Below are 72,089 nucleotides of genomic sequence, written 5' to 3'. Positions count from 1 at the left end.
CATTTGGCAAGCACTCGAAGGTTATGACTAGCAGCTTACCGGAAAGTATACAACAGTTGCATCTTTTCTGTACTCACCTATGTGGCTGAAACGTGCAGGCTAACCAAGAGGGTTCTATTTAAGCTGAGGACAACTCAGACGGCTATGAAACGAAAAATGGTAGGGGTAACATTAAGAGATAGGAAGCGTGCATAGTTACTGACAATCTATAGTGGAAATTAAGAAGAAGACATGGGCAGGACATGTAGTGCGAAGAGAGGATAACCGATGGTCGCTTAGGGTAACAAACTGGATTCCAAGGGAAGGAAAGTGTAGCAGGGGGCGGCAGAAAGTTAGGTGGGCGGATGAGGTTTAGAAGTTCGCAGGGGTCAAGTGGATGCAGCCAGCACAGAACCGGGTTAATTTGAGAAATATGGGAGAGGCCTTCGCTCTGCAGTGGGTATAGTCAGGCTGATGATGATGATGATGACGATGATAGGGTTTACACTATCACCGGTGTTTCTATATGGCTTGTTTCGCTTTTGAACATGAATATAAGCTTAGTCTATCTCGGTGCCAGTGCGGCGGCGCTGACATCGACACGCACTACGTGAGCTGCTTATTTTTGTAATTTTCAGTGGTTTGAGTGAAAGCTAGGAAAGCACAGCATTATCCAAGATGAAAACCTGAACTGCAATTTTCAGATTTGAGCTGGTCATCGTCGAAAACGTCTTGGCAACACGGACAATGTTCATTATAAAATGCGCTTTTCAGACCGTGACAAGGGTTGTTGATCATAAAACGCAGAGGCAGCTGTAAGACATTCGCAGAAAGAATAAGAGTAGTATGATAGTGAATATTCCAAAACCTTTGTCAGTTTAAAGTTGTCAGTTCTGTTGTCAGTAAATAGGTGTAAATGTCCTACCACATGGCAGCGGTTCTTTGGCTTCGCGCCAGCATCTCGTCTATGAGCGTCGCCGCTCGGCGCGCCAGAAAGGGTGACCAACACATGACGGCGTACGAACTGGCATCTGGGGTACGCTGGAAGTTCGAACAATACGCCTGTTTTATAAGGCCGTTATCCGCATACGCGCCTCTCCCCTGGTTGAAAAGAAACCACCAGCCTCGACTGCGCATGCGCAGTTCTTGGCCTCCGCGATCGGCGCAGCCGGCGCTAATTTCGGGGGTCATGCGCAGTTCATATTCGTGACAGGTGTATGCGACAGATGGCAGTAGCTGTCAAGAACAAATATCACGATTTCGCAGGTAATTGCGTCTCACGAGAACGTTTTCAATCAGTAGCAGACAAATTTTCAGCCAATCCAAGAGGGCGCCATATTTTGTGAAAAAGGCGAATTGCGCCTCCGGCGACGCCGATAGCCGAGACGCTGACGTGGCGCCGAAGAAACGCTGCCATGTGGCTGGGCCTTAAATGCTGTAGTCTAATACGTGTCAGTAAGGCCACTTGCTGACAGTAACATGTATGTCGATGCTCTCCGTGGATCTTTTTTTTTTTTTGAGCTACGGGTTGCCAGTTCGAGACACGCGTGTTACAGCGCTCCTCATGAGATGGCAGCGGTTATAATTTTGACCCGTACCCATAGTGGTACTTGCACGATAGCTGATTCTTTCAGTGTATGGAAATAGACAGATTGAAAAGTCTGTAAAGAACTTAGATTTTTTCCGCCTATGTAGGTCCTATCACTAAACCCATTTCGGTAAATATATAGGTAATGATATGCGAAGAATTTTCTGGTAATTGCTTGAAGGCTTCTATATATTGCCCATTTTGAAGGTAGCGCAAAATACCAAGGACCAAGAGTAGAAGGACAGAAGAAAAGAGAGGCTCATTCTAGAGAATGGAGTTTTGTACGGAGTCTAACAAGCCAGCCTTCGCAACTATACCGTTTTAAGTGCGGGGCTGTAAATACCAATACTTCTAGTCTTCATGTAGCAGAGGGTTTCTGTTGAAACTTCATTGCTCCATTAGTAGCTTCTTCACTCCGACATTTGCTACCCACCTTCGCCCCGTCGCCCAGCCCTTCTATCCTTGACGAACTGCTTACTACAGAAAAACATCAAGCCGCACTAGCAATTACCAGCAGAAGATCCTGCCCGGGACCTGATCGGGCTAGCTACACTTCGCTCTCGCATCTAGAAATAAAAGTCAGGGCTCAGCTCCTTACCGCCTATAACAACTCTTGAATAGCAGGCAGCCTTGTACAGAGCTGGAAGACTGCGCGTGTAATAGCAGTCCTTAAACGAGCAAGCCATCAATTGACTTAAACGCATATCGTCCAATAACACTGTTAAGCTGTGTCGCAAAAGTTAAAGAAAAAATGGTCGATTCACGCGTTAATTGGGACCTGACGAACGGGAATTTACTCCATCAATGTCTGATTTTCGTAAAGGCCGCAGCAGTACTGATATTGTTGTTACTCTTGCGGTCTATAACCATTGCTGTCTTCCCTGACGTTAAAGGAGCTTTCGACAATGTTACGCATGGGGCGATTCATACAGCCTTACGTTTGGTTGGTATTAGGTGGATGAATGTATAACTGACTGTTTGATTATCTTCGTGATAGGACAATTTACATGCCAACAGATCAAGATGATACACCCCGACATCATGTGTCTCGTGGGGTTCCTCACGGAGGGATTTTAAGCCCAGCTCTCTTCATTAACTCTCTTCTGATTTTGGACAGTTCCTTGCCACCTAATAAAACCCCTCGAAAAACTAAAGTAGCGACAAGACGCCCTCCCTCCTCTCTCCTCCTCTCTCGCGCGCCGGGCGAACGACTTCTTTTTTCTTTGTGATTTCATGTGACGGCGGTGGCGCCCTCTAGCCGGCTCCGGAGCAACTAACCCCTCTTTTCAATCAGTTGCTTGAGGTTCCCGTGCGTGCAGAGTTCTTCTCGATGTCTCCGCATTAACCGTGCGTCCCGCTGCATAAATACATCGGTGACTTCGGAGAAACATTTGCATGGTTCACTGGATAGTCTAAAGGCAAAAATGAGCACGCATAGATGGATTGTTTTGATAAGTCGCCCGCGCACAGTGTCCCGGTGCGCCGGGCTTTATGCGGCATGCCAATTTAGATATTTAAAGAGTGGGGCATGCATTGAACGTGACCGTGAGTCACGAGGCCGTGGAATGCATTTGCGGTGATATTTTATGGTGAAGAGGAGTATGCAAAGAGAACGACCGCCCCCGCCGGAACGTTGGACGTGCTACAACGGATGCCTGGTATGGCATGCGAAAAGACGCTTGCAAGTGAAGGCGTTCTAAATGCCCGTAGTTCATCCGCTGTTCTAGTGGCTTTTGGTTTTGGTCTGCTGCAGTGTATCGCGGAACAGGTAAGACGCTTCAAGGAGTGCTCGAAATACGCTACGTGTGTACTTATCCGTGCCTCCCCTAATGTTGTTCGCGTGCATGAACTGTAACGATATAGAGTCCCGCATTATAATTTTCTTTGGAATAGTTGATTAGTAAGGAGAAAAAGCTACCTCGAAAATAGCATTCGCCTGCCAACAATGTCATAATAAAGTTCTACGTAAATATTTCATCTGCATCAGTCATTTACTGAGAAGCAAAACCTACCTCGCTTTTAACACATCTGTCCGAGTAATCTTTCATATTCGTACAGTTTCTATTAGAGCACTGCGCGGGCCTTAATTATTCACCCGGCCCGAGCCCCTCAACCTTTCTCGTTACCCGCCCTAGCCCGGCCCGACTTTTTCAATATAGGCCCAGACCCGGCCCGGCCCGCGAGGTACAGGCCCGGCTCAGGCAAGGCACAGCCTGAGTACTAAATTCTCTTCGGTTAAAGCCAAAAACTTTTGGTACTACGCATCTCGTTAAAAAAAAAACACTATAAAACTTAAAAATGGAGACCTCACTATGGGCAACGCTTAGGTAAAAAAAAAGTTTTAGCAATAATTAAAGAGGTTATTACAGATTTACTCGCATTTGCAGCCTCCTCCTAACTTCACATACGGAAGGCTAACATGATAAATTAGAATAGTGTCACTATTGACAAATAAATATAAAACCTGTGAGGGCCGAATGGGAACAATTAAAAAAAAGCCGCACTCTATGAAAAATGCCATACGATGGGTATAATTGAAAATTTAATGACAAAACTGTAATAACAGGGTACCGTTTCCTGTTGAATCCAGGCTAACTAAAATGAAGGAAGGCTACTTGTCTAGTCTAGCTTATGACCTCACTGATTCCTCTGCTGCCATATATAACATTTCACACAGAGCTAACATACCGTTTAACAAATTAAGAACTTCTGTTACACACCCAGTCCTTCAGAAGTTAAAAGATCTGAAAGCGCAACTGACAGTGTGTACGTGCAAAATGGTAGAGTGTATGGTGTACTTTCCGACATTTCTGGTTTGCCTTATAAATTGTTTCCAGTCCAACCTTTCGCAGAGCATGAATCTACCGAAAAAAGTTCACACACTGGAAATTGTTCAAAATTGTCACCTTTTCCTGAGCTGCCACTTGTTAATCAAAGGCCTGAGTCAAGCCCAGGCACATAGGCTCACAGGCCCGCCACGATGCTGCTCTACCCGGCCCGGCCTGCGGCTTTTGGGTAAGCCCAAGCCCGTGCAGTGCTATAGTCTCTATATTCATTCGGGTACTGGACAGCTAAAGTATGAATGCTAACAATATGCCGCTTGTAAAAACAGACCTAAGTGCCTATGAAATTCTCTTTTCCGGAAATGAATTAATCATACACTGGTACATATCAAACCCAGTGAGTCCACATGTCAGTTTGTACCACAGCCGATCATTCCGGATGTTGAGGTGTGTTATCACTTGAGGTGAACTTTTAAGCAGTATCGTTATGCAGGGACTAAGACTCGGTTCTTTTTTAAATGCTTGGCCAGCATTATAATGGAGCAAAGCATCATCCTTAGGAGCATAGTTTATATGCATTGCAAAATAGGGGCTTATGGGCGCAGCTGGTACAGCAATATTTAGGAAGTTCAAGCAGCGTGAAATAAAATGGGGACGTGGCATACAACACAGCCCTTGTGCTAGCAGTCTCTCCAGGCCTCATTTGATTGCACTTGACTTTCAAAAAATGTCATTTTTTGTTTTGGACTATTCTTTTGGAAGTGATGCTAACAGCTTCCCAGGCAGCGGCAATAGCCTGGTCCTCCAGTTTATGGGTATGACGAAGTGGATTTCAGTATTTGGTTTCAGATATATGTATATCTCATTAAGATCTTGAAAGGATAGCCTTTAAATGCATACATGCATTCTAATACTAAAAGAAAAACTTGTAGCACACAGTATTCTAGTTGCAATTAATAGCAAGAACAGAAAAAAAAACATACAAACAATGACAGGTAAATACTGCTTAGTTCATTATATCCATAATGTTTTAATCTTGAAACCAAATTTAGAAAACAGTATTCAAGGCAGGGATTGAGAAGTACAAACAAGAAGTAAGACTACAAATCGGCAGAAAAGCACACATGATCCTACTGTTCAAGCACACCTTATAAGCTCACTAGAAACTGTTGCCAAAAAGCTCTCAAAGGTAGACTGGACATCCACTGCAGCGACTTCGCTTAGCTGCTTACCACAAGCTAGCATGATCAGTGTCACTACAGTGCCCTCATTTTGACATAAGTGAAATACAAAAGGCGCTTTTATGTCATGCAATGTTAAGCCACACAGTTTACAAAGCAGCTCGCCATGGTGGTGCAGTGGTTAGGGTGCTCGACTGCCATGCCCAAGGATGTGAGATGAAATCCTGGCCGCGGTGGCTGCTTTTGTGGCCGCGGTGGCTGCTACAAAAAGCAAAGCGCTCGTGTACTGTGTGATTTCAGTGCACGTTAAAGAACCCCGGGTGGTCAAAATTTCCAGAGCTGTCTGATACGGTGTCTCTCATAGCCTTAGTCGCTTTAGGACATTAAATCTCAAACCAACCAATTTACAAAGCCAAATGCTATAATACCTTACTTAACATTAATAGTTGCAACCTGCTTACATATGCTACGGCTTCCACATTTTATGTTTGATTTGTCTTGAGTTATTCGCTCATTTTCTTTACGGAAAAGAATGTGGATTCCTGTCCTCAAACACACTCAGCAACTTATTAACAACATTGTGGCAATCAGGGAAACAATTCGCACACATCACATTCTCTCGGGCAGAGGCTTCCAGTTGAGCAAGAGTTAATTCATTTTGAAGAAGTTTTGCTTCATTTGTCCGAAATAAGTTCTCCACCACCTTCAATAACTCTACTACAGCTGGTGCTGGGAGAACAAGCTTGGTATTCTCTGTATATGATTTCAGGCTTGTAAGTGTGCCAGCTTTCTTGCAAGTCACGGCACTGATACAATCATCGCAGCATGACATGTTTTTTGTTTTACATTGCTGACAACGTACCCAGCAAGGTAAACAAGCGATTCTTCCTCGGGAACACTGAGTGTTAGAATTGCTTCAGGAAAAGAAACTGGGTCAGCATCAACACTACTGTTTCCCTTTCCAGTTGCGGTGTTCAAACCAGTGAAAAAAAAATCCAGACTCATGACTGTAGCTTCCATCTTTGCTTGGCCTTAAAAACTGGGCTATAGTTGCTGCTCGAACTGCACAGCGAAGCTCTAATGGTCTTGGCACTGGATTTTTGGCACGCAATGTGGAAAACAAGTTTTCCAGAGCATCTTGCCCAAACCGGCTGAGCAGCACGAAGGTGAATCTCTTGGTGTTAAGGTAATAGTCTTGTAATTTCAAAGCAACAGTCATAACCAAAATAATGGCTGTCTGAACTGGCTTCCAAGACTGCTTGGTAGTACTGCCGATACCGAGATGTTCGAAGAGATGAATAACATCTTCAAGAAATGCCACAGCATCACTGTTCTTTTCCTCATCCAATCTACTAACAGCGAGCTTTGTTGTTCGTGAAGTTAACCTTTTGAACCATTTAAACATAGTTTCAAAAAAAATAGGCCGTTGTTAGTGCATCGCTTTCTATGTCAATTTTCTTGCAAAGATTTCAATTCACAGTGACCATAGCTTACTATCACAAGTTCCAAGTACTGTTGCAATTTTTATTTTGTCAGTGGCCAAAAAGATAGCACCATTCTATTTTTGCAAGAACATCCGTACTGAAAATGGTCGGTTTTTTTTTTTTCTATAGAGCGTAGTTGCGCTTCGTTCTTACGTTTTGCTGGAGGCTTCCTAGGCAGGGGCTGTTTTCGGTGCGCAAAGATTCTCGGTACAGCATCACGCTTCAACTTCTTAACACCAAATTTCTGAAGGACCAGGGGCTCAAACTGGTCGCTAGTGAAGTGATCCTAAAGAAAATGAAAAGCAAACATGCGGACCTGAAAAAATCATTTTGGTGTTGTGTTGCGCATAAGTTGCTCGAACATATTGCTGAGACGTGCACAAGGTGAGTTTTTTTTTTTTTTTACAAGCTTACTTTTTACTTACGCCTGACCTAGCTAGTAGTGGTAATAGGCCGCGTACGGGCGGCTAGAGAAAGCGATTTTTGCAGTTGCGGCAATCGGTAGTGCTAACAGAGCCAGCAATCAACAAGGCAGCGCGGCGCCGATCGACTAATTAAGCGCAAAGGGGAAGCTACTGCTACTGGTCAAATTTCGAGAGTAAGCGGCGACGGGCGCGGGAGAGCGGGAGGCGGCGTTCTGCGAAGGTTGTCGCTACTTTAAAAATATCCAGGGGCTTTACTACCTAATATTCAAAAGTGCCCTCTACTCAGATGACATCTGTGTGTGGTTCTCCGGACGAAACACGTACAATGTGCATGCTCGACTACAGAAAGCATTAAATTGCATTGCATTATTCACAAATAAGCGAGGTCTTTTAATATTGCATTATGTATTATGTATATTTTATGTGAAATATGCTGGCATTCAGCAAGTGAAGAAAGAAGTGTTTGGGTGCTTGGACGAAGACGACGCTCAGTGTTGTGTTGTGCGGCTAAGCGGTGCCCATCGATTTCAGAGTGGTGTTGCCCATCGGAGCGTGATTTCCACTCGTAACAATATCTCCAGAAAAGTGCTCAGCAATTTCATTTTCTTGACGTGATCTTTGCCATTACTTGCTGAATGTTGCTAGCACCCCTATAACTTATATAGCCGCAAAAATGTCTAGGTGTAACCTTTGATAAGTCAGTTTTATGGCCACCACACGTTTAACAACTTAAGATCAAACTCTCCTATTAAGTGTCTATGCTTCGTTGCTCTCAACAACCAGAAGATGCTGCTCAACAGATTTTTTAATACGACTTTATGGAGAACTTTGTAAATGCCTTCAGCGCTATAGTCTCCCTGTTCCTGAAGACCTATATCAAGCAAGCACAAAACTGCTTGAAGCCATACAAGCCAAAGCTTTGAAAGTCTGCCTCCGTCTCCCAAAGAACACCTCTACAGTAGTTACTCTGACAGAGAATGCTGATATTATAGGAGCTGCTTCGTGCCCAGCTGCGCTTCTCACGTGAACCCACCGATCCATTTTCAGAGCGAATTATGACAGCATTTTTCCATCCAGTCCCTGTAAATTATCAACGTGCGTGTGTCTCATGACCTTTCCCACCATGGGGGTTTGCTTCATGCAAATTTGGACGACTATACCTAGCATCAGAGTAAAGCCCACTCTGCCACATCTATACCGATGGCTCTGCTACACCTGTCTCTTTATCTATCTTTGTCTGCATACCCTCAATGCATACCACAATCTATCTTGACAACACTCAGTCACCGCACTTCTGTTAGGGCTACTGGGTTAGTAGCTTTGCGAGAAGCTATTGTGTATATTCTACAATATTTTCCTGTAGCATTTGTGATTTTCAGTGATAGTAGCGCTACATTGCAATTGCTTAAGTCATCAAGAATTCAGGAACAGCTGGCCATTCTCTATTGAAAAACCTATTTGCGGTGTTAATAGGTCCTGTATGAAATAATATGAGAGTATGCAGGAGCCGAAATGGGGCATAAAAGACCCATAATGAAGCATTCCGGGCTAGTAGGAGGACGCTCAGGATGTGCATATATGTCCTGTTTCTCCTTTTCAGACTCCTTTAACTCCTGTACATCACATGTGGGATGTCTATTAGGAGTTATGGGAGTTGTGAATAGGTCCTGTGTACCATGATACAGGAGTTGGATGGACTCCTTAATCAGGATTTGTTTATGCAAGGTTAAAAAGGCAAAGTTTGATATACGCATGCGGTGTCCCAGCTAAATTGAATCAAGAATTAAAAACAAGAAAGCCTTTTTCAAATTAGAATGAAATGAACATGAAAGTTTATTTTGCATTTCGATCTCTGCATGTGCTCCTGTGAGCGCATGCGGTAATTACAATCAACAATCGCTGCACTTCTTCCGACCTTATGGCGCACGTTCATATCTGTAACTGATGACGAGTCTGCAATACGGAAGTGCAGGGAATAAATTCGCCTTTCGACATGAACATAAGTATGCTCGAGCATAACTCAAAACACATGTCGCCGCCCACCGAGCCATTCATTGATAGCTGCATATCAACAGCAATGTTTATTTAAGAATTTGCATATGCAAAAGGAGTGATGGGAAGTGAAATACTGCCGCTGCTGATCCGCTGGCAGCATGTGAAGTTAAAAAGTGATATATGACAAGCGGCTCCGTACGAGATATGTCTGTAGTAGAAAGAAAAATGCGCTCTAACACGGCAAAAAAAAAAAAAAAAAATAGCCAGTACGTAACATATTCGCATATTCGTATGTGTACGTGCCAAAAAAAATGATACGTTTGAATGATAGATGATATTGCCTATCTGTGTTGATAGAAAAAAAAAAGGTTCAGCGTGTTTGCAGTGCTATCGTCGAAGGACGACTGCGCTTGAGAAGAAAATGCAAAGTGCGAAACAGCAAAGTAGCAATGAAAAACGATGAATATAAGCCCACTAGCCATCGATCGCCTTGGTGTAGTAGTTAGCGTGCCATGCTGGTATGCGGTGTAATTCATGAGATCATAGTTCGACTCATGGCGCAGCAAGATTTTTTTTTTTCAATTTTTTACTTACGTACATTTTTTATTTACCTGAACGTCTTTTTAGAGTGCATCCGCATTTTCCCCACAACGACGGGCGCTAACCGCATTCTACAACGCACATAACCTGCGACCTGCGACTCCCACAACTCCCATGTCAAATAACGCAATATGAATAGGTCCTATATATATATATATATGTTTTTTCAATAGGGATTCACTAAAATAAGCTGCATGCTAAGGCCTACGGGCTGCGTTCCTGTATTACAGTGGTTACCTGCCTCACTGTGGCATCGCTGGCAGTAACTACGTCGCCGCTGCAAAGCTAGTATCTGAAGATTGATGAATAACAATTCCAATTCAATTAACATTGCTTCTTGGGCTAGTTGGCGCCAACTTGAATTTGTGAAAACATTTCGCCGAATCATGCACGCCACGGGAAAGCACCTGGGTCTCGTCTTCCTTCTTGTGGTGTGCATGGTTCCGAAGTGTTTTCACCAATTCAGTTCTATCCTTAGGAAGATTTGCCGCTAGAATTGTTGCTACTGAATCACGGCGACTGCAGCGCTCTCTGTGGCGTGACCCGAACCAGCAATACCGAGCTCTACACCGAATAGATCCTACTTACGCCTTTGTAATTCGGCACAACTTCCGATGCCATCGTAACTGCCTGCACGAATTAGCTTGAATGTGTCGTAGACAAACTGCTTACATAATATTGGTATAGCCAGCAGTCCTTTGTGCTGCTCATGTGACACCCTTGGAGATTTCGAACATTTGGTAACCTCCTGCTGAAGGTTTATTAGACATCGAGCCTAATACCGTAGGCTTAGTTAAAAACATAGCCGTGCCCTTGAACACGTCCTCGGTCCTTGGTGCGATGGGGGTCTTCGACTACGCGAGCTACAAAGGCTTTAATAACTCTTCTTAAACAGACAGGGTTCATAGGACCCTTTGGAATTCATCTGTGGATGTTTATGTGTGTGCGTCACCGTTTTTTCTTTTTCATTCATTTCACCCTTCCCTTTGCCCTCTTTGTCACCCTCAGTAGTAGCATGCTAGGCTCAGCCCCAAGCAGACATCTTCTACTACTGTTAAGATATATATCTATCTCCTTTCCCGTTTCCATCCTTTCCGCCTTTGGTACAACCCAGGAGTTTAGCTCTGTATTCTTTTCAAACTAAATGTATGTTAAGCGCCAGGAATAAAAGGCATTGCGTACTGCAACTTTTTTCTTCGTCTTTGTCAGGCTGATTACGCAATATACTTTTCTAGCAGTTGTGGTTGCACACAATAAGAAGACCAATGAGTTAGAGATTTTTCTAGCGCTCCTCTTTAATACAATATAATACAACTTTAGGTATACATGGCACATAGACACATGAGGAGGAAATACCATTTAAAATTACACGCAATAAAAATAAAATACAAAATGAACTGCAAAATAAAATATATTTTGTAACAAGAATAAAAGGCGAACTCAAATATGGCGCGTAGAAGTAGCCGTCCCGAGTTTTACAATCCAGTGATAGGGTAATTAGACCCACAAAAATTCCACCGTTTTCGAACAGAATGTCAGCGCTTAAAACGCCCTCCACAATAAAACTTTTGAAGCTGTTTTAAAATTATCAATGAAGGTTATGCCAGTAGGTGACTCAAATGCGTTGTTTTGAACTTTGCTGCTTTGACGAAGCAATGGATAAGAATGAGTAATGGTTTTACTACGTCAAATATTCAGTTTTTTGGTGGTAGTTAAGGCGAGATGAGATATCTGGTGGCTATTGAATGTACAGGTAAGGCAAGTATGAGCTGCGATAAAGCGTTTTACATAAAAACATAAGTGAAAAATTGTTCAGTCAATCAGTAACGTGGATAGGTGCAGGAAGGACCTCAGAGTAGTAATACTGAAGGTCCTTTGAAATTTGTCTAGGATGAATCGGGGTCGGAGTGTTTGTATGGCTTCGAGAGGTCATAACAGGTTGATATGTATCGATGTTCTGTCTGCATATACAAGCTCTTCATTTAGAGTAATTGAGCGTTATCTCTATTCACTAGGTAACAATAGACATTTTGACAGACCTGGTATAGTAAGACAGTATGCACGCAACAGTTGGCTCTACACAAAATTAAGACAGAAAGGAGCCATCCCTTGCACTTTATTGAAAGCCTTGTGTACAAAATTGCGTAATAATAATTTGTACTCAAGGTTAGCAATGTCTCAAGGCACGAGGACACGACAGTGCTTACAGTTCTTAAATACTTTGCAGAGTGGTTTCTCCTCATTAACTTTGGTGGTCTGTATTTATTTTGTTCGTATATGTCCTAACTTTCTCTCTTTGCCCTTTCTTGTGCAATTGTGTGAAGTATGCAAAAGAGCTGCTTTTGCACATAAGGCGATAACTGAATTGAATCGTTGCAGATGACCTCGCCTACATTGCATTTAGTGCCCGCATGCCTAATAGCGATAGCTGCCAATATGACACGTGTTCCTGAAGAAAAAATTGCAGATAGGGCAAAGACGGACGGAAACACTGAGGACAAGTGCTATATATTCAGCAAGGCTTCATTGTCAGTTTGGGCTATGCTTATTCATTTCCGCATGCGCCTGATTTTAATTCTCGTATTCTTTGTCGATTCGTGCTGTAGATCTCAACAGGTTACGGAATTCTTTTTTTAGTGGTAATCGACACGTGTAGTTTTCTTCACCAGGCACTTTCATCCTGCTTTCGGCAAACATATCGAATGGAACATTTTAATTTAAAAATAAAACAAGTACGTATTTAGAAATGAATGCAATGTAGGTATATGACTAACAAAACAGGAAATTGATGCGGTTTTGACATCAAATTTCGGCGGGGTTCAGTTTTAGTAATATTTATGAAACATCGCTCATGGACAGGAAAAGGATGAATAATGTATTGAATTTCACCCGTCATTCCAATTAGGAATGTATCAAAATGCGCATAAAATGTCGCCTAGCTGACTTTTTTTATATGTTTTACATTGTCTTCTCCACCACATGTGCATGATTGCAATTATGTTGGAATATATTCTTAGTATTTTGTCCTCTACTATGCAAAATGCAAATAACATGCGGCCTAGACGAGCATATTGCATACGTTTTATATCGCTTTCTTATCAACATAGGCACGATGACAAATCATTAGCGTATATCTAGGTGCTAGCTTGTCTTGCTTACGTAGCTATAGGCGGAATGTCGAGATTATGAATAATCGACGAGACATGTTTTATATGCTCAAATTATATAAATGCGGCAGCTCCGGAAGCTGTGTGAGTACCAGCTTACTCAACATTTTCTAGTTCTTGCCAACATTTGTTACATGTAATGAAGCCCGTTGTGCTCCTTATGATTTCTTTGGTGCTCTTTGGCGTTCTTGTGGAGTGAGTATTATCCTATCAACTGTTGCTTTTGGGTGGTGTTTAGGTAACGCTAAAGCAGTGGGAGAGATAACACGCACGTTCAAATTAGGGAGGGAATGGCATCTTTGATTTATATAATAAAAGATTAGAAATATAGCCTTCGGGTTTTTATGACAGGTGGGTGTATGCTTTGCACTCGTCGTTCATGTCAGCGGTGTCATACTCATTGCTCTTCGCCCCACATGGAAAACAGCATTGGAAGATAAACTGTATCGCAAAGGCCATAGTATAATAATGATTATGTTACTTATTTTCTTGAATTATATTTCAAGTCCGTAATATTTATTTCCATTAAGGTGCTTCCATAAGTTGGGCACTATTTTCGTTTTTCTGCCTCTAGCCGTAAAAGAAGCAGGCTTTCAGAAGGGAAGGGATCAAAGTAAAACTGGCGCAGTGTAAATTGTAAACGCTGTTACACAGAATGCAGAACGGCAGAGAACATTTGCAGTGGCTGAGCGACTGTACCAAATGCTGGGCTAGACGTCTACATCTTCTACCTCTACCAAATGCGGTTTTCTACACCTAAAGGTCGAACCAAATGGCAGCGTTTCTTCGGCTCCGCGTTAGCATCTCGGCTACCGGCGTGTCACCGTAGGAAAAATTCACGCGCTTGCGGATAGGCGATGCTGTAGCATGCAGGCATCTGTCGACTCTAGATCTAAACGTCGCCACTGGACATGCTTTGCAGACAGGAACCCATAACAAGCCCCGCATAACCAGCGTTTCAGATCTAGCAACGCTGTTGTACCCGCCGCAGAGGCGTAACTCGTTTCCACGAAGAGCTTCTCGTTTGTCCCCGCTCCCGCCTGCTCTTGCCCTCCTCTTTTTTTTCTATTGCATCCCCTCTATCTCGCCCCAGTAGGTTCCCGTCACCATTGAATACGACGAGGATAATTGTTCGACTTCCCAGGATCTTTCCCTGCCTTGGCTTACAGACGCCAGTTTGTAAGCCATCATTTGTTAGGTCATCTTCTCCGCACTCCGAGCGAGCGGCGAAGCCCGTTGACGAGACGCTGACGCCACGCCGAAGAAGCTCTGCTATGCGATTAGGCCTTAACACATGTAATACTGTCCTCTACTGTAGAGCATAACCTCGATGCAGTGTTACCGGCAGATAGAAAGTACGTAGAGAAAAAGCGCACGTGAGTTCCACTATGAATGTGACATCTCATAATGACTACATACAGCCTGACGGTCAATTGGGAGGTCGCTAGTACTGCAGTTTATTCGCACAACGTCGCTGAAGTTGCTGCTGTGCGATCAGACGGCTGGGGAGACTGGTGAATTTTGTTACATTACGTCGCTGAACCGGCGGACAATTGGTAAGTTCCGCAATAGCGGCGCAGTAATTTGTCGAACAGTCCACGGCGATGAACGGGCGTCCAGAATCAAAGATAGTCACTCGGGATGTAGGTAACAAAGCGGAGTCCTAGGTTGTATCGGTCAGCGCCGATGTCCGCTGATGGCGGATCCAGTGGCGATGTGAAGGTCAAGTTCTCCCTCACTGCTAGGGTCAACGGATAGTATACCATCCAAGGGAGTGCTAATAGGGTGACCGAAGACTACTTCGAACGGAGTGAGTCGCGTCGTATATTGTCTCGCCGAATTAGACACGAATGCTGTGTAGGGAAGAATTTGACCCCATGTTTTGTGTACGATATAAACATACCTAGAAAGTATGTCGGTCAAGGTCTTGTTTAGGCGATCTATCAAGCAATTTGTATGCGGGTGGCAGGCCGCTGTACATCTACGGCTGGTGTATGTAAGCTTCAAACAAGCCTGGGTGAAGCGGGTCGTAAGCACAGCTCGACGGTTGGTAACAATAGCTGCATGGGCGCCACGACAGAGGAAGATATGCGCAAAGAATTCAGCGACTTCAGCAGCTATTGAGCTTGCAAATGGCGTGGCTCAGTGCATCGTGTTATGTAAACCGTCAAGACACAATCCACCCTTTCCCAGTGGACGACTTCGCAAAAGGGGTGAGGAGGTCTATGCCAGTTTACTGAATAAGGGTTTTTGACGGCGCTATAGGCTGCAGAAAACGGACTGTATTCAGAGAACTCTTTACCGTCGGCAATCGTTACATGCATTACGCAATTACGTACTTATTGTAATAATCTGGGGTGATATTACTACAGCCGAAACTTTGTCGACGTACTACTGGCCCTTGCGTGGCAGGCGGATGGTTCATCATTACAAGGCTCAATTACTCTTAGCGTAACCTGTGCCACAACAACCAGAAACGTCTCCTTGTTGCCATCAAAGTTGTGCTGGTAGAGGACTCCACTTCAAAGAATGATAGACTCCAGCCCACGGCGAAACACACGTGGTACAGTAACATTAAAATCCTCCATGTACTCAATGAGTGCAGCAACTCAGAGTCGATCAGTTGAAGCTGCGCATACGGAATGCGCTAATGACACTAAGAAAAGGACTACCATCGAATATGTCTTGCAGAGGCGGTTTTAATGGCGCTAGTAATAATTACTATGCATAATGGGGCAGCTGCCCCTACTTGTAGACGACCGTCACGTCGTGCTTGTGCATTCGAAGGCTTCACATCGGCAAACGGTAAGGGGGTCTTTAATGATGATTGCTGACAACACAGAAAGGTCAGTCATATATGTATGGTCGGAACTTATTAAGAGCCCTGATGACGCCAAGGCACTTATCTGTCGTCGAATAGTTCCTTTCATATCGAGAAAGTGTGTGGTTTTCATGGGCGATGACTCGTTCGACACCGCCCTGCCACTGCATGAGGATCGCCCCGAGGCCGACGCTGCTGACGCCAGTGTGGACATCAGTTTCTATATTCTGGTCCAAATGAGGTAGTATTGGTGGTGGTGGCTTCGTCTTGGGGTACTTCACCCTATAAAGCCTGTGTCCTCTCAAGTCAAGCGGCTGTCAATGGCTTGGTCAGAGTCGGTAACATGTGCAGAAGCCGGAAAAGCGTTAGAGAGCCTTCTTGTCACTTGGCCATAAGAAACAGAAGATAGTTGTGGTCTTGTCGAGGTCTCGAACAACACGTTGTGCGATGAGGACATGTCGCGAGAAACATAGCTCCTGGAAGGTGAAATTACATTTCTGTGGCCTGATTGTTAGTTTCGCAGATGGGAAATAGTGAAGGGCAATGCGCAATCGCTCCCAGTGGTGGCCGAACTAGACGAGAAAACGACGACGTCGTCCAGGTTTGCACGAGACGACTGCTATTTGAAAGCAGATAAAATGGTGTTCATCATGCATTGGAACGCGGCAGGAGCGGAGAAAAGCGCAGTCTGGAGCAGTTTAAATTTGGAAAGACTATCGGGCGTCAAGAACATTGTTTTTTGCGGTCTCGCTCGTCCACCTCTATCTGCAAATATCAGTTCTGGAGATCTGAGGAAGAGAAGAACCTGTCGCCGCGGATTTGAACAAGTGCATCATTAATCTTGAGAAGTGGGTATACGTCCTTTTTTTAACGTCCCAAAGCGACTGAGGTCATGAGAGACGCCGTAGTGGAGGGCTCCGGAAAGTTTGACCACCTGGGCTTCTTCAACGTGCACTGACATCGTACAGCACACGGGCGCCTAGCTTTTCTCCTCGATTCGATCCCGCGTCCTTGGGCACAGTAGTCGAGCGCCCTAACCACTGCGCCACCCCGGCGGGGCATACGTCCTTCTTTAACGTTGTTAAATTTTCTGTAATCAATAAAAAATTGCAATATCTTGATTTTCTTTTTCACAGGGATCACCGGGGATGCCCATGGCTCCATGAAATTGTCCGCTAGCATTAAGTCGAATTTCGTTCCAACAGCCTCATGTTCTTTAGACAAAACACGGCATGGACGCTGGCAAACTGTTGGCCTGACCGCATAGGTGATGATGTGATAGTTGGCTACAGGCCTACGCCAGACCTTTTAGCTCGTTGCGAAGCAATCTTCAAAATCAGTTAGCAGGACGATAGAAGATTCTTCGGGTGAGGTGACAAGCCCGGATTTATTTTAGCCTTTGAAGGGCGTTCCATCGTCGTGAAGTGACGACGGAGCTCAGACTCGGCAGCCTATCCACATCGCTGAGGAAGCTGACCGCTGTTCTCTTGGTGAGGTGCTGAACCTCATCGGTGAAGTTCGTTAGGAAAACACTCGTACAGCCGTCAATCATTTGGGCAAGGCCACGTTGGATAGCTACTCCATCCTCTAGCAGCTTTGACTGGTGGCGGTCCCCAATACCTTCATAGCCGTGAAACTAGTTATTCCTCACTAAGGCCAGGACACGGGACTGTGGTGGCAGCATTACGTCATCTACGACAATACGCAGAGCGTTTATTCCTGTATTTTCTATGTTACTGAGCGCCATGGCCTGTTTCATCGAGAACGTTACTCGCTCTAGGTCAATACAGCATGGTTCGCCTGCAGAACGTCGAGGACCAAGGTCAAATCCCTGGAACACTCACACAAGATAACGAATTCAGAGATGTTGAAGAACCCTTGGACACTGATTCGAACTGCACCCCTTCTGGCCGGGAATGAGATGACCTGCAGTTATGCTAATGCTATGGACCGACCATGGCTTCAAAACGTTTCTCAGATTCTGGGCGAGAGCGTGGTTCATTGCTGAATAGTCCTCACCGGTATCAAGTGAAGCAATCTCGTCAGTTTCATCAATCGTCAAACACAAATCAGGCGTTTTGTGTGTGACCACACACAAATAATGCTGTCACTTCCCTGTCCTTGATAGAAATAACCGTACAGGTGTGTTGGCGGCGGAGGAGCTTTAGGTTTTCCGACTTTAGCGGCCTTACCTCCGGGGACCGCTGGAGATAGTTTTCCCGACATGTACTGGGAGAACGCCACTCAGGATAGATAGCGTCTCGACGAGGGTTTGGGGGATAGTAACGCCGAGGAAAAGATGGTCGAAAGTAATGGCGGCCGGAGGTTACAAGGTTCTGACGGGCCGACATATGCGCTTCTATGCGTGGCTGCTCACCTTTCCGTGAGTAAGGGTCGTCAGGCCCTAAACCACGCCGACCTACTCAGCGGTGCGGGCACGCCCTGTAAAGATGACGCGCCTCATCGTAGCAGAGGGGTCAATGGTCTAGTGCACGTAACACCTAACACTTTATTAGTCGCCATTATACTGACCTAGGAGGCCCACGGGCAAGGCTAGGCCGCCGCACTGCTTGAGCAGTGACATTCACTTGGTAGCCTGGTGTTGGTGCGCGACAGAGGACAGATGAGTATTTAGGTGAGACATCAAGCTGATGGGCAACCTCACAGATTTGCCGATGCGGCGCTTCTAGGCGCACCTCGTTCCGGGCAACTTCCGACATTGATGCTAATGAAGTCGCGCTGGAAGGTAGCTGGAGGACCTGTAATTCCTTCCTGACAACCGACCAAATCAGGTCAAGTAAAACAGCCATATCGCTCCCTGCCGGCATCAAAGAATCTGCAGGAATAAGCGTGCGTACATTCCGATTGCATTGACTGATTGGACAGTACAGGGGCGCCGTCTCCATGCTTGCCGCCTCGATAAAAAATTCCGCAACGGTAAACTACGCAGCTTGCGCACGAAGACGGGCAGACAGCTCTTGCTATACCGCACACACAAGGGGATGAAGCTTCGTCTCGTCCGCAAAGAAGACATTGGCACGTTTGATGTGGCACATTCTGTCCTCCACATATACGCGGACAATTTCGTTCGTCCGCTGGTTGCGTGAGGGCCGCTTAGCTTCAGCTTTTTCCCGATGGTCCCCGTTTGGCAACGTAGTTAGGAGATTGCGGTGTAAAGTTTTCCAAGTGGACTGAGTAGTCTCATGGTTCCATGTCAAAGTACACTCCTCGAGCATGCATTAGTGAATATGAAGCTTACGCTCTTCGATCCACCCGTTGTAGTCGGCGACCCACTCGAAGGTGTCCAGCCAGTCTTCCGCATCTTCATACGCGTCGCCGGGAAGGCGATGGTGTTCGCGGCGTATGGTAGAGGCTGAAAGCAGCGTACCCAATATCTTTAGCCATTTTCGGTGAGACCAACTGTAGAGGTTACGGCTTACTTGTCGGGGTGCCAAGAGGTCCGAATTCAGGCGATGCACCACGGAAGCGGTGGCTTGTAGGCCAATTGACCGGTGTGAGATTTGTGGTTTTTCTCGTAGACATACGCAGGTCGAGAAACACCCCGCACCTCCACCACATGTTTAGCAGCTGTTACACAGAATGCAGATGCGCAGAAGTGCGGAGAACTACTGCAGCAACTGAACAATCGCACCAAGGGCGAGGCTGCATTTCTACGTCCACTCCCTATAGCTAACGTCGTCTTCCTCCTGCCCCTAACACACGTGTCAATAGTTTGCCGTAGATACTGCTTAAACACGTAGAACTGTATATTTAGCTCCGATATTAACATTTGATTTACTGCATGAGACGCATAACTAAAGGTTTCATTTTGAAACGCTGCAGCTGTGTAGGCCACCATAGCCTTTTTCGTTGGCACTATTGCACTTTGGAAATTACGCGACCACCCCGGGGTTAACTTAGAACGATAGGCGCTCAACGTACAAAACAAAGGGACGAAGTGGATAGGATGGGCGCTGACCTGCACGTATGTATTAAATCATAGCATAAATACTTTGTCGAGAACACTCCGCATGCGCGTTAGGCAGTGCTACTTAATCGAGTTTAAAAACTTCAATGCTCTCTTATAAGGATAGAAGCCATGCTAACACACTTTTCTGGCCCATATCTACCTATATTCTAGGGTTCCAAAGTCTCACGTGCTTTCTAAATCTTGGTGACTGATTATCTTTGTACCCTCAAAAGTGGCCTGCGACATTTACACGAAAGGCTCGTTTTTTCGAAATGCATATCCAAGGCGTTCTGCTCTAGAAGACGCGTAATAATGCAACGTGCCTTATTTTCCATGTATATTGAACCACAGCTCAACGGAAGATTGTACACTTGTAAAGTTATACAGGGCAGTCATTTTGTTCTATGTTTGATTCCACAGTCTTTTTTCCTGTGTACATCTTTCTCAGTCAATTGTTGAAGAGGGGGCAATTGTAGGGCTCAGAAAGGAGCACATCTACACCAATTTTCCTCCCCATATTTTAAGTCCATGAGAGGTGTTACGCACATAAAGTAATACTTCAAATTTGCGGCTCTCGTGGTTGTCTGTCTCGCATGATACTGAACAGGAGCCTCGCGTTTCCAGAGTCTCAGCTACAGCCTGAAGAAGTGCAGGGGAAAACCTGCAAGCCGTAGGCGTTCCACTAGAGCGGTAAAATTGAATTGCGCCTGATCAAAACAAATGGCACTTCCTGTACGAGGAAGCAATTCTCCCAGGATACCCATCTAACCTTCGCTGCATTAAGACAGCGTGCATGCTCAAAGATAATCACGTTCACAAATGTACAATTTCCAGTTTCCGCCTCTTCTGCCGTAGAATATTTCGGCATTCACCGCCAGCTAATGGGGCTTGGTGCATCGTCACCCATATTCATGTTGAATGATGCTCTGAGCCGACAGGGTGCGTTATACAAGCTCCCACACACCAGAGATCAGCTGCAAAGAAGATTGCTGAAAGCCTTTATAATTCATTGCTGTACAGATTCCCCAGTTGTTGGCACGCAATAATCTCCATCCGCCCTAGAATATATCCACATCAACGCTAGAACACCGTGGTTTGTGACAGGGAACTGAACGACGGATGTCATCAATTCTTCCAACACTTTCCTACCTTCGACGCCAAAATTCTTCCACGGAATGTCGTCACCACCCACCCAGGATATAGAACCCCGCTCCCTCAACGAATTCTACAGTGGGCAGAGAAGAGCGGCTGGAATAACGATGACTAAAAGTGCTTTTTGGTTCCTTGCTTTAGAGATTCCCTACCTTGTTGGCACGCAAGTATCTGCAACAACTGAGAACATATCCAACAGAACAGAAGCACATCGTAGGGAGCTGATGTATACCTATCCGGCTTAAGGCAAACAAACTTGATCTGAAGCAGAAAGGGTGTGATCTCATTTCCAAGCTCATGCCTTTTGAGTCCCACGTATCTACGTTGGAAGGCGAATGTGCTCACGCAGTGAATGATGTTATATCTGATTATATCCACTCTGAGTCTGCTGCAATGAATGCACAGTTAGATGATCTCAAAAATCAATCCCGTCCAGACAACTATCTTTCAAGGTGTCCCGGATAGGGGCTCACAAACCTGGACTGAGACTCAAGAACATCTTCAGAAAATTCAGAAAATATTAGTCCTATTGTTTCCTGATAAGAGCATACGTCGGGTTCACAGACTGGGCTCATACGTATAGAAGGGATGCTGGTTTATCATTGTGAAATTCGGTTCCCCCAAATTAAGACAAGATTTTATCGTAGTGCTCAAAATTAAAAAAAAAAATTCTACGATAACGATTAGTGAATGCTTTCCCGCCCCACACGTCAGTTCCGTAAAGTCGGCTGAGTTTTGGAAGGCTTCAGGACAGAAGTATTTATTGCGAGAGAACCAATTGTTCATAGACAAGAAATGCCTCATCTATTGTTCAACAATCAGTCATGTCTACGTAGTAGATTTTGCAGACAGTCGTTCTGGCCCTAACAGAGGACGATCTGCTGTCGCAAGGTCAGTTTCCATACCTCGAATGTGCGCAGTGTCCACAAGAAACGCAATGCTTTGCCTTCAGTTGTTCATCCGACACTGCTATCTTAAGCGAAGCTTGGCTCTCGAGTGATACTATAGATTATGAAATATTCTAGTGGGCAAGTGTTTTCAAATTTTGAAGTAGAATCTTCACTACGCCAGCCAGCGAGCCTGCAATGTCGCTGGGTGCCTGAAAGGGCTTCAACTCGGGCCTCTCCTATCATGTGAGAATGTGACATTAGGATCAATCTATCACGCTGTGTCTCGTTACTTCCTCTGTCCCCTTTGTGTAGGCGCGCTGCTTTTTTCCTAGATCAGCCTATCATAACATTTGAATTCAATTTAGCAGGATATGCCACGCAGGCGTGTTCATACGGCTTAGTTAAAATGGCACTTTATACATGGGCTCGTAGGCAACGCCACCGGGATATACTCCTAAAGCTTAAATGTGAACCATACGTTTGTAGCGCAATGTACACAACGCTATCCTTCAATATTTCACCGGTGCCTGATAAAGCGTCCCTTTGCCTAGAAACTGGGTTCGCCGCTATTGGAGACGAACAACGAGAACAAGAAAAATAAGACGAACCGCTGGTGATAACTCGGTAGTTGCCACCCTGGTAGAGGCAAACGACAACGAGATGCTAGGACAGAAGGCTCATTCGAATGTTTCGACTGCGGTGTGCCCTGGATTTCGACGTAGAGACGATGTCATATCACTAGAAGACTTCTACGCCCGAATGAGGTTGGTTAAACGCCCTGAAATCATTATTGACATCAGGAACACTATATAAGACGAAACTAAAAATTAAACCACCGCTCAACCGTGTGTTTAATCACAAGTTCGGCCACAGACATTGCCAGGCGAAAGAGGCTTCTGCTGCCATCTAGGTTTATTTAGAGCTAAACCATAGCTAAATTTTTTTTTGCTGTGACAGTATCTTGCGTACTGGTGGCGGGATATCGATCACCGTTCGTGATAGCCTGAGATTTTGTTCAATATATCGCTTTACTGCTAGCAATGTTGTTCAGAAGTGTTACTCACGAAAATGGCGATTTCATTTTTTTGCTTGTTTTATCGCCCAACCACTTCGTCCCTAACAATTAACTTGGATCTACGAAGGATTAAACAAATTAATGCACATTTTACTTCAAATCTACTCTTTTACTCTAAATACGCATCGTTCATAAGTGCAGTTTCAAATTGTGAGCTTGTCAGAGGCATAACGTAAAGCTTCCTGTTGAAGGTATCGACTACTAAAGCCGCTTTACATCTCCCATGAAGATGAATAAATAATACAATGGTTTTGATGTGCAAGGTTTAACATCCCTAAACCACGCAGGCTGCGCGAACGCCGCAAAAGAGCGCGCACGGAAGTTTACACTCCCTCGGGGCATCTTTTACTTGCTTTGATAGCATAGTGCCCACGTACCCAGAGAAATGCAGCCGCCCCTCTAGGGGTCCCCCAACTCAGTAGGGAAGAGTGAAATCTAAATTTTAGTTGTGCTATTCATGTTAATATTAAGTAAGAAAGCCCGTAACACGGGCCTCCGAGAAGTACTGCCTGTCAATTTTTCTCTTCAGAGGCAATTCTCCAAACTTTCTGAAATGCACGAAGAACATTTTCATACATGTCCCGGACCAATACCACTTCTCAAAGTAATCAGCTTCAGCTTGTATTGATTTGCGCCAATTGTGAACAAGGGCTTGCACGGCTTCTTCGTACCAAATATTTTTTTCTTGTGCTAGAGCCATGCTTTGATGGCTTGCATAAAGCTCTGGTCGCTTTAATATCTGGATCCCCGAGGAGCGAATCGAAAGATCATTTGGTGACAAGTAAGCACCGTCACGAGAGAAGTGCAGTAAAATACACACAAATTTTAAAGCTACTTTATTTATTTTTCTCGATTGTATAGAACGGCCCTTGTTTTCTTCGGCTGTCCTGCGAAGGAAAAAATGTACGAAGGAAGCATTCTCGCCCATGTTCACCGGGAGAACTGCACCATTAAAATTGGCCGGAAATATGTGAAGGAAAAACACGATCAGAAGATTAGCGGTGTTTTTATTTGTAGAGTTCATAAAGCCTATATTAAACTCGGTACACATAAGTATAGTTTATTTTGTTGAATTTTTGTAGAATAATATCTGGGTAATGATTCATAGCTTACAGTCGTTGGATTAGCAATATTAAAGAAATCTATAAAATCAAAAAATTATGTGCGCCGTGTGCTGCGGTGTAGGCGTTTATACGATGTATAATAACTCATTGCGCACACAAGGACAAACACGTATATGTATAGATGCACTGTATAGTGCTTCGTTGGAGCTGTTTTGCTGAATATAAAAACATAGCAGAAGCATAATGTAGTTCTAGTTCTAGTTCAGTCATTCAGTCGTGTCTCACTCTTCGTGACCCTATGGAAAATATCACGCCACTCTTTCCGGTCTCTCCCTCTCTTCCTAACATCACATAACTTCATCTGCAGCGCCTCGAGGATGCCATCTAACCATCGCGTTCGCTGCCTACCCCTTCTCCGGCGACCCTCAACCTTTCCCAACATCACATCTTTCTGCAGCGACTCCTCTCTTCTCATCAGATGACCAAAGTAGCTGAGCTTTAACTTTAGAATTTGACCCTCCAATGAGCAGTCAGGGTTTATGGTCGACAATATCGACTGATTTGATCTTCTGGCCGTCCAATGAACTCTCAAGAGTTTCTGCCAGCACCACAATTCAAACGCGTCAATTCTTCGGCGGTCAGTCTTTTTCACAGTCCAACTCTCGCATCCATACAACACAACTGAAAAGACCATAGCACCAGTTATACGGATTAGTTGGCAGTGTAATGTCTCTGCCCTTTAGTAGGCGATCAGGGCTAGCCATGGATCTCTTTCCCAGAGGCATCGTGTAACATGTCGGCAACTTCTGCATCATTCAAAGAGTCAAGTTCAGAGTTTTAACGGTAATATTTTTGTCGATATTGCACCTAAGAAACACATTACCCAGAGGCATCCTCGCTTCAAGCAAGAAATATCCGCGAATTGCGGCCTATCATGACGGTTCTCAAAAATCATCAGTGTAGTGTTTTAGTATGAATCTGTTTTGAGAATATTATCAGAAATTATCGGGACATTTCATCTTCTTCGCGCTACTAAGAAGGAACATGTACTTATTTTAATCTAATAGCGCAATTCAAGTCGGCGGCATGCTCACGTTACAGTGCCTTCCACATCGGTCAGTCACGTCCTAACTCTGTACAGCCCAGCCCCTTCGTAAGAAATACTGGTTGCAGCCATGTGGTAAGTTGCCATTTATTTCTCTCTTGTGTTCACGTAGACGAATGATGTATGTTTCAAGCAAAATACTAATGTTCACACTTGATAATTCCAGCCTTTCAAAAACGCTGCCCTGACAGGCCTTTTTAGGCTTTCTGAAACATATGCGCTTACACTCTCTTGTGCAGAGGTAAAAAGCTTAACCACATCCAATTTGAGCTCAGATAATCCTGAGCCATTAGGTAAAGATATAAAATATACATTATAAATAAAACAAAATGGTTGCGAAGCTTTGTTACTTGCCTATTTTCAACAATACTAGCGTTTAACTAGCGGCACAGAGACACAAAGGCGCTTGGTATGGCGCTGTGCAGTATGCCCCAAATTCAGGCTATCTCGGGGCCTAACCTCCTTAGCTGTGGCGAAGCCTTCCGAGTTATGCATTGTAACGAATACAAGGCAGAGAACACTGAACGGATCAGTTCCACAAACTTCACTCAGCTTCGTCCTCTTTTTCCTCGGTTCAGGGAGGCACGCGGCATTACCCCCCTCTTCGAAAGCGGCGACACAACGCTGGGAGGGTCCACAAACTATATGCACACCGGAAAAGCAGGGAACACAAAGCTGCACACGCGGCCAAAAGATCACTGCCTCTCATAATACGGTTTCATTCGCACTACGTGAATAGTTTTAGCACTTTGAGCACCGCCGTATAGAGGGTCGTTGATCCCAAGGAACGACTTCGTAGGGCACGTTACTAAGGTGCCGAATGACCTCGTATGGGTCAAAGTAACGGCAAAGTAGCTTCTAGGGGAGTCCTTGACGGCGTACTGGTGTCCACATCTATACAAGATTGCCAGGTTGATAGTGAACGTCTCGGTGTCGGAGGTTGTACCGACTGGCATAGCGGTGTTGTTGATGCTGAATACGGCGCCGTTCGCCCTGGTGCGCTTCTCAGGAGCGCTGCAGAAATATGTCGACGTTCGCACAGGCGTTGGTGGTATCGTCGCCGTGGCGTATGGGTAGCATAGCGTCCAACATTGTGGTGATGGGACGACCATAGATGGAATGGCGCAAGACGCGTCGTCTCTTGTTCAGCCGTATTGTATGCAAAAGTTGCATACGCAAGGACTTCATCCCATGTGCGATGTTCAACGTCGGCGTACATGGAAATTCCGGCAAGTGTTCTACTGGGGCGCTAAGTTAGTCCATTCGTTTGCGGATGGTAAGCAGTAGTCCTACGATGACTTGTGGGGGTATGACTGAAGATCGCCTGCTCTAGTTCGGCCATAAAGGCTGTACCGCGGTTTGTAATAATAACCTATGGGGCGGCGTGGTGCAGTATGATAGTCTTGAGAAACAACTGAGCTACTTTAGCAGCAGTTGCGTGGGAAAATGACTGTCTCGGCACTTCGCGCTAAACAATTCGTCGTCACTGCGCTCCACCTGTTCCCTGACGCGGCTGTCCGGAAAGGACCCAGAAGATCCATGCCCACTTGTTGGAAAGGGGCTGTCTGTGGAGGTATCGGCTGAAGAAGCCCTGCAGACTTCAGCGGAGGTGTCTTTCGCCGCTGGCCACCTCGGCATGTTCTCAAGTAGTGCTGGACTAAAGGCAGCAACACAGGCCAATAGCACATTTGTCGAATGCGTGACTCCTAAATGACAAGCCGAAGGCTCATCGTGGCATGCGTGTAAGATTTCTGGCCGGAGGTCGGACTGCACAAAGAGAAGAAAGGTTACCTTGTTGTGTGAAAGTTTCGCTTGTATAGGGCGCGACTGCGATTGCTGTAGGAGGACAAACACCGAGCGAAAACACGTGGGCCAACTACATCAAGGCCTTCAAGATGCTCAATAAGCGGGCGTAAACCGGGGTCAGCCCGTTGACGCTGGGCCATGTCGGTGGTCGTGACTACAGCAAGAAACGGGACGTCGTCGTCCTCGCTGTCGGAAGGGGTAGGATAAACTGGTGCACGCAATAAGCGATCGGCGTCGTTGTGCTCACGGCCGAACTTTCTACAACCGTAATGTCGTACTCTTGGAGACAGAGGCTCCACCTTTCAGGCCACTCAGAGGGGTCCTTGAGGTTCGCTAGCCAGCATAACGAATGGCGGTCACACAGCTCTGAAAGGGTGGCCGAAAAGATTGGGTCGAAAATTAGGTATCGCCCAGGCTACCGCAAGACATTCCTTTTTCGTGGTTGAGAAGCTTTGCTCTGCTTTTGAAAGAGAGCGACGCGCGTAATCGATAATTTTTTCAGTGCAATTTCGTCACTGATTCAGTACGGCACCAAGTACAAAATTACTGGCGTCGGTATGAATATCCGCAACATCGTTTTCATCGAAATATGCAAGTATAAGGGTGGTCTGCAGTCGCCGGCGTAGCTGGTTAAAGGCATCCTCTTGATCATCGTTCCACGCAAAAGGAACATTGTCTTTGGTAAGAAGCGTAAGTGGCTCGCTAATTGGTGAAAAAAATCTCGACGAAACGCCTTTAATAGGCACAAAGCCCCAAAAACCTTCTAATGGACTTTTTGTCGGTTGGGCGCGGGAAGGTTTCCCCATCAGCAGTCTTGTCGGGATCTGGATTCACGCCCTCAGCACTAATAGCATGACCAAGAAGGTGGAGCTCCTGGAATCCGAAATGGCATTTCTGTGGTTTTATCGTGAGTTGCGATGAACGCAGCGCCTGTAGTATAATTCGAAGCCAGTTGAGGTGCTCCTCAAAACTAGCCGCGAAAATGTCGACATCGTCAAGATATACTAGGCACGCTTGCTACTTCAGTCAATAGAGAACGAAGTCCATTATCCGTTGGAAGGTTGCTGGCGCAGAACAGATACCGAAAGGAAGCACTTTAAATTCAGAAAGGTCGTCGGGGGTGACGAACGCTGTTTTCTTTCTGTGTCCTTTCGTCCACTTCTATCTGCCAGTAGCCATTCTTGAGGTCAAGCGACGAGAAGTATTTGGCATTGTGTAACCGATTCAATGCGTCGTTGATACGTGGGAGGGGGTATACGTCCCGTTTTGTTACCTGATTTAACTTTCGATAATCGAAGCAGATACGCAAGATTTTCTTGTTATTTTTTTTCACCAACACTGCAGGCGAAGCCCAGGGGCTGCTAGATGGCTTCACCACATCGTCGGTAGTTTTTCTTGCACGTGGCTTCCAATAGCTTCTCGCTCTGTTGACGAAACGCGGTATGAGTGTTGGGAAATCAGTTTGGTCTCCGCGTCAACCATAATGCGGTGTTTGGCTACTGGGGTGCGCCCAACTTTTGAAGACGTTGCAAATCACCCTGCAAAATCTTGAAGGAGCTCTAGGAGTCGCCTCCGCTCACCCACCGATAAATTGGGGTTAATGTCTACAGTTGATAGAATTTCGGGTGCATCACATCCAGTTGGCGACGGCGGCGCCAGAGCACAGATGTTCGCTGGCTCAATAAAGTTGGCAATATACACAATGGCCGTTCCTATCGCAATGTGCTGAAACTCGGTCTCGAAACTCGTAATCCAGAGTTTCGCATAAGCGAACAAGTCCTCTTGCAGCGCAGATCCCTTACTCAAGAAGCAAGACCACATTCCTCTCTGCCAGTACGTCACGGTTGCATGGTGAGTCGCTATCTACCAAGACCATAATGCTGTACTGTGGCAGACCCGTAACGGCAGCAGCTGTAATACGTAAGGCGTGCGTTGGTGAACCGTCTATGCTAGAACTCCCAATGGCTTGGCTCGGTGAAAACGTCACACGCAATTCTCGCAAATTAATTATCGCACCGTTAGCCTGTATGACGTCTCACGAACAGTGGGTAAGAAGAACAGTCACAAACAAACAGAAATCCGTCAATTGCAACTCTCGCAACGCATCTTCCAGAGTCGGGGTAATAAGATGTCCCCCAGCTGTGCGAATCTGAAGCCCAGTCCACTCGGTTAAAATTTTCTGCAATATCCTGGCTAACCAACTGCTCATGACTGAATAGTCCTACTGAATGAACTAACGCGGTAGTGAGAAAATCGTCGATAGAAACCGGTATGTCCGAAGCTGCGCACTCAGGTTCACCGTTACATGACCTGTAGTAAGCGCGGTTCGGCAGTTTGCTCCTCAGGGGCCTCACCTCTGCAGGTCGCATTTCCTAGTTTTCTTGACGGCTCGAGAATCGGGGACTCTGCGAGCGGCCAGTGCGATATGAAGAGGGACTTGGACTTGGGGAACGATAACAGGAAGAGATAATAACGCGGAACCCGCAGTGTGGGACGTCTGGGGGATGCGTATGCGCCGAAAGGTGCTCCTCGATTTCGCGTGGTCGTTCACCACTTCCAGGACATCGTGCACGCGGATGAAAGACACGAAGCCTGGCGTGGCGGTACGGACAGAACCTCAACCTGTGACCAGCCTCACCACATTGGTAACAAAGGGGCCGATTGTCAGGGGCACGCCAGACGTCGGTCCTTCGAAACCATGCCACGGCTACAAGAAGAGGACGGCGCAGCTGGTTTGGATGAGGCACAGTGGTGTTCGCTTTTGGAAAATTGCACAGGGTATGCTGCTGAAGCACGAACGCGTACGTCGGCATACTCGGTGGTGGTGACTGCACACCAGGCAAAGACGTTTCCGGGAAGACTTGTCTGATTTCCTTGCAAATGACCTCTGCGAGTGATGGAAGCCTCGACGATCCCGCTAGACCATGTAGCTGAATGTATCTCAGCTCCTCTCTCACAACAGATCGAACAAGCTCCCTTAAGGCATCATCAGAAATGTTGAAGCTGGAAGCATAGACGGCCGGTGACATGGCGGACACGTCGCGGTTATAGTACTGAGCCCTGTGTCGAAATGTTTGTTCTATCGTGGTGGCCTCTGCTAGAAAATCTGATGTCGTGCCAGGTGGATTGCGCATAAACCCAGCAAATAGTTCTTGTTTCACTCGGCGCATTAGGTGGCGCACTTCTCCTCTGCCATATTTGGATGGGCATGCTCATCCGCGCGTGATCACAAAAAGGCGGATCATGTCCTCGTGGTACACTGTAATACTTTCGTTAAGGGCCTGGCAGCGAGAAGGCAGTGCCGACTCAGCACGCTCTCTTCGGTCGTTGGCTGGCGACGAAATAGATCCCATGAAGGTATCGTCGTTTCCTGGTTCACGAACCACGTCCGCGCTGCATCTTCGAGAGCAAACTACACATCATGCAGCTTCCTTTGCCCGTTCTAATTGGTCCAGCTAGTCTTCAGCGCCTCCATAAAGCTCGTCATGGAAGGACGGTAGCGTTCGAGACTGGAGGACGATGAACTGGGATGAATTCTCTCCGTTAGCCACAATGCTCGTTTTGGATCTATGCATGTCGGTCGCAGGCGTCCAGGACAAAGGCCCGAGCTCAAGTCACTGACCTCGGAAGCGGCGGCTGGAACTGCGGTAGGCCGGTGTCAAATCCGTGGTGACTCTCGGTTGCCCTTGAGGGGTGGAACTCAGCAAAAATGGAAATCGTTCCCGGCTGCTCCACCAGAAAATGTAACGAGTACAAGGCAGCGAACACTGAACGGACCAGTTCCATACACTACACTCAACTTCGTCCTCTTTTTCTTCGGCTCAGAGAGGCAAGCGGCAGAATTGCATCAATAGATGTAATTTGTCCCTCAGCGCTACTTTTAGTTAGATTGCTTTTTCTCTAATACTTATAAAGGTAAAATGAGTTGGGCGTCGCTTCATGGACTTCTGGTAGAGTCGACAGTGTAAAAACATTGCAATTTTAGTCTCACTTCTGCAATGTGCTTATTGTTCCATCAAGTTCATTATCTATGGATGAAAGGTATAGTGATCCCTCCTTCCTTGCAGTTCATCGCCTTAGTTACTTTGCAAGGCAACGTCTTTAATGAACCTTTCCTTCTAACAGTAGATGTCAAAGTGTGTAGTTGAAGAACAGCGTCTCTTCACTTTGTGGAAACATTTTGCATGGTAAATTGACGATTTGGCAGTGAAGGGTACGTAAGCACTCATTATTTTGGTAATATACCTCATCTAGTCCATCCAACCTCTGGACTTGGTGAGTAATATTGAAAATCATTCCAGATTTTCATGGAGGGCACTGGAAAAAATCTGTCTTTTTGAGCGCTAAGTAACTTTGTGTTAATTTTGGAATTGTAGGGATGGGAACCACCAACTTTTCGGCTACAAGAGTGACACGCTATGGTTATAGCGACGAGGCTCGCCATTTTAAACTGAATAAAGAGGGCCTATCGAATGCGCTGTGCAATGGAAACCGGTTGTACAATCATATTCAAATGAACAGCACGCAATTATATAAGAAACACAACCTTAAAGAATTGCAAACACTCCATTTCCACTAATTTTCGCGATATCACTATAAAAAGAGCCCTTGGAGCCGTTTGCATTGGTTGAATTAGAACGCATAGTGCGTCATTAAGATGGGTAATCTGCTCCGTTGCAGCGGGCAATCCTAGAATCCATGAAGCATGTTCTTATCTGTGTCAGAACTCACTCGCAGTTCCCCTGTTTGTTTCCTTGGTATTGACTTGTCTTCGTTTCCTGTGTTGGCTCACAGAGTGCAAAAAGTGATTCATTGTTGCTGAACGGAATTTGGAGCGAAAGCTTCGGCTGCGGGCGACCGAGCGTTGCAAACAACACAGCCAGCAGTCTGGTAAATGCAGCAGAGTGTTCCAGCTTTCTATGGAGCACCCGCTTTCATACCCGGGGCATGCTATATACCAGCAGACGCTTTCCTGCTCCACTTAAACCGTTCTCCATGGCGCCATGCTCATGCGCAGTGGAAAAAATACCCTTCACACCTTCGCACTTGCGCGCAATTCTTGTGCGACGCCGCTCCCTCCCCCTGCTCTCTTCTGTGGGCACCACGTACGGGCACCCACAAAACGTTTGCGTAGGCGTATAGTGGGGCTGCATAACGAGACACGTTAAGTCACTAGTCGGCACCGCGGTGGTGAACGGCTCGGCGCAACGACGGAACACCTGTGAAACGGTGTAGCTGGTTGCCATAGTTACGGTGCATGCGCAGTTGTGGCCCCGGACAGGCATGACTAAACTCAGTTCTACTAGACAAGTGTAGCGTTCGCTACAAATTTCTCTCCACAAGTGTCCTTGCGTCAATGTTACAGCCTCGTTGGCGCTTGCATCCAGAACATATTTGTGGGCTTGGTGGTGAATCATCTTGTGAAGAACAGTGCAAACACAAACAACACACTGGAGGAGAAGACGCTTAGAAATAAATTGCCTTCAAAATATTCTGGCAAACGGGCAGCAGGTTTCAGCTGTGGAGACTATTAGGATCATGGGCCTACATCTACAGGCGAATGGCCAGAATACAGTTACCGCCAAAAATCTGGAAGGCTATGCCATGCACACTTTGGGTCTCTTTAGGACAATCTCAAGTAAAAAAGGGGGTCTTAGAGTTAAAAGCTTGAATAAATTTGTTCTGGCCTTTATACGAGTGTGTGAGCTATGCGACGCCTTACTTGGACTGGCTCACTTACATGTGGTTACTTTTCTTGCACAACTATGTCGACCCAATTGACTTCCACCTGTTGATTTTTGTGTAGTCTGTGTGTTTGCAATTGCGCTGTTCACAAGATGCTTGAGCCCGCCATAAATTCGTTTAGTGTAACGATTGCTGCGTTTCGGCAGTAACAGCACAACTATTTGTCGACGTCAGTGCTAAGAAGAAATGAACCCTGATGACAGTGTTCGCGCCTTATTGGTTTTAAGGGGGCATACTTAAGTCTACGTGCAACTGAGTAGCGGCTCCGTCATGGATCAAATCAGCGGCACTTCGTCCTGTGTGCATTCCTCCTGAGAACCGCAAATTCTCTGACGTATCATGCGGGCTCATATTTCCACAGCTTCCTTAGAAACTTGGACATCCAGTGGGCTGTATGTGCACACGTTGTGGTGATAGATGCACATTGCTGTGTCGCCCTCACTCATGCATGTTTGCGGCCCTGCCTCTTGAAAGCTTGGACATCCAGAGGCTTCGATTGTGCACACGTGGTGGTAGATGCACTGGGATGTGTCAGCCTCTTTATTCTTATGCTCTTCGCTCTTGGCCAAGCAGTGCATTTATGCCTGGGTGAGCAGATAACCATTGTACAGCAATAGTCAGTTTCAGATAATTATGAATCGGTCCGCAGGAAAGAGAAGATGCAGTATCTGTCACCCTTGCTACGCCGACACGTGAACCGCGCCATAAGGTAAGGAAGGAAGGTGGGAGAGAAAGCTTATAGAGGGAAGGAAATGAAAAAGTGAAGGGTAATGGCGTAATTTCGACTAATGCGCCTTGTGTAGGTACGTTACACCAAGGCACCCTAATTTCGACAACCTGGGGATCTTGAACTTTTTGGCTTCTTAATGGGGTTTGTAATCCCAAAGCGACTGAGACTATGGCCATTGTTTAGCCGTTATGTAATAACAAATGGGTACTGAATAGGCTGTCAGGGCTTCGTAGGTTAAATGGAAAGAAGGAAGGGTCCCGGGAACCAGAAACTATAAAGCGGATAACCAAAACTTCGAGTTTCACAGGAGAACACATTTCTAGCTTACGCGAGGGCGACCACTTTATTGCTTTAGTAAAGAGCCTTATCTTAGAGACATTATTACGCAGGCCGCTTTACTGTTAGACTGCAGGATAGTCAGCCAAGATATACCTAATTGGTTTATGAAAACAAAACTCTTATTGAGAACACGAAGATATGAATGCTTCAAGCACCTCCGAGAAAATACTCATGGAAAGGCTAACAGAGTCCTTACCTTCATGATTACCTAGACATACAAGTACAGTGTGAATAAAACCTTGCATGCTTTAAAAAAAAGCAGACTGAAGGGGGCTATGGCTACAGGAAATAATAATGAGTACGCGCGAAGTTCAAGAGCCACAATACATCAACAAGATATCCAATAATAGCTAGTTTCCCACCAATCCATATAGAGCTCAAGTTAATAGCGTCCCTTCTATTATCCCGCGTTATCATCAATAGTTAGTATCATTTATCGAGAAGCTACTCGATGTTCCCACGAGAAGGCCTGTATACATTTATACAGCAGCCGAATGAGAAAAATATTGAGAGAGCTAACTGGAGACTTTTTGCATATCGTTCTAGCCACGAAAGAGGAAGTTAGAAACCATTCATTACGTAGTAAATAGTAAGGCTTAGGTAACTTCATATGAGTTCAGTGCGATGCTATAACAACTGATAAGGTGCCCAACCGGAGGCACTCCTTCTCGATTCGTGACATATTGGAACAAAACAGGACACTTATATGGTACAGAATTTAGCTAAGGGGATCTAAACTGCCACACATACGAGTTCGTAAAGTCAGCTGTGCTGCATGAGTTTATCTGGGTTGTGTCTCTTCTAAATAGTCAAGAATTTACTCTAGAGACCTGCAAAAGTTGCCTTTAGTAACAGAGTGTCTCTTGTAAACATGTCTCTTGTATGCAATGTTCCGCGCAATTTCTCACCACTTCAAGGATAACAAAATTTTAAAAGTATAGTAATATTGTCGTAATCCCGGGAAATAAAGATTACTGGGGTTCCACATCGCTCACACCTAGTTTATGACGCGTCATCTCATTTAGGGTTGTTTGGTAATGATTTCTGATTGTGGTAATTGTATATCGTTCTTATAAACGTTTGTATAAGTTTCTGTGACATTTTGCTTCTAAAGCCCGGTCTGGAGCTCATTAAACCAATCTGGGTCTCAAGAAGAGGAAACTAGCTTTGCAGGTCTGATCTATTAAGGTTCTGTGATTGTATTCAACCACTTCCAGGTCTGTGGTATTGCAATCTGCCACGCTGTAGCATATTTCGAGTTCCGCTTTTAACGAAGTGGTGCCCGTGTTTCCACGAAGGTCGTTAATGAAGACTGTGTGGAAAGTGCGAACACAGCAGACAGTAAAATTCCTAGATGAAAGCACGCGTTGGAGAAAAACAGGTGTCACCTGCTATGTTGGCTTCATATCGCTCGTCTGAAAAACTACGCAATGCACATAAATACGTCCCTTGTCTCAAACGAGGAGAAACCCCGCATTTTAAGAAGCGCAAACATTCTCTCGTCGTTAGGTTGCGACCTCTCTAGAGCTAGGAATCCACGCATGATTGCAGCTGAGCTTGGCACTGTGGCTAGGCCTAGCGCATCCAGTGTCAAACTGGCGGAGATAATTTTGCTAGTGTTTGTTGCGGCAACACCAGATCTGAAAGACACCTGGACCTCAGGCCCAGGAGCACTTTTGGGTTCATGGTTCATCGTCAGCGGCCCCCATCCCACCTTCCCGAAATGCCCAACAGGTCAGTCAGCCATCTTCTCACCGGAATGACCACGCCACTGGCCCCCCAGTCTAAACGCCATCATCGGCATCATGAGGAGTCAACCCCTTCAATGTACTTATCATGACCATTAACAGTGATAGAAAGCTTCTTGCCTCCCACAAGCGCCTTACGGATGACAGTCAACCGGATCCTTCAAGTCATAGCTCTTAAGGCAAGCAATCCTGTCCTGTAACCGAGAACCTGCATGCCCCTGCCCTATGATCGACATTTTATAAAGTGACTGTAAAGCTTTGAACAGCAACAACCTCACGAATATACCAAACAGGATTCTCTAGCTAAATTTGATGCGTGCTCAGAACCAGGCATTTTCGGGGCTTCACGGCCATGAGGAAATCGAATACAATTGCTGTGCAGCTCCCGACCCTCAATGCTGCCGAACGACTGCGAACTCTTAAGAGCATTTCACTTATAAGTGAGATCTCAATGCCTCTCCACGTGCATTTAGTTGAAGTTTTTGACCTGCGGCATTGCGTCTTTTACAACCTCGAAGTCAAAGAGCATGAGGCTCCACTTCAGCATGAAATTTACTACCCCATACACCGTCTCAACCCAGGCGCTTGGAAAAAGGTGGCCCTGCATGGTCGCTTTTGTATAAGGCGGCAATGGCTTTTACAAAAACGGCACAGTAATTTTTGTATGCGGCCCACACTTGGTTATCTGGGCCAAATGTGGGCAGCCCTATTTGGGTCGCACACAGGGGTACGAATGAGGACCGATTATGACAAAATTTGGCAGCACTCCCGGGGACCCTCTGGGCCCTAGTTGCAAATCCAGAAGAGGATCCACATGGGCTGCTCTATGGGTCCAGCATGGGCCCTCACTTAAGCCCATTAGCAAAAACATATTTATCTGGGTTGGCAACCGCTGGAGACAAAATTCTTGCAGTAAGCCCAATTTGTCTGCCTTTCATGCACCACTCTACAGAAAGCCTGAGCGTAAAATTCCAAGTTTGCCAATTTACAATTCAGGGTCAGCGACTGCGTGGCTCCCTAAGGTAAAAAGTAAGCTATTCAGATCTTGGTGTTAATTACTAGAACTCCTCCTAAAATAAGCGAATGCCTTAGGACGCCAGTTGGTGAGGGCAGTTACGACGTTTTTTTATCAAGCATAGCTTCAAAACTTTCCAAACGCAGAATGTCAGAGCCTTCAGGCAGTGAACAAAGAGGCTATCAGGACTTTCTAAGAGAATGCGCAGCTCAACACCACCGACGAGCTGGTGCAACAGCGCCGTGGTGCTCGCAAACGTAAGGCCAGTCTGTCACACTCCATGCAAGAACGGATGGCTTTTGCAACTAGACTTTATCTTTCCGCTGACAGCGCCAGATATTCTTCCCTGCAAGTTTGCGCAGCTGTGTGAGGACGTGCTAATAGAGTATCGCCGACTAACGTCGATCAACTAAGCATTGTCGATTCGGCAGATTGTGACAGCCATAGAGTATCCTGCATGAAGGTTCCATTGTTGAATATGTGGCCGCAAGTGTCGAAGGGGGTGAAGCAAGAACAGCAGTCTATTTTAGTGCATCCCTGGCCTTAAATGGCGTCCGAAATACGGCTTGGAGAAAACGTCGAAGGCAAGCCGATCATAAAGGTGATCTTTCTGAGTATTCGAGTCAGATTTGGAGCTTTGCTTGGAACCGATAATTTGCCATTTTAAAACGTTGTACTGGTGGTGTGTGACACACCGCCATGCGGAAGTATCCCCACCCCCCCTACTGGGCGCGCACTCTCATTGCCCACTTCCATGGTGGGCCAGCGGGACGAAAGGTCATTAGGCGCCATTGCGACTTGTTTGCTTCTTTTTTTTGCGCGTCGGCGTGAATTGTGTGGAAGGGCAGAGGAGAAGCCTCAATTTCTGTTGCCTTACCTTCAGTGCTAAGGACGCTATCTTAAATATTTTTGCGCTGCCGAAAACATTAAAAGATACGTATTGCTAGTAGGCATTCTATAATTCTAGTAAATGGCTTTTAGTGGGCACGTTTACCAGACCTGCACGTTTAAACAAACGAAACCACCTGCATTATTTGTTGCTACGCTCGTTGCAGTATGAGCGGCACTTCACACCAATGCCGCCACAACAATGCCTCCTGCATCCGCTGTCGCCCTGCAAGCAGTTCGGTTTCTCTAACGTGTCACCGCTGCTCACGTGTCACCGCTGTCACGTGTCACACCCACCAGCTCGCGGCAAGTATCCCGCATTATATACGTATTGAGTGCGTTCAACGGGCCCTAATGCATTCTCAAACATTATCCATATATAGCGAACTGCATCGTGAGACCAGGCTTATCATTGCCTCAGCTCCTTGATGGGGACAACACTACTCTCCTTTCACCAAGGCAGTAAGACTTCTGTCACCTCACATGTGTTCTTGTTCTTCAGTGGCCGGTAAACCTCTCCGCGGGCGCACCCATGCCGATGAAGTTGGGCGTCACAGGATACGGATCGGAGTTACCCTTAATCCTCCCGTCACTAGGATGAGGTTTAATCCGGCATTTGTATAGTGCAAATCACGAAGACGAAATGGGCATGGGCAAGCGATGTAGTGCGAAGAGAGGATAACCGATGGTCGCTTAGAGTAATAAACTGGATTCCAAGGAAAGCGTAGCAGGGGGCAGCAGAAAAATAGGTGGGCGGATCAGGTCAAGAAGTTCGCATGGGTCAAGCGGATGCAGCTAGCACAGAACCGGGTTCATTATAGAAATATGGGGCGAGGCCTTCGCCCTGCAGTGGGTATAGTCAGGCTGCTGCTGATGATGATTTACAGTCGTGCCCTGTTAATATGACCCCCGTTAATATGGTCGACCCGAATTATGGACAGTTGTTCTGGGGACGAAACCTTTTCAATGTATTTATGCCTCGTTAATATGGAAACCCCCTTCATGGATCACCGCCTTGTCGTGGCGGAGGGGCTTGCGAAACTCGATGAAGCCGTGAGCGCTGCTGTGTAGGGCCACCCAAGATAGACAGGTCACGGCAGAGCTCTGACAAAATGTGATTCACTGGAGAAGGTAATGGCAACCCACTCCAGTATTTCCTGCCAAGAAAACCCTATGGGCAGTCACAATACCATTAATAATATGGCGCCGTAAGATGAGCCCCCCACGTTGGAAGGCGTCCCAAATGTTACTGGGGATGAACAAAGGGCGATTCCTAGTAGCTCCAGGACGAATGAAGCGGCTGGACTAAAGCCAAAAGGACGCTCAGTTGTGGATGTGTCGGGAAGCGACCTGAAAGTCCGATGTTGCAAGGAGATATATCATATAGCAACATGGAATGTGAGATCTATGTCGCAAGGTAAACTGGATGTCGTCAAGCGAGAAATGGACAGATTGAACATTGATATCTTGGGTATCATCGAGCTCAAGTGGACCGGAATGGGAGAATTTAACTCCGGCGACCATTATGTCTTTTATTATGGGCACGAATTCAAGAGAAGGAATGGGGTTGCTCTCATAGTAAACAGAAGAATGGGCAAAGCAGTGCTAGGGTACAACCCCAGAAACGACCGAATGATTTCACTTCGGATCCAAGGTCTCCCTTTCAACATAACAGTTATCCAAGTCTATGCACCGATCACTACTGCTGAAGAAGCTGACGTTGAGAGATTTTATGCGGACATACAATGCCTGTTAGACCACACCCCATCATCAGACGTCGTTTTTCTTACAGGAGACTGGAATGCTAAGATCGGCAGTGAAGAAATATCTGGAATGATAGGCAAGTTCGGTCTTGGCGAGCCAAATGAAGCTGGGCAGAGCCTAGTAGAGCTTTGTCAAGAAAACAACCTGACCCTAGCGAATACTCATTTTCAACAGCACAAGACACGCCTGTACACATGGACTTCACCGGACGGTCTGTGCAGGAATCAGATCGATTATATTCTTTGCCGGCAGAGATGGAGAAGCGCTATACAAACAGTAAAAACAAGGCCTGGGGCCGATTGTTGCACCGATCATCAGCTTCTTGTTGCCATTAATTAAGCTTCGATTGAGGAAAACGCAGAAAACTAGAAGGCCTTTCAGGTACGATCTGGATCAAATTTCATTAGAATATGCTGTGGAAGGGAGGAATCGATTTCAAGAATTAGATCTAGAAGACAAAGAGCGCGAAGAGATGTGGACTGATGTTCGTGATATTGTCGCGTGCCTCTCTGAAAAGAGGACAAAGAAGAACAGAGGACAAAGAGGACGAAAACTGAGTGTAGCGCGTGGAACTGTTCCGATCAGTGTTTGCTCGACACCGAGACGTTCACTACCAACCTGGCGATCTTGTATGGGTGTGGACACCAGTGCGCCGTCGAGGACTCTCCGAGAAACTACTTCGCCGTTACTTTGGGCCATACGAGGTCATTTGGCGTCTTAGTAACGTGACTTACGAAGTTTTGCTTGGAGCCAGCGACCTTCAACACGGCGGCGCTCAAGTGCTGAAACTGTTCATGTAGTGCGGATGAAACCGTATTATGAGAGGCAGTGATTTTTTGCGCGTGTGCAGCTTTGTGTTCCCTGCTTCTCCTGTGTGCATAATCTGAGGATATTCCCAGCGTCGAGTCGCCGCTTTCGAAGAGGGGGGGTAATGCCGCGTGCCTCTCTGAAAAGAGGACAAAGAACAACAGAGGACAAAGAGGACAAAAACTGAGTGTAGCGCGTGGAACTGTTCCGATCAGTGTTTGCTGCCTTGTACTCGTTACAATATAATACAAGAAGTTGCTACTAAGGTAGTTCCAAAGCAAAAGAAATGCAAGAAAGGAAACTGGTTATCTGAAGAGGCTTTGCAAATAGCTGAGGAAAGGAGGATGGCAAAAGTTATGGGGGAAAGAGAAAGATACAAGGTTCTCAATGCGGATTTTCAGAAAATAGCGGGGAGATATAAGAATGCCTTCCTGAACATACAGTGCCCAGCAGTTGAGGACAACAGCCAATTAAGGAACACAAGAGCTCTGTATAAGGCAATCAAATATATCAAAGGAAGCTTCTGTGCTAAGCTGGGCGTGATAAAGGACAAACGAGGGAAGGACCTCACTGAAGCCTCAGAGATAAAGAAGAGGTGGCATAAATACACAGAAGAACTGTACAAGAAGAACCCGAATGTGCAAACCCAACATAAGACGGTTGTGATTACTGATCTCGAGCCGGGCATCCTGAAGAGTGAAGTTGAATGGGCCTTAGCCAGCCTTGCCAAGAACAAAGCTAGCGGAATTGATGGCATTCCAGCTGAGTTGCTTCAAAAGCTCAACCATGACGCTTGTAAAATTCTGCATACATTATGTCAGTAGATTTGGACAACCCTGCAGTGGCCACAGGATTGGAGGAGGTCAGTTTACATGCCCATTCCAAAGAAAGGCAGTGCCGAAGATTGTTCCAACTACCGCACGATCGCGCTTATTTCGCATGCTAGCAAAGTGATGTTGAAAATCCTCCCAGGTAGGCTGAAGCAGTATGTGGATCGGGAGCTTCCGGATGTGCAACCTGGGTTTCGCAAGGGCAGAGGAACTAGAGACCAAATTGCAGCCTTCGCTGGATCACGGAAAAAGCAAGAGAGTTCCAGAAACCCATCTACTTCTGCTTATTGATTATGCGAAAGCGTTTTAATGCGTAGATCACAGCAGATTGTGGCAAGCTCTCCAAGAGATGGGAGTTCCAATTCACCTCATCTGTCTCCTCAGGAACCTGTATGAAGGGCGAAAGGCCACAGTCAGAACTGGGCATGGTCTTACTGATTGGTTTCCGATCGAGAAAGGAGTGAGGCAAGGCTGCATACTGTCGCCCTGCCTATTTAACTTATAGCAGAGTGCATCATGAGGGCGGCCGGCCTGGACGAGTCTTCAGCTGGAGTGAAGATTGCTGGAAAACGTGTCAGCAACCTAAGATATGCGTATGATACCACTTTAATGGCAGAAGGTGAAGTGGAACTCAAGAGACTTCTGATGCGCGTACAAGAAAAGAGTAAGAGGTTTGGGCTTAAACTGAACATTAAAAAGACAAAGATCATGGCGTCTTGCCCTATCAAGTCCTGGAGCAACAATGGACAAGAAGTGGAAGCTGTGACAGATTTTCTGTTCTTGGGCTCCAAGATTACTTCTGAAGGAGACTGCAGCCATGAAATTAGGAGACGCCTGCTTCTGGGAAAGAGAGAAATGGCTAGCCTCGACCACCTAGTAAAGAGCAGAGACATGTGTCTGCCAACCAAGATCCGTATAACTCGTGCTATGGTCTTTCCAGTTGTGATGTATGGATGCGAGAGTTGGACTGTGAAAAAGGCTGACCGCCGGAGAATTGAATTGTGGTGCTGGCGAAGACTCTTGAGAGTTCCTTGGACTGCCAGAAGATCAAATCAGTCGATATTGTTGACCATAAACCCTGACTGCTCATTGGAGGGTCAAATTCTGAAGTTAAAGCTCAGCTACTTTGGTCATCTGATGAGAAGAGAGGGGTTACTGGAGAAAGATTTGATGTTGGGAAAGGTTGAGGGTCGCCGGAGAAGGGGTAGCCAGCGAACGCGATGGTTAGATGGCATCCTCGAGGCACTGCAGATGAAGTTATGTGATGTTAGGAAGATAGTGAGAGACCGGAAAGCGTGGCGTGACATGGTCCATAGGGTCACGAAGAGTCGGACACAACTGAACGACTGAACTGAACTGAACGAATATGGAAACTCGCTGTGCGGACAATGGACAGGGGAAGAATGAACGCGGCGCACTTGGGCCCATGTATTTTTGTCTCGTTAATATGGACAGTGGTTGAAAAAAAGCAGAGGAGTCCGAACGCAAGTTAAAGAAGGGCGCGCCGCGCGCGAACCTACGCGATAGCCGATACGGCGGGATGCCTGAACGAGTCCTGTGGGGTTGGAAAGAACCAAAGCGGGCGAGTCGCCGTTCTAAGGGAAGGGGGAGGGGCGCGGGGAGAAGAACGTACACAGCAAACTGAGGGTCAACGTAAGAAAGACCCCGAAAGAGGGGAACCAGGCGATTTCTGGGTGCAGCGGAAGTGTCGCCGCAGTCGGGAAAACAGCAACATGTGGTTGCAATAAATTCAGCTGAACGTGAACAGAGAGGCCGGTAAAAGCGTAAGAAAGAAATGACAGGAAGAAAGACAAATGCCTACAGTGGCGGTGGGAGCTGAAGTTTTCTTTCCCAAAGCGCAATGTGTGTTCCATAAAGCCGTTAACGCTTTTCGGTGAGAGTTAAGACACACTCATAAAGTAGAGCGACAAAAGAAAGGCGACGTACGAACACGCAACCGGGACCGGGCGCCCCTTCCTTGACGCGCTTCCCTCTCATGCTCCTGGTTTTCATCCCTGATGCGCTGCCGAACTCTCAAACTTTGCACACTATGCGGTCCGTATGTCGGCTTCGCTTTGAGTCAACGATGCGGCCTTTGCAAGCTCTGAGCTCTTCGTAGTCGGTTAGCCGTCGTTCTAAACTGTACTTCAGCTTGCTGTGCTTGTTTTATGGGAACACTTAAAAACGGCGCCAAGAAGATGGGATGTTCGATAGCCCTCTGCATAGCAGCTTGCCGACTTGACTCGCTTGCTTCCTTACAGAAACAGTACAAGCAAAAATAAAAAAAAAAGAATCAGAAGAACGGAAAGGCAGAAAGGTTAACTAGGCAAAAAAGTGCACAGCATCAGGAGCCTGTAACCCTCAACTTGAGTCTGGCTTTTGGCATGGCGGGAGTTAAACGGAGTTAAACGCAAAAGAACAGAGCTGAACGTAGGCGCGAAGAAATCTGTGAATACAAGCGGCAAAAGCCATCTCAGTCAATCCAAGCTGTGAGGGACTAGTATCGACAGCTCAGCTATTTCCTCGCCTCAGGAGAACCTAAAGCAGCTACTTAGCGGCTACTTTGCTCAGTGAAGAGGCCATTTTGGAAGTGGCGGTAGTAGAGTAGAGAATCAGACGCTGATTCATCGGCCAGTGAGGAGTTTGTGCTCGAAAGTTCGACCAACACAAAGCCCAACATCACGGGTGTCATGGTAAGCGAGTCGCTTCAGACTGCACTACAATTTTTTGAAGACAACAATGACAAGCATAATGCACTCAAAATTGCCGGTGTTCTGTGAAGTTTTGAGGCCAGTGCACACCGTTATGTACAAAAGCAGTCGTTAATTACAATTCTCTTTTCTCAATACAATCCTTTTTGTTTTTATTCATGACTCGTTATTATGGATGACTCGCTTTATGGACAGTTTTGGTCGGAAACCAAAGTGTCCATATTAACGTGGCACGACTGTATATACGAGCCCATGATCTCGGATATGCAAATGCGCAATTATTAAAGACAACACTGTGCACATTCTCTGGGCCTGCCGAGAACTGAGACCGAGCCAAATTAGGTACCTGATGGCAGCAGGTCTTTCAATGAAGACTCCATTTAATATATCGCCTTAACGCAGGGATCGTATCATAATTCACTCCTGGACTTCATAAAATGAGCGAACCTCTTTCCGTTATTTCAATGATTTCTTCATTCTTCAGTGCATAATGCTTTGTTACACAGAGTAAATATTGTAATTTATAAAAAGCACACGAGGGCAGACTGCGTAGGATTCTTCCTCGTTTCAAACAAAGCACATTAAAAATACAAAGCTCCAGCATCACTCACTTCTATAAGCACACAATAATGAACCATAATATCCTGAATTACGCCTAATCTGACAGCGGACTTGCTGGAAGTCTTTTGTAACGTCTGTTCCGTACGACTCAAAGCATGTCCCCTCCTTCGCTGATCATCTATCTATCCACTTCCGAACGCAAACAGTGCACATTAGAAAAGACATTTTCGCTCCAACCCTGTCTCTACTTTAAAATACGATATCTGATAATATATATCGTTCCGTCAATTATGCTACGTCGCGAAGAGTTGGACATTAGGAAGAGGAGGAGATGGTAGCGACCAGGACTGGGACAGACCTGACTCTTCCTGGCTTTCACGCATTCACTGCCTATTTTGCAGAAATATGAGTGGTGGTTTAACTCTTGTTAACCATAGTTGAATTGCGATAGCAACGGAGGAAGCTTCTTTTGCCTGCTGCACTAGTCCTCTATCACGCCCTATCAGTGTAAGGTGCTATATTATTGGGGACACTTGAGCTCTTCCTATAAGAGTATAAAGCTAGAGCGTAAGGTGCCAGCCCACATATAAATGAGAAGGGTTCAATGCTGCTGAAACGAATGTGGAGGGAAAGCATTAGCTGGCGGTGACCAAGCGTTCTCCTTCTTTTTCTTCGTCTTCTCGGCTGTTCAAGGGCAAACGTGGCCCTTCCCGCGACGACGCGACGGGCCGAAACCTGGCGCAGTATTGCTATCGCAATAATAAACTCGTCACCGTAACAATTTCTTGGAGGTGCGGTGTAGTCGGAAAATGGTGCTCAGATGCATTTGCGATGATGCCCTTGGCACCTGGTAATGTTCAACGGTCAAGATTACTGACGCACGACACCATGGCTTTGCTGAATCCAGGAAGGAATGCAGCACGTACTCGCATAAAATGGAACCGCCACTTTCTGGACGTCAGTTAGGGTTTTGACTGACAGGCGAACAGGGGGGAAAGATCTGAATTTTGAAAGCTCCCGATTTCAGCCCGGGACTATCATGGCGGAGGCAGCTTCAGCGTTGACCACTTCTTCGAGCTGCGGGAAATGTCAGTGTGGCTGACGTAGAGCTCCAGTCAGATTCCAGTCGTAATGTATTTGCACTGCCACTGCGACGAGCTAGAAAAACATAAAATATCCGAGGTCTGCGTGGCGGACCCCGAGCGCTGAGTTGAAGAGGAATGCCTTGCGTTCTCGGGTTGCTTTCGCCAGGTAGACTACACATACAGCTGTACTGCACTCCATCAGCCCTCTGGCGGTCTACTGTGTAATGAAGTCTCTGACGCCCTTAGTCATTACGTTGTGCAGAAACAGTGGTGACTCTGGTCAAACAAGCGAGCACTTTAACGCAGCAGTAGCATTCCATCAATTGAATGTAAGCGAACATAATAAATTAAGTTGTGTTAAATTAACATAATAAATTAGCATAATAAATTAACATAATAAATTGCGCTAAAGATCACTCAGTGTGCCCCGTGTATAGTATAGAAGGGTCATGGGAAACACATAATACAAATTCCTAAATTTTCCGTTGACAACATGTTTGCCCAGGTTGTTGGAATGGTAAAAAATGAAAGAATGCGCCAAAAGTGTGATCATGCGATTCATCCTTTGTCGAATGCCCACGAGGCGAATGAAACTACGCAAATGCTCTCAAGACACCATGGTGAATCTGTGTTCACTAATAATTATAAGAGATAACATTTGTTTATAACCTGAAGGCGTTGCCACAGCTCGGGCAGATCCCGAGTTCAGCAAACATCTGGGAATCTTGCATAGCGCAGCGGTTCTCATGAAATCAACAACGCTGAATGTAACCTACGACTATGTAAGTATTGGCTATACTGACAGATCTGAGCCCTTTGAGCCCTCCGACTTCGCTTTAAGAAGACTAAGCAATATATACGTTCAGAGGATGTAACTATTGCAGCGCATAATCGTAAAGGGCTACACGGGGATAGAGATCTAGCAGCTCCAATTACAATACATGTTGAAGGTAGGTTATAAGCCGCGCGTACTTCATCCGCATGTTCAATCAGGGCAATCAAATGTTTCCCCATTATAGTAACCTATGAGTTACGTGTGTGACAAGAAGAAAATTGGCTTGAACTTATCAATACGATCGAAAGCTGCGTTAAGCATGGTTGTGCGCATTTCAGCAATGTTGCACACGGTTTGCCGACTAGATGTAAATAAACCGAAACTCTGCCTAGAAATTAGACGCGATAGCCCGTCTAACACCACATTCTCACTTAGTGATTACTTTCTTAATTTTGGGCTAGTTTTTGGAAAATTAAAGCGCCGTATCTGTTTCACTTTCGGTTGGAGACCTACATAAGATTAAGACACATTAAAAGCACCGTATTCCATGGTTTTTAATATGACAAAATATATATGGTGCACAACATCTGAGGGGTGGCTATATTTGGTCTGGCGTCAGCGATTTACAGCTGAATGACCAAAACCTGCACTGAACTGGTTCTTAGATAGTTCTGCAATGAGCAGAGCAGTACCCGTGATTATATCCGGTAAACGGTGAGTCGCGCGGTTAGGCACACCTGTCCAGCAAGTGAGTCACGCCTTTTTACACTTTCTTTACGCGAAAGAACACCTTGAGCTTTGCATGGGCGAAGTGGAGCTTTCCCTCCAAGAGACGAACCCAGATCACACGTTTATCGATATGCAATACAACAGACAATTAAAATGATCATTTCAATATGCCTTCATTCCGCCTATCTCTCATTGTAAGGATATGGTGCCGATATTATCTGCATACAAATTTAGGAAAATATTCGCTGTGAATGGTGAGAATCGTCGAGATTATAAAGTCAAAAGATAAGAAATATCTAACAGAGAGCAGCACAAAATAACGAGTACATATTGTAAACTATAGATTTCCTTGCGTGTCGTGGGGAGCCTTCAACGTGTCAAGTCACTGTTGATTCCAACACGGTGGAGTTTTTCAGCATTGACACAACTGCAGAATCAATTGTACATTTTTCGTCACTGTTTTACTTATACGATGCAATATAACCTTTCTCTTCACGCAGTGCGATCTTAACAAAAGGAGACACAAATGCGGCTTAGGATGTAGGTGCGTCCCTTCAACTGTTGGGGCCCGAGGATTGGGAATATGCCGACCTACCAGTGGAGCAAGTCTTCAAGGACATAATCGTCCGAGGCAACCTGTTCAGAACCTGCATTAGCAACCTCAAAACAGCTTGTATAGCTTAACAAAAGCAGCACACTACCACAACTGTGTTGCCTGAATTTCTTATTAGAATATATTATTGCTGGCAGGTTTGTTCTGAATTTTCGGTGAACTGATCCTCAAAAAATGCCTCCTAACACGACGTCGCACTCTCACTAAGATTTTAAGCAACGGGGGCTCATTGTGGTATATTGCACTTATAACTTCGCTAAAAGTACTATATGAAAGATACTAGATATGCTTTCTTTCACTCGTGTTCTTCAACATAAATTGACTACCTGAGGTCGAAGTTTTTACCATATGAGTAGGATTTTGGTCATTGTGTTCGCGATATTCCAAAAGCAACTCCTGCACTGCAATAAATATTTTCTTTGTAATTTCGCAACATGTTTAGCGTGGGTTTTTTCTGAAGTCTAAAAGCCACCTCCAAAGAGGAAGTATTCAAGTCCCAAGGCACTAAATAGTGCCGCGGAGTGATAGAAATGAATTTAGAGAATGATTAATAATCCTAATAAGGCTTATGGAAACTCTACTGATGATTCTGTGAGTATGCTGCGCACTGTATATCTTAAATTTTCACAGTTGCACAGCGCTTGTGTCTGCCGTTTCTTTTATGTATCTCGTCTTGCTCGCATCGTTCTTCTTTGGTTAAAGTTTCAGGTTTCTCGGGGAAAAACGACTAACAAATTATTTGCGGGTTTTGGTCACTCGATTCGCGAAGAGCTTGGCTAAAAAGTTTAAAGAGAAACTTCCAACTTCGTGCGAAAACATTTCCGAAAACGAACCCCCATCCACCATGCAAATAGCAGTAATAATTCATATGAATGATAAAGAGGTGTAGTGCATTTATTTCCGTCTAATGTCTTCGAAGCTAGCATTAGTGTTTCACTTTTCATTACCCGCCTATGACGGCACACGTAAAATGTGACATCATTACGTGGTATGTGAATACAACATTGCCGGAAACTGTCGTGTGCGTTGTGCAGGAAATAAAATTACGAGCGTGCATGTGGCGTTTGATGCTTGGCCAATAACTTGGATTGCAGGAATTGAGGTGATTGGACCTGTTAATTACCAGCCGCCACAACGATGCTCGAGAGCTGTATTACAAACGAACAACAGCTCATGGCGTATAGTGGAATATAACCGCGCGCCCCGATTGCATCAACATAATTAGAATCCATTAGAAGCACCTTTAAAAGGGAAACCGGCTCGGACTCTCATGACAGAAACCAAGTTCCACCACAAATATTGCCACGAGACACATCATACGACAACACAGTTCTCCTCTTGCAGTCTTGTGTGACTGTGGATTGCAGCAGGTACTTCCGGACTCTCTTCGAAATTTGATTGGTCCTCTAGACGGCTGGTAGACGCATAAAAGTGGTTTATCTGGATTATCTCGAATGCTTTATTTTTTAGCCCTTGGCTAAAGTTAGCTTGGACACTGCCTATGTGTAATTGCTCTGTTAAGTCAAATAACTAAAAGAAAGATAATTCAGAAAAATGAGCTTCAAAAAGTCAAAATGCTCAGGTTCGAAATTCAGTGCTTGTTGAAACTAACAGAAAACTTAGTAATTGATCAAATAGGTGAAATAAGCAGAGAGATAAAATACAAAAAAGGTGGTTAGTCACAATGTTCACAATGAAAAGCCAATATTTATGATGCTAATTAAGAACATGAATTGTGTGTAATTGATCTAATATTTAGTTTAAAAAATTAAAAGATGACCGTGACAGTTTCTTAAAGCAGTGTCTCATGTGCTTCCTGCTACCATGAACGTCTTCTGCTTCATATCTGCACTTTTCGTCGGGTGGTATACTTTTGCTAAATACCCTATCATGCTGCCTGCCTTCAGAATTAGCATCATAATCAAAATTTATTAAAAGAGCTGTGATTCGATACATACATTTTGGTAAATACAGGAGGAGGACCTAACGCCAGAGTCTGTACAGTAGACATCCTTTTGAAAGCATGCACATATGATTGCATAGAAGCAACTGCAGGTGAAAACTGGAGCCGTTCTAATGTAAATATATAATATGGAGAAGTACAGGATGACACAAATATAAACGCAACATAATTTAAGAACATGTTACATAAATGCAAAGGCAAAGAAAAAAAATTGAGTCTGTGAAATGCATGTTCTTATAAATGAAAAGAAAAATATTTATGACAATAAAGAAAGAACGAAAACTACGCTTGAATGTATGAATGTTACATGATTACTTTGTACTGAACGGTAATGAATTGCACATAAATAAGGCAGATAAATTAACTATGAATTTGCCGTAATTAGTTCTCGGTTTTTGGTAGTAAACATTCTTTTGGCATGAAAAGCGAGTGAATTTTCGTCGCGGGAACTGGGTATTGTTAATTATTGAAATGGAAAGTGATGATTCATGAACCTAAATATCAAAACGTCAAGAGAATGACGGTGCATGGATAAGGCCCCTAGAATGTTATGAGCCTGAAGTAGGGGTGCAGCACTGCACAAATGGCTATTACACGTATTAATGCGTATAATTTGATTTTGTATGTATTTTAGCCATGCTATGTGTGTTCTGTATGTTTTTCCCCACTACGGAATACAATAGTTAATGAGACTATGGATAAAAGCATAGCAGAGCGAAATGAACGCATGGAAATTAAAGTAATTTCTGACCTTAATAAACACCCTTATGCCATATGCTGATTTTCGATAAGGCAGCTTATATGTATGTTAAATTTTGAGTGGCAGTCAGGAATTATGCAAAGAAACATCGCATGTTATTGACAAAGAGTATGTGAGATTTGACGGGAATATGTAGAGATGCAGGAATAGTCTTGTGAGGAGATGAGAAGATGCCAAAGCTAGATTTAGAGGCAATAATAGTAAGCATGTTGTTTGAGAAAGGTGCAATACTTACAGTTCGCCAACAGGTTTTAGAGTGTTACTGCATCGTTGTTGACGGATTCATCTGGTTGGCGATGGCGAAATCTTCGCCACTGAAATCTTTGGAATGCAGGGGTTGGAAAGAATACTGCATATCTCGAGATAATACTTGATCGGGCGTCTTGGGCGTAACCAGGTTCCGCAGCAAGAAGTATGTCTTGGGCGTGCAGGTCGTCTGGAATACAGAGAGGAGAGCATGTTGCCGGGCTAGTTGGTGATCCATTAAGTAAAAATATTAGCGCAAAAAAAGAACGCAACGGACAAAGAAGAACACATAAGACGTTTGACAAGCGCTACCAAACGTCTTATGTGTTCTTCTTTGTCCTTTGTGTTCTTTTTTTGCGCTAAATTTTTTACTTAATGGAATACAGAGCTTTGTGTTTCCTCTGAAACGCTGTTGGCATTGAAAAGCAACTTAACCCCCTCCACGTACTCGGTGCAGGCGGTTCCATTTCCGTAGAACAGCTCCAAAGTTCAAAAACTCCGTAGGGCGGCATGGTTGCAGAAAAAGTAATGCAGTGTTTCGTCTTAGCCAGAATTATCTGTATTCCTAAGGCTCGAGCCTCACGTACGCGGGTAGACGAAGAAGGGCGCGGGTAGAGGCAACCAAAAAGCAGAACGTACACACTGCTAGCTGGAGGCAGAATTGGCCTCCTCGCTGTACGTCGGTAGAGCGTTTATTCCTTCCCGCTTCTTCGCCATGCAGACCGGTTCGCGTGCCGTAGAGAAGACCCTCATGGTAACCGGAAACACATAAAATACTGCTCTGAAGAGGCCTCACAATGATTAATGCATTCAAAGGTGTCAAACTACTAGAAATGGAAAGCCAATGTTTTTATGATAATAATCAGTTTATAAAAATAAGAATAGGAAAACATCGTCCACGTGTGTCAAATGCTATAACGTCATACCCTTAATAGCGGTGCTTTGGCGTGCCGCAAGTTTGTTTGTCTTTTTATAGTAGAGAAAATATTTCTTCTCTTCATGTCCATGATGCTCTCCTGGCGGGGGCTGCTCTGGGCGTCTTCACACATCTTTCCGACAAATGAAAAACATTGCTGCCACCGTCTCGAGGATGCTGAAGCAATCAGGGCTAGCTCATTGATTTATTAGGGATTTATACGAATGGAAATAAAATTAGTTCCACAAATGCAGAGTACGAAGTGAAAAGTTTACTTTGCAGAGCTCCCGAGGGAATGGTTTTATATACCCATGAATACGCCTAGAGCCGTTTAGCGCAGAAATTGTGATCACGTGATTGACGTACACGATGCTTTATTTCCGCTAGGGCTCATCATGACAAATCGTATGGTGCCGTTCCATTTGACTAAAACTACTCGCTACTGAGGTACGCCCCCCTAAGAAACGTCCCAAATCGAAATCGAGTTCGTTTGGTGGGCTTCGAGGGCACAGGATTCGGTCATTATTTCGATATGTTAACTTTTGCACCAGTAATTGCAAGCATTCAAAGTTTACTTTTTATTTAAATGTAGGTTTATTTATATAGTACCATTGAAAGGGTTATATTTTCAAACTAAATTTGGTCTACAACTGTCCCGGGAAAGCTTGCACTGAGGCGAGAGCATATATAGCCGAACGAATATATTGTATGTAGTGGTCTCACAACGGAAGACCACACTAATTACCCTAACTTTAGGGCCAACTTTATTTAACGTTGTGCTAATTGGTCCGGTGAGTGAACTGTCGGCTAAGATCTAAATCAGAGCATATGCTGACGACATCTGCATCTGGGCTTCTGGTTCGAACTGTCCACATATAGGTGCGAGATTGCATTGAACAGTCATCGACAACGATGCACCTGCGCCAGTTTGCTCTTAGCGGCGAAGTGCGCCCAGATGGCATTTACGGGAAATTGTGTCAACCGCTACCCGATTACTCTTCGTGTACTGATGATACCGTATATCTCCCATCACAGATTCCTGGGAGTAATTATTGCTCAGAGGCTATCTTGGTCGAAACATATCAATGAGGTGAGGAGAAGCCGCATAAATTCCTGCCCCGTTCATAGCTTTATAGAAGGCATTAAATGGGCTCCAACTCAACACTCCTTACTACAGCTTTACGAGTCTGTTCGTAGGCTACATCCGATACAGACTCGCAGCAGTCTCTAAAAGGAGCATTTCCTGCTTGCAGACTTTAGAGAGCGTGCACGCGAATTCACTGCAGATAGCCTTGGATTGCCCAGATGCGCACCTCTAAAAAAGGCACAATTCAAGACGTACATGCTCCCTGGATATCAATATACTTGTCATACAAATAACTTCGTGTGCGTTTACTAGCGGCTACATGACACCGTTGTCACCCATTGATGAAGATTCTGGATGAGCGGCCGCACCGCAGCTTTACAAGTGCACCTCTCCGCCATTAGTCGCAGTACCAACAACTTATGCCCTCCAATATTACGCCGCCCAATCGCCAGGGGTGATGGATAAACCCTCTGTGCGCCTCTATGTTGCCGGGATAATAAAAAAATCAATCGTGCCAGTTAACGGGCTAGATCAAATTACTCTGGCGCACATCTGGTCAGAATATCCTAATTATATTCACGTATCCACCGACGGATCTGCGTCAGCACAGGCATCCGCTGCAGCTGTAGTGACACCCGCTGAGAAAATGACTCTTTATTTTCTTTTGGGGCCTAATTCTACGTAAGCCGCTGCGGAACTTGTAGCTCTTCGGAAATATATTCGGTACATATAAGGGGTACCACCTCAAAAATGGTCCTTGAATATATATTCAGGGGCTCAAAGGTTTCATCGTTAATTCTGAAACATTTCTTATTCCACACTGCCTACTAGTCCTTTTAGAGTTCCTTACATCTGCCCTACTGCAAGACCACAGGAGTGTTTAAATGGATCCCTGAGCACTGTGGGGTCCTTGGAAATAAACAGGCTGATGTTGAAGCAAGAAGAGTCCTCCAAAAATCTGTGCGTTTTTCAAGAGCGGATACCACGTGTCTTCTTGTGAGCTGTATAAGGAATGCTACGGCAGATTACTAGGCCCAGCCAGGCGCCCGAAACATCCCTCTAAGACGCGAATGAACGCAGTGCAGTCACTTTGTGCTCCACATAAAATTCCGCGCCATTATGCATGCTTGCTATATAAACGCCGTTTAAACATGGCTTTCATGTGCAGATCCTTGAATTTATTTCGACAGGCAGACTCCCCGGAATATTGAATTTCTAGCTTCACAAAGAGTGTGGACCGTGCATTATTGGTGAGGCCAGTGTACGCGCCTGAACGAAAAGTGCAGGTCTCTACCTTGAAGCGTTTGAACAAGAGGCCTTTTTCAGAGGAGTTGCTGCTGGCAGCTTGGCAGGCCAAGTAAAATGGTGTGCAGCGAGGGCGGGATCTGTGCCATTGTTTGTGCGACATGGGACTTGACTCGCGCTTGAAACGGAAGTTGCCGTGACTGTTTATATATATTCACATGTCTGCTCCGACATCATTACCATCAAAATTCTCGTTCTTGTACTCTTGCCCTTTACCATTGTAGAGTATCAGGCCACATTTTAATCATTCTTATCAATCTCTCTTCCTTTCTTATCAATAAATATATCTATATCCTAATATCTATATCTATATATATCTATATCTAATATATCTATATCATAATGAGACAGGTTTATCACCCCATTTTGGAATATGTAATGTGGCCTTGAGAGGTGTACGGGGACAGCTGTTTTTAGAAGCCATCATCTGTGAAATTATGTCATGCCGAGAGCCGCCATCTTAGATTTGGGATTCAGAAACTATGCCATTATTTCTGACAATGACGTTATAGACACATGGTTCGACTTCCAACCGCCACATTGTGCTATGACATCGTCATCGGTACTCGATTTGGGCCTGCATCTTGAACACCTCAGACATAGAGATTTTCACCCCAATCGACTCGCTGTGTGCGCGGACATCAAAAGAGAAACGTAAAAAGAAAGAGCTGTAGATCTTAAAAACTTGCTTAATTACCCCATGCAGAACCATTATGTGGACATGTAACGCTTCTTGTTGAAGAAAAAATGCATCTCACCTGAAATGGCGAGCACGAGTAACTCATGAAAACGAGTGCGCAGCTTTGTTACTCAATTTTGCAGCAAAGTATCTGAAGCAATAATTGCGTTTTCTTCGCTATGGCGCATTGGTAGAAGATCCGTCCCGCTTGAAAGATGACCATGGTTCGAATGCCGGTGCCTCGGAATCCTGCCCCAAATTATAAAAACACGCGTGTGTCATTGGAATAAGGCAAACAGGTTTGGGGGGCGGCCTCATGACAATTAGCACCGCCGGAAACGCGCTCTCTGCCAGAATTTGGTTTGATCACGCTGGTATAGTAATTCTCCGCAACCTCCTACGAATACTATAACCGCCGGTTCTGTGTCCTCATCGACTGCGGAGCAATTGACCACGGCAGCAATCAGGCCTGTAATGCAGCGGGGGATATAAATGGAAGGGCCGCTATTGGAAACTGACCCCGGCAAAGCTTAGTTCTAGTATATTAGCTTGTAAATCTAGTTTACAGGTCGTGTTTGAGGAACTATCATAAAATGGGATGCCATAGGACCTATTGGGGTTATATGACCAAATGAGGCATATATTGTACTGAAGAGCGGGTACGTATTGCGTTATTGAGGTTTACCGGAGGAACAAGAACTGGGAGAAGGGTTCCTAGGCAATAAGCCTATAGCTGGCCACATAGATGAATTTTATAGCAATAACGACTGTGTGGTAGGCACCCAAATCATGCCTAATAAATGATATAAACTGAAAGTTGTGGAGGCCTGTGCGCCTACTTGTAGCCATGAGGACCAGGCAGCCGAAAGCTTCTGCGAAGGTGTAGAATCAGTAATGGGGAAAGTAAAAGCACAGTATGCACCACTGATGGGCAGCTTCAGTGCTACAGTAGGCCAAAGGTCTGCTGTAGTCCAGGTTGTGGGAGAGTATGGCATTGGTTCAAGGAATAGCAGAACGGAATTGTTCAGTTTTGCAAGCCAAGTTACGAACTAAGAATACCTTCGTCGATAAATAAAAGAACCGGAAGTGGACATGGAAGAGACCTAACGGAGGCGAAAAATGCAATTTACTTCTCACTGCGTTCTACCCCTCAAATTATGCAGGATGTAGACCTAATCGGAAAGATGCGATGCAGTGAGCACTATATGATAATGTCTCGAATTAGTCTAAAGAGGGAACAAAATAGGTCAGTAGGGAGAAATCCATCAAACAATTAGCGATGAAAGGGAAGGTAGACGAATTCAGTATTGGTACAGAACAGATGGTCAGGCTTCAAGTGAAGTCAACTTTAGTGTAGATGCAATGAATGACACCAGAGGTATAATCACTTAGTTCGCAGCAAAAATAGGCGATAGGATACTAGAGCGGGCAACGGTAATTTAAGCATACGAAATATTTGATTAATAAAAGGAAGACCAAAAGGTCGCGCAACCAAGCTGACAGTGTCGAACTGGCATATATATCAAAGCTGATCAGTAGGTGCAAAGTTTCCGACATAAGGAAGTGTTAAATGGAGAAAATCGAGCATTCTCTGAAGAATGGTGGCAGTCTTAAAGCGATGAGGGGGAAATTAGGCATATAAAAAATCAGATATATGCGCTAAGGTAAAATGTGCGCAATATCATCAATAATAGGGACAAGATATGTAATAGTCGAGGAATTGTACACCACAGGAGAGCAATAAAATTGGCAATGGTGAAAAAAAAGAGAAATTCAACCATTAGCTAAGAACTAGGATGAAAAAGCTTTAGAAGCTTTAAAAAGGGATAATCAGCTGAGAAGGGTGAGGTGACTACAAATTTGTTTAAGGACGAGAGGATGCCATGCTAGGAAAAATTATGAGCACTTTGGCGACTAAAGTGGTGAAAGGTGGAAGCCTGGGTGCCGCATTCTGCTCCGAATTTGTGGTAAATGTGGCGGTGAGTGATGCTTCGCGTAATCAATACTTATAATCTATTACCCTCACTAACGAATCAGGTGATGTAATACCAAGCAGTCATTGTGGTTCTGTAACTAACCTTGCTTTCACCCATTCATTTAGCTCCGCATCCTCAAGCAGCTATCCCCCATTCAATTCCCCTAATTTATTTCCAATGGACCCGTTCGTATTTGATTCATCTGGTCTTCACTCGATTATTAAGAATCTAAAAACATTTTCGTGCGGCATCGATGGCATTACATTTAAATTCTTGCAGGACACTGCAGAATATAGTTCCATTATCCTAAACATAAGTTTCACAAACTCCCTTAACAATAGCTCTTTACTGAAGGACTGGAAAACAGGCAAAGTGGGTCCTTCTCACAAGTTCGGTGGCAAACATAACCCCTACAACTATAGACCTATTTCATTGACATCAGTTCCATGTAAAATCTTTGAAGACGTCACTTTCTCACATCTCGCTAACTTTGTGGAACCAAATAATATTTTTTATAGCAGTCAGCATGGGTTCCGAAAGTTCTTTTCTTGCGAAACGCAATTATTAACATTCTGTAATGATCTTAATACATTTCTGGACACTGGCTTTATTACCGACTGTATATGTCTTCATTTTTCGAAAGCATCTGACAGAATTAACTACCATCTACTCTTATTAAAACTCGGCAGACTAAACATCAATCCGTTGGTTTTAAACTGGATTCGAGAGTTTCTTTCTAACCGCACGTGACAGTGACCTTACCACTAATGACAGTGACTCTTCTGAGGTACCAGCCGGTTCAGGGGTACCTCATGGATCCATTTTAGCACCGTTGATCTTTTAAATTTACATCAATGTCCTTCCTAATTAAATCTCAAGTTCCATGTGTTTATTTGCTGACGACTGTGTCATATACCACGAGATCGAAAGCTGTAACGATACAATAACACTCCAGCATGATCTGAATAACTTTGTAAACTGGTGCGCAATTTGACTAATGGAACTAAACACTTCAAAATGTAAAACAATGAGAATCTCTCGAAATCAGACAACTTGTTCCATTTACGTACTTAATAATACTCCACTTGACCAGGCTGTTTCATACAAATATCTCGGCTCACATATTACCAATCATCTCACATGGAATCAACACACTGAATACATTACATCGAATGCTAACCGCGTTCTTGGCTATCTCAAACGTAACTTTTCCCTACCCCAGCGCCTCTAAAAAAACAAGTCTATATCACAAATGTCAGGCCTATCCTCGAATATGCATGTTCAATATGGAATCCAGGATATGCCATTCTAATAAAAATCCTTGAAAGCGTACAAAATCGTTCTGTCCGTTTCATTATTAACAATTATAATCGTACTGATAGCGTTATTTTATGAAGATTGCACTTAACCTTCCCCTTCTTTCTTCCCGTAGAAAACTATCTCATCTTTCCCTTTTTCACAAGAGCTACTATCATAAGTCACGGTTCATTATACCAGCGTCTTATATCTCCCCACGTGTGGATCATCGTTTCAAAGTTCATGTACCTTCGCAGCGCACAGTCAGCTACTCAGATTCATTTCTGCCAAAGACCTGTCACGAGTGGAACCACCTGCCTGCGTCTTTAATTGCTATCACCGGCACCGATAATTTTCGCAAAGCACTAACAAATATTTCAGAAACTGAGTTTATTCCTATATAAAAAACTGTTTTTTTTGTTAGGTTTTGTTCCTTACTTCCTTTTCTTTCGCGTAGTGTAACCTATCTGTTTTTGTTTATCTATTTTGTTCAGTTGCCATATTATTCATTTGTCTCTATTTTGCCGATGCAATTATGTTCTTCACTTTGTTTATATTTTATATATATAACGATGTGCAAAAGCCCCTCCCCTCTATAACGCTTCTTGTAAGTCCTGAGGGTACAAATAAATAAAAAATAAATAAATAAATAAAAAGAGGGTGACTGCTATTTCACATTCTGCTGGTAAATAATTATTTAGTAGTACTTAATAATTATTGAGAATAATGTTTTGTGAGTACTATGTAATGTTTGGTTAGTATTAGTTAAGGTCGCCTTAACTAGTAAGGGCATCGTTGGTGCTAGTTTGAACTGCCATTCTTTATACATGTATCGCTATGGGCAACTGCTTAACTATTACTCAATTAGTCATTAATTTCCACGTAAATATTATGGAATTGCTTAAATCGTGTTTCGATATCATTCGAATGTCATCGATTAGGTATCGATTAAGTAATGATTGGTACATGCCCATATAAGGCATGCACCAGAAACGCGGACACATTTGCCGACACGGCTACTAACGACAGTATGAGGCATTAAAGGCTTTATCTGTAAAACTTGCCAGCCTGTAAACGCCATACATTGTAACATCGACGGCACTGGCATCATGGAAGAACGCAAATATTATCCTAAATCATAAAAAACCGGACGCAAACCGGATTTCGAAAAAATATATAGACCAGTCAGCTAACTATTCGTTACGTACAAGGTCATTACTAAGGTTTCTAGTAGACTCAGGGTAACCTTAGACTTCAATCAACCAAAGGATAAAGCCAGCTTTTCGAAATAATACACTATTGTCGATCGTAACCATACTAGCAACCAGGTGATACAATAATGCTCTGCATATGGCCGACCCCTATGCCTCAATCATCAATCTCACCAATGTATTTTTTTTTTCTGAAATATATTGAATACCTGAATCAGAGTTTAGTTTTGATAGCATGAACAAATTAACAACGTAAGTTCGGCATACACAGAAGGACAGATTCGATGAATAACACCAATATGTATATATTTGGGGAGATATATGAAGTTAAAGCACCATACAAATAAGCAATCTCATGTGGTCAAAAATTATCGGCACACGCCCATCACCTCGTTCTCCATAACCTGATCGCTTTGCAACATTAAACTGCGCGAAAGCAACAAAAGCAAATTTAAAAGATGCCTCTTTCAAATCAGATAAGTGGGGAAATTTCTCAGATAAAGAAAATAAAAAATGTATGCATGCGCCACCTTGCAAACAATGCTTCAATCATTGCAACCTGACTCAATAAGTATTGTCACAGTTTGTTATCCTGGCACGAATTACGAAGTCCAGTAGGTCAAGCGCTCATTTTAAATGCTTGAATGTAAATAACAATTTGGTCATCAAGACAACTACTAATCTGAAGCAGTTTTGTTGATTTACTGCACAATAGTGAATAAAATGTCAGAGATAGCATTTCAAAGAGGGTTCTACTATACCTACCGTGCCTTCCCAGGAAATATCGCCGCCGAATGTTTGTCCAAGAAAACCTAGCACTAAACTTATTTCAAGCAAACTAACGGTGCTGACTATCCTCGGTGTCAAGGCTGTGCTCAGCGGTCTGATCTTGCCCTCATTTATCTCCGCAATCTTGACAGAATCACTCGTCGCTATTACGCACGCTTTGGAAGTTTGTTTTGTCTGTACTCAAAGCAGTTCGTTAGTAGAAAGAACAGTTTACTACATGTTGTGCGCGCTACCGAGATGCTAGCATAACCCTCCAAAACAAGGAGTGGTATCAAGTGGACTTTAATTCTGTTTTTCACATGACGCGCACAGGAACTTTTACAGCTACACCGTCACGAGGAGATGTGCAGCAGATTTTCTTACTTTCGCCGTGCACTCTTCGTCGGTTAGGAGATGCATGCTGCCCCTGTCCTGTGATATGTAGTGGAGCTCACCTGCACAGGAGCATTTGAAAGCCCATAAAATGTCGTGAGCAAAATTATTCCAACATGCGTAGCAGATCACCTAGCTGCTGTCGTGCTCCAATAATTATTAATGGCTAATCCTAATGCCTAATGCCTTTTTAATCCAGTGCCGCGCAATTCTCCACCGGATAAAAAAAAAACATCCGCGTGTCGATGGAATTGCTTAAACAGGTTGGGGTGCGACCTGATGCCGGTGAATACCTTTGGCAACGCACTCCCTCACCAGAACAGGAGTTGGCCACCGTGGTGCAGTAATTTGCCGCAACTTCTCATGATTAGTTCTACAAATTCCCGGCCCTCAGTCACCAGCGGCTGCGAAACAACTGACCAAGGCGGCGATCAGACCTGTGACGCAACAGGGGTTGCTAAAAATTCCTGGCTCCGTTGGACAGGCCGCCATTGGAAACATACCTTAACAACGTTTAACACTAGAAACATAGCTAGAAGCTAGTTTAGCAGTGCTGTTAGAGGAACTAGAGGGTATGAAATGGGAAGTCATAGGGCTATGTGAGGTTAGGAGGCCGAATGAGGCTATACTGTACTGAAGGATGGGCATGTACTGAGTTATCGAGGTTTACCGGGGAGGCGAGAACTAGGAGTGCGTTTCCTTGTCAATAAATATATAGCAGGTAATCTAGATGAATTATATAATATTAATCAGGGGGTGGCAGGCCTCGTAATTAGTCTTAATAAGCGGTATAAAGTGAAGGTTGTACAGGCATATACACCTACATGTAGTTAGGATGACCAGGCAGTTGAAAGCTTCTACGAAGGTATAGAATCAGCAATGCGAAAAGTAAAAACGCAGTATACTGTACTAAATGGCGACTTCAATGCCAAGGTAGAGAAAGCAGGTAGGATACCAGGCAGTAAACTATGGCAACGGTTCTTGGAATAGCAGGGGGCGTTACTAGTTCAGTTTGCAGAGCGCAATAACTTCAGAATCATGAATACCTTCTTCAGCAAACGAAGAACCGGAAATGGACATGGAAAAGTCCTAACGGGGAGACTAAAAATGAAATTGACTTCATAATGTGTTCAATCCCCGCCATTATGCAAGATGTAGAGGTAATAGGGAATGTGCGATGCAGTGACCACAGGGTGGTAAGGTCCCGAATTAACCTAAATCGGAATACGGAACGCAACAGATTAGGAAAAAAGAAACCCTTCAACGAATTAGCGATGAGGGGGAGGGCAGAAGAGTTCAGGATCATGCTACAGAATAGATTTTCAGCTCTAACTGAGGATGACGACATTACCTTAGAAGAAATAAACAATAATTTCAGAGATAATATTACTGAGTGCGCTGAAGAAGTAAGCGGTTGAATGGTTAGAGAGGACAACGATAAGCTGTCTAAGGAGACGAAAGATTTAATTAACAAACGCCAGAGTATGAAAGCTTCCAATCCAAGAGACCAGATAGAATAGGCTGAGATATCACAGCTAAACAATAAGCGCAATGTGGCCGATATTAGGAAGTATAACATGGAGAAAATTGAACATGCTGTAGACAACGGGGGAAGCTTTAAAGCGGTAAAGAAGAAATTGGGCATAGGCAAAAACCAGATGTATGCGATAAGGTACAAGGCGGGCAACGTAATCACTAATATGGACAAGATGGTCAAAGTAGCCGAGGTGTTCTATGCAGATCTCTACAGTAGCCAAAGTATTCAGGAACGTAATGAGATTGGCGGTAGGGAAAACAGTCAGACGATCCACGAGTGACAAAGCACGAGATAAAGGAAGCATTAGAAACTATGAAAAGGGGGAACTCAGCTGAAGAGAATAAGATAACTACAGAATTGTTGAAGGACGGGAAGGGGGAGATATCGGGCTAGAAAAACTGCCACCCTGTATACGCAGTGCCTGGTGTCATCGACGGTACCGGAACCATGGAAGAATGCAAACACTATTCTCATTCATAAGAAAGGGGACTCTAAGGACCTTAGAAATTACAGACCAATCAGCATACTGCCTGTTACGTATAAGGTATTTACTATGGTAATCGCTAATAGAATCAGGACAACCTTAGACTGCAATCAAGCAAAGTCCAAGCAGGTTTCCGGAACGGTACTCTACTATCGATCATATCCATGCCATCAACCTGGTGATAGAAAAATTCTCGGAATATAACCAGCCCTTATGCGTAGCTTTCATTGATTACGAAAAAGCATTTGTCTGAGTTGAAACCTCGGTGGTGATGCAGGCATTACGAAATCACGGTGTAGACGAGCCATACGTGAAAGTGCTGGAAGATATATATAGTAGCTGCACAGCAACCATAGTACTGCATAAAGAAAGTAACAAAATTCCCATAAAGAAAGGTGTTAGGCAAGGAGACACAATCTCCCCAGTACTATTCACAGCTTGCTTAGAGAAAGTATTCAGAGACTTGGAATGGGAGCAGTTAGGAATAAGGGTGGATGGAGAATACTTCAGTAATCTGCGAATTGCTGATGACATTGCCTTGCTAAGCAACTTGGAGGATGAAATGCAAATAATGATTGATGACCTAGACAGGAAAAGTAGAAAGGGAAGCTTGAAAATCAATATGCGAACGACTAAGGTAATGTTCAACCCCCTCGGGAAGGAACAGCAGTTTACATTAGGTAGCAAAGTACAGGAAGTAGTATGCAAATATGTCTACTTAGGACAGGTAGTAACCGCAGATCCAGACCATGAAAATGAAATAACAAGAAGAATAAGATTGGGATGGAGCGCGTTTGGCAAGCACTCGCATATTATGACCAGCAGCTTACCGGGATCACTAAAGTGGAAAGTATACGACAGTTGCATCTTACCTGCAGTTACCTATGGGGCTGAAACGTGGAGGCTAATCAAGAGGGTTTTACTTAAGTTGAGGACAACTCAGAGGGCTATGGAACGAAAAATGGTAGGGGTAACATTAAGAGATAGGAAGCGTGCAGAGAAATAACTCAAGTTACCGACATTCTAGCGGAAATTAAGAAGAAGAAATGGACATGGGCAGGACATGCAGTGCGAAGAGAGGATAACCGATGGTCGCTTAGAGAAACAAACTGGATTCCAGTAGAAGGAAAGCGTAGCAGGGGGCGCAGAAAGTTAGGTGGGCGGATGACGTTAAGAAGTTCGCAGGGGTCAAGTGGATGCAGCTAGCACAGAACCGAGTTAATTGGAGAAATATGGAAGAAGCCTTCACCCTGCAGTGGGTATAGTCAGGCTGATGATGATGATGATGATGATGAATACCGCGAGCAGAAGCATACATGCTGCAGCGCTGCCTGTATGATCTTCGATATACTTCATTCTCATCACGACAGCTCTTAGAACCCCCTCCTGCCCTTGAAAGAGCAGTATATGAAATGCGAACACTCTAATCTCTGTTTCTGTCTCGGCCGTAAACGCAACACAAGAACTTAGACAGAATTGTGATAAGCCAGACCCGTAGGAACTTTAGCAAATGATGTCTCATTCTTGTTGCATCAGACGGTGTGATTCCTAAAGTCAGTTTACGTAATGAGCGCCTGCACCAAAATATCTGGTTGGAAGAAATCACTAAAGCTGTGGCAGGAAATCCTTAAAGGTATGTGAGTATTAGCTTTCGCCATAAGTTTGTAACCTTATGTGATCTTACAATTGGGATAAGTCGGACTGTAAGTTAGCAATAATTTTTTAGTTAACTATTCGTGCTTAAACGTTAGCTTTGTGCACGATAGATCGTATCGAGGCTTAACTATAATTAGTACAATGCAGGGTGCAGTTTTGTTCTGCCAGAATATAGGCAAATCTATAATCCCTTGGCTGTGAAACCTTCGTCCTCTCCCACGATAAATGAGATAAAGTACTCGGCCTAGACAAGGTGAGGTCTAGAGTGATTTACGCTGTAGCGTATAAAGCTCGTTCTGAGGAAACACCGCCGCAGTAGTGCAAGCAGCCATCGGGAAAATCCTGAATATTTGACAGGGTCATCCTATCACAACCACATGATCACGCAGGAATTTCAAGCGCCCAATATATAAGTAAAGATAAATAATTGGAGTACTGTCGAGATGAAACTGAAATAGGCGTCGTTCCTCTGTTGAGATTACTTCAGAAAATAGATGTAAATATATAAGATAAATTTGTTGCCATCTAAGAGTCGAAACCAGGTCGTATGTATAAGAAGGACGCAGCGCACAGGCCAAGAATGTTGGCTGAAAGTGCGCGTTACCTACAAAACGCGTTGTGCATGTGACTTCTACGTGTGGTTGGTATGTGTACTGATGTTTCAGCAATATTGTTGTTAATGAAGTAAACCGGTAAAACTTCCCGTGATTCATGGAATGAAATGGCAGTTCATAGACGGTATATATGGGGTAGACGTTTAAGGCGGAGCTGAAACCTCCTAACTTTTTTTTGCATATCGAACTTGCTAAATGGAACACTTTTTAAATTAAAATGAAAAGTAACGTTAGTGTATGTCGAAATTATCTATTGTTCAGTGATTACTGGATGATGATTCTGAGCTCCTAAATTACAAAAGACCTCTGCAATCTATCATGCATCAAATAACGTGCTGCGGATGAAAAGACCTGGCATTCCAAAATCTATAGTTTTGGATCCGATCACCGAAACGGAAGTAAAGAATATATATTTATCTGAAAAATTAATTTGTCATTGATCATAATCGTAATAAGGCACTTACTTTGAAGAAGATCGCATACATTATAAGCACATCTTTGGCACAAAGTATTTACTGCATGTGCAAAACTAGTATATAAACTAGTAAGCGTGCTAAACTATCCAGCAACTATGACCTGCCAGAGTCTTGTTGTGGCATTTCGTTCACCACGCCGACAGATAATTTTCTGGAGAACAAGACTTCGAACGTTAACCGTTAAAGTTATAACTTTCCCGAAGTGCATCATAAAGAAAGTAAGAACATTGCTTCCAGCGAACTATCAAATCATAGTGATAATATTGATACTGGAGACAGCAACCGATATTTATTTTATTTATTTACACAGCACTGTTAGCCTCTAGGCGAAGCTGTAAGTAGGAGCGGGAGATAAGAAAAAATGAATGTGACATACGTAAAACAAATCAAGGCATAACAAACTTCTTTGACAACCAAAGAGATGCACTCATGAGCAAGAATACATGCTGCAAGGGTGCGCGCAAAAATATATAAAGCCATTGTAAGAACACTTCGCAATCGACAGTCGCTGCTGCATAGCTTTCATGAATGCTTCAGTAGAAGGGCATTCTACAATGCTGACTGGAAGCCGGTTCCACTCACAGACCGTTCTTGAAAGAAGGAGTTAGCGAAGGTTTAAGTCTGATAGGAATAATCAAAGATGTTTGCTATGACGCGATCGGGTGGTTCGTCAGTGTACAGGCTCTCTGTACTCGTGTTGGCGAATACCTAGTTTGGGTCATGACGACGCCGTTTTTGTGAATTGTCGAAACCGTCTAAAATTACTAAATAAAACATTTATGAATGCGACGCCTCAGGAATTCTTTAAATCTGCAGGCGAATGGTAATGTGATAATTCAGATGAGGTATAATCTAGTGATACAGATGTATGGCCTTTCCAGAAACATTTTCACCCAAAAGCCGCTCCTCATTAAAATTATATAACTATTTGCATCACTGAAAAACAGTACCGAAATCATTGCCCAAACATGCGCTGCTCTGCTCTCTGTTTCTCTATAAGGACCCTTCAAAAGGGCGCGACATCCGACGGCGCAGTCCCGAAGCAGCCGGTATCCAAATAGAATCCACACATAACTTCTAGAGGAGGCAGTGTGGAGAGCAAACATGATGCCGAAGCACATTACTGCGGTATGCTCAGAATGAACATCTTAACGTGAGCGAACAGGAGTAAATAGGCAACAGCGAATAGATTACGGAGGGAAGCACTAGCAAAAAGAGCCCAAAAGCCCTTGTAATAAAATTTTGAACCGCAGCACAAAAAGTTCTGAAGCCGGAACCAAAAAAGCGAAGCAGAATGCTCTTACTTTTGCATATTTACAATGAGAAAAGGCTACAGCGCGGAACATGACCAATTAATAGCACTATCAAAGACACGAGGCCAATGGGTTACTGATTTTTCACCTCGATCATTGCAATGGTTGCCTTGGCAGCGTTTCTGTATAAATAGGTCACAAATAACAAAGAGGAAGTGTGCTCTGTGGAAACGTTGATACTTAAAGCCGGATATAAAGCAAATAGCCACAGCTGGACTGCCATTGCCTTCCATCTTTGCAGATAACAACTTTCCCAAGTACTTACTTTAGTGACCGCTGGGTACGTTGGCCCAATGCGCCGACGATGGAACTATTTCAACTCGACACCGTCGAATTTCTTGCGAAGATAGCAGCCTGCGGCTGCTTCAGTGGCTTGTAAAGTGCATGAAAATGCTAGTTATGGCTGCCGACGACGGTAATTATTTGATCTGCTGCATCTCGGCTGCTGCACGTTAAGTAGTAACAAACAAACCAAGTGCCATCGTCATTGAGGAAACTTACACATCACCCATTGCCATGTCAACCAGTCGAAATGGTAACTTTCAACAATTTTCTGTTGCGTAGACTACATGCGGATGTACAGGCGTTACTTAACCCACAGTTTTATGCAGTACTTTGCTGCGCAGGTCGATAACGTTCTGTCGTTTGTGTCCTGGCAAACACGCACATACACAGATAGAGAGCTTGCAGTGGCGGTTATGCTGACGCGTCGATCACCGCCATTGTAGCCCGGCGAAGCTAGGCCTCTGACAGGTTGGCGGCGCAGAAGCAGCGCGAAGCGTCCTATGAAGTCGCTGGTATCTTCAGAGAAATAATCTGTGCAGCATACTGCGGAAGGAGTCGGTAACTGGTGTATTGCATCACGTTAAACGTGCATAAAGAAACAAACACATGCGAGAAGCCAGCCAGCAGCAATGAGAACGCTGTCACTTGTCGGCAGGCCGAAGAGAGAGCTACCGCTAGGCGATGGGTAGGCGTCCAGAGGCTCAGAAAGAAGCTTTTAAGTCTTCAGTTTCTAGAGAAGTATTCATATCGACGATGAACCCTTGTTTAGACAAGGAGTATAGTATGTCAAGGCCCTATGTCATTCCTTAAATACGTTACAGTAGTAAAAGAGATTAGCCTATATTTACTCCTTATTGGGAGCTTCAAATTTTGGTTAAGGAGTACTAAATGCGACTTCAGCTGCTTATACTGCATATCGGGCTAATTGATGTTTATATTGTGGCGCGCCTACACACCTACACCTTTCGTTTTATTACATAGGAAAACATTTTGATCCTAATATAGTTGAGCTGTGCCCATATTGTGGGCAGACAACCGACATGCACCATATGGTGTCCCCGTGTCAACAGAATCATACCATTTCCACTACTGCCTGCGCCCTAACCGAGACGGCTCATTGCTAGAGATCGAAGGCGCTCTGGCCAAAGAGGCAAAGCTGCCAGCTTTGTCCAGTTAGTTCTGGGAGTAAGAATTGAATGACACAAAGGGCCTTTTTAAAGACCACATAATATCATTCTCTATTGAACGTTTTTTGCTACCGCAGCTCGCCCCCAAAGCTGAATGGCGATTCCCAGAATATATGACTGTCGTTTAGAAAATCGAAGCCACGTTCAGAACCGACTTCACCGCCATCAAAATTTGGCTACACTGCCGACAAAATTAGTTCGGATATTTCGTATATTTGTCTGGAGAGTCGAGATTTGGATGCTTTCGCACGATACAAAGCTGGTTGGCGGAGTCAAACCGATATCCCAGTTTTTAGCGTCCACAAAGAAGCGCGCGCACGTCGAAAAATTGGCGCCATCTTTAGCACGATGCAGGCCTTAGGAAAGTAGTGATATGCTAAATTAGTATACGTGCATGGGCAAGGAAAATGAAATGAGGAAAAATACATGGGGGACACTTAAGTTCGGCCTTTAAAGGTATGACGTGACGGCGTAAAGATCCGTTCTAAGCAAGTCTTATGAACGTGCCAGCGTTGTCTACTGTGACCTGCTGTACATGCAGCTATGCTAACCTGGTTATCGTGGGATGCTATGAAACACTATTTAGCCATTGCAGATACTTCACGTTTGTTCGTGACTTTCAGTCGCTTTGGCTCATGTTCGACATCAAGTGTCAATTGAGCAGCATTCTCTTTGCTGGCACTTTGACGGTACCCCACTTTGGAAAATTGATGCCTATTACTGCTCGCCCGGAATCTGCTCTGACCGGTTGGCCGCATACTTTCTTAATTCTAAACTATTCCTACTGCTTGTGCAACCGCAGGGTCTGTGTCATCTCTGGTACGATTTTATTCAGGACAGGCATCGCTAAGTTGGGACAGGGATCGCCAAGTACCATCATGACAGCAATGTGCAGCAGCGATCCTGAATGTCGAATGATCTGAGACAGAGACAGGCCGACACTTGTCCTATAGTCGAGCCTGAACATATACCCAACCTTGAAAGCTGTCCTCTAGCAGACCAGCTTATGAATGTGAGCTTTGTAACAGCTGGCTGAGGATAAAGCCACCATCTTAACGCGACAGCGTTGAAGGCACCATTCGCCGTAAATCTGGCACTCGGGGGCCGTGCACCAGCGTTGGTACTGTGAGCGAAAAGTCACGAGCATGGCGTTGGCAGGCAGTAGCTGGCCGCTGACATGGCCGAGCACTGACTGACGAAAGGTTGCCTGGCCTTCCGCTTGACAGGAGGTGCAAACTCGACCCACTCCCATCTTATGGGAGGGTAATATCCGAAACAGCCTACCAGGGCCCTTGCATTCTCGTTACCCCTAAGCCATGCAGGAACATTCATACGGCTTGGTTAAAGCGGCACTTGACATTTTGGCTGGTAGCCCACGCTCTCGCGTCATACCCTTAAAGGAGGGGCTCAAGTGCCCCCATTGGTTTTATTGCGAAAGCAAGACTACTCTAGGTTTCGAGGCTTCAGCGTAGTGCAGCGGTAGCGTAGTCTTACGCACGTGATGCTGTGACGTCACACCCCATGCGACACATGGGCTGGCAGGAGCTGCCGTCTCGGGTCTCTCGTTTCACATGGGACGGTTATGTCAGAATCGCCTGCTAGGACCCTGTCATTCACGTTACCCTTATAGACCTTTTTAGTTTCGTTGCCTGGGTGCAGCCATCTTAGTTTTATGATGGCGCCCCGTATGAGCCAAACTGCGGAACGTCCGCTCCGGCGCCTCTTGACGCCATCTTGGGCTGTGCTGTGCGTGTTGATGCTGCGGTGCGGCAGAGTAAAAGTGCTGTTGCGCGGTGCTCGTGAAAGCTATCCGACACCTTGGAGCTATTTGTGCTTTGTTTGAGCGCGCCAAGAAACCGTATACCATCCGTTTGACATAGCGGTTGCTGTTTGAAACAGCACAGCGGCCGGGGTGGCTGCGAAGGACTGCGCTCCACTTCAGCAGCGAGGACGTATCTGTTATATCTTTCACGATACATGCATTTTCAATTATATTTTATTATTCGCAATGGTAGCTTCACACACAAACACACAGCGAATGAACCGTATGGGCAGCTACCAAATTCGGAAAGCAGATACTGCGAAAGATGCTTTCCAGTTATCGCTGCATTGATTTAACATGAAGTGCGACCCATTTCGATATACGATCGAGCTGTCCTGCTTAAACAATGTATACTTGCAAGTTAAACTACGGTTCAAGACTAGCACTTAAAAGAAGTAGGGTCTAAAGTACCATCCTTCGACGGTTTTTTAAAGCCTTGGTGTTCGTCCTGCGGCGAGACAACATCGTATACCCCCGTCCCGTACGTCGTAGCAGCATCGTTTGCACGACGTATTGTTGAGCAAAACGTTGAAAAACGTCCGCTCTCTGCGGCACCATGAAATAAAACGACAAAATCACAGCATATACAGCAGCGCTTACGAAAGCGGCGCCGCCCGCTGGCGCGGCGTCCTACGGCACTCTCATCGAGCGCTATTCCCTAGTCGTCGCTAGGCCTAAATTGTTTCGCAACGAAGGCACATCCGACGACGCTTCGTAATTGCTCAGCGCCAGAGTAAATGGTCTCTCATGGAACTGCCTTACTGCCGGTCCCATAGTATTAGTAAAACAAGATGTAAATTTCGGTGACGCCTTAGCAGCGGAACCAGCGTGCAGACGATGATCCGCGCGCCGCACCAGCGGTAATGTGTTGCGTAACTTATTTGTATTGCAATTATCAATAACACGGTATGGGTCAGAAATCCACAAGAAATATTTTTTTTTGCTATCGGTTTATTGTTTAAGTGAAGAACAGATTTGAGCACGCTCTTGCGTTGGCGGAAAAGATCCACCGTATCGTTGGCGCGGAGGGCTTGCAGGAGGCACGGCCTGCCCGGCGTGCGTGGCTACTACGGCGGAGGAAGTGAAGTGGGCATCATATTCGTGAGTCTGTCATTAGTACTAAGTTTACCTGGCTTACATAAAACGTTCATAAGCGAATTAAATAAGGTTAGACTGGAAAGCGGGGAAGCAGAAACATATCACAGCCGAGCTCGGACTGTCGATGCATGCTTCCCGCATACGCTCTCGGTAATCATGTTGCGATTTCTTTGATTCTTTGCGCAGTCCACGATCATGCATTGCTGTCCCGATGACATTACCACCAAAAAGGGGCGCTAATAAAGGTATTTAAGTCTCTCAAACGACAATATACCGAGGTGCAAGGCCGCTCTGCTATGCATGAAGCGTGCGAATGCACAGCCCACTCGGTACTGGCAACAATGGGCCGGCGCAAGGAATCTGGTTAGAGAGTATTATCCTCCTCTCCTGCTCGCTTTCGGTAAAACGGTCTAAAGGACACTAATACACTTTCATACGGCTTCGTTAAAGTGGGGCTTTATATGTGGGCTGAGGAAGAAGAAAACGAGAAAAAGAACGCTCGGTCACCCGCAGCTAATGCTGTCGCTCAATATTTGGTTCAGCAGCGTTGAACCCTTGTAATTTTTTTTGCTTTCACCGGTTGCGGACGCCACCATCCCCGATGTTGACCACAATGAGAAAAGAATGATGCATTTATGTGGGGCACCAGACGCGGGGTGCAGTAGAATTGCCATGGAGCAAGAGTGCAACATGATGGTTTGATTTGGTTTGGTTTCGGGATTTCCCGCCAAACAACTCAGGCTATGAGAGACGCCGTAGTTCAGAACTCCGGAAATCTCGACCACATGGGGCTAGCGTGCACCGACATCGCACAGAACACGGGCGCCTTGTGTTTCGCCTCCATTTAAAAGTAGCCGCCGCGGCCTGAATTCTATCCCGTATTTTTGGGTACAGTAGGGTGCTGTATGAATGCCACCACACACGTTCTATATGCCCGCAACCTGCTAATCTCATGAACCGCATTTCTGGCTACGTGACGGCTAGACACGTAATCACACACGAGTACGACCCGACACGTAGAACGTGACTGTTCTCATATTCTCGGTAGTCTTGAGGAAAGGATGTATTAGGCAGCTGTCCTAAAAAAAACTAGGTTGCGTAAAACCGGCCCAAAGTAATGGTGACAAACGTTTTACGTTTATAACGTCTAATATTATCTTCTATAGTCGTGAGCGCACGCGTCTCCCTGAACATCGTGATGTCAGCTCTGCACTGCTGCAACCTTTATAATTCGCACGAGAGAGGGTAACAAGATGACACAACTTGCAAAAGTATCATTTCTGCTTGGTGACTGCTGCTTCGACCTAGCTTAGCTAGCAGTATTCAATGATGAATTTTTTTTTGCTGGTAATAGTTGAGAATACGTTTTTCCCCAGGTTATGAAAGCATTCAGACTAGCATTGAAAAAAAGCATAACGCCGTCTGCTTTTCTCACATATTATTTTTTTCTACTTTGATAATTGAATGAAGACTGATGAATGTAGAGGCGTCTCCAAGCGGTTAATCCTAAACTTCTAGCTTTAATTCAAGGCTTCGCTGCTGCAGGTGAACTGCCAGATAGTTACTTTGTAGTGCGTTCGCTTTCGATGGAG

General features: G+C 44.9%; 1 long non-coding RNA gene across 1 annotated transcript; it reads left to right on the top strand.

The window, feature by feature from the left end:
* The first annotated feature begins 13,255 nt into the window (after positions 1 to 13,255).
* Positions 13,256 to 47,858, top strand: LOC146192283 (uncharacterized). The gene is made up of 3 exons (XR_014706750.1): positions 13,256 to 13,397; positions 25,276 to 25,354; positions 47,313 to 47,858. It is a non-coding gene; the product is annotated as an uncharacterized LOC146192283 (long non-coding RNA).
* Positions 47,859 to 72,089: the final 24,231 nt, after the last annotated feature.

Source organism: Amblyomma maculatum, chromosome 4, assembly GCF_055883805.1.
Source record: "Amblyomma maculatum isolate TAMU_Amacu chromosome 4, ASM5588380v1, whole genome shotgun sequence".
NCBI lineage: Eukaryota > Metazoa > Arthropoda > Arachnida > Ixodida > Ixodidae > Amblyomma > Amblyomma maculatum.
The sequence above is the reverse complement of the archived record's forward strand: the minus strand, read 5'-3'. Positions and strand labels throughout refer to the sequence as shown.